General features: G+C 40.8%; 1 protein-coding gene across 1 annotated transcript; it reads right to left on the bottom strand.

Annotated features, from left to right (window-relative positions):
* Nucleotides 1-14,249: 14,249 nt before the first annotated feature.
* On the bottom strand, nucleotides 14,250-67,213 carry CYRIA (CYFIP related Rac1 interactor A). The gene is given in 13 exon segments (XM_081943321.1): nucleotides 14,250-15,835; nucleotides 16,878-16,948; nucleotides 20,276-20,402; nucleotides 25,057-25,136; nucleotides 25,243-25,359; nucleotides 26,822-26,899; nucleotides 26,998-27,134; nucleotides 28,684-28,789; nucleotides 30,119-30,240; nucleotides 42,890-42,955; nucleotides 42,958-42,969; nucleotides 43,144-43,224; nucleotides 67,192-67,213. Coding segments are annotated over 12 exon segments (1,050 nt in total). The 5' UTR covers nucleotides 43,214-43,224; nucleotides 67,192-67,213; the 3' UTR covers nucleotides 14,250-15,771.
* Between the last annotated feature and the right edge of the window lie 4,876 nt (nucleotides 67,214-72,089).

Genomic DNA, 72,089 nt, shown 5'->3' with positions numbered 1-72,089 from the left:
TGACTGTCTTGTAGCATACAACAAGACTCTTGTAGGTTAGTTCCCAAATCCATCCACCTGACACCAGTGATTCAATGCAGGAATTAAAGCCAGTGGGTCCTAACAGTTTTACATACATCCTGTAATAATCAAGTGATGGGATTCATTTTTTTTTACTGCAGGTAGGCAGTGGGCGTGGCATGGCTGGGCGTGGCATGGCTTGGTGGGCGTGGCAGGGGAAGATTATTTCAAAATCCCCATTTCTTCCCAATCAGCTGGGACTCAGGAGGCAGATAATAGATGGGGATGGGGCCAGTCAGAGATGGCATTTACCGGTTCTCCAAACTACTCAAAATTTCCACTACCAGTTCTCCAGAACTGGTCAGAACCTGCTGAATACCACCTCTGGTAATAATACTAAAAACACGGCACAGAACTGAGTGAATCCTGGCTTGGTCAAGCCCTATTATCAAGCTTATAGTGGAAATGAAATGTGAACTAAGGATGCCACTATTACATGTCCAGTAACTGTAATCGATTGGTCCTAAACATGTACCTTTTACAGGCTAGGCCCATGATGGCGAACCTGTGGCATGTGTTAGGGATGTAGCCCTAGGCTTGGTTTGGCAATGTATATAAGCTATGATTACTTTACTGTTACTTTAAATGATTCAGAGATGTAATTGGTTTGTTACCTCAAGCAGCTATAAGAGGGAGCCAGAATGGTTGTTAGATCTCTCTCTCTCTCTGTTTGTTAGAAGCTGGTTGGTGTAAAGTGAGTTATTGTGGTTTGCAACTGTTTGCTATTTTATGGGTTAAACTGAGAATATTGATAACTGACTGACTGAACCGGGGAGCATAATTACTTAACAGCATGCGTGCCACAGGCGGCACGCAGAGCCCTCTCTGCGGGCTCACCAGCCGTCGCCCCAGCTCTGCTCTTCCGTGCATGTATACGTGCCTCGTGCTGGCAAGCTGGTTTTTAGGTCTTTGCCGCACACGTGGGGTGCATATGGGAGACATGCAGACATTTGTGGGAGGCAGAGCGCACACGGGGGGTCATGAATGCATGTGCAGGGGGTGCATGCAAGGGTCATGCATGCATGCATGGTGTGCATGGGGGGGGGCGCACATGCATTGCATTATGAGTGTGTGTACACATGCTTTCAGCACTTGGTGCTGAAAAGGTTAGCCATCACTGGGCTAGTTCTAGGCCCTATCTGATTAGCAAAGAAAGGAGACCAAAGTTATTACTTCAAACTTACTAGGATGAGATTTTTTCCTACACAAACCTTCATGTAGGGCTGGGCAGGCCCTGCAATGAACAAGGTTGATGAGATTTTTATCATTATTAACAGCCTTGGGTTTTTGTTAGAAAACAAGACACTTCTATAGGATGAGTTCCCTTCCCTTTGGTAGACAATATGTCTCTGTCCAGGCCAAGGGAAACAAGCCTCCCTTGTCAAGAAAGGAAGGACTGCCTATTAGCCTTCTTCTTGGCATTGCCCAATGTCAAGTATCTGGGTCATGGACAAGTTATGGACAAGTTATGAATGGCTTCAGACAAAGACTGAATCATGTCAAACGGTAATCAGGAGATGCCAGAAGCTGAAGTCAGTTAGCTCTCGCTTCCAGTCACATGCTGACAGCTGCAGAAACAGGTGAAGGGCATATCTGCTTTGCCAGCTAGCAGCTGATGGCCTTGGACAGGAGCCAAGAGATTACTCTGAATGTGTGCTGCCCACCCTCTTCCCGGGCTGGGTGTGCCATTTCTATTCTAAGAGCAAGAGAACTGACAGAGAGCTTTTCTTCTTGTCCCTGCGAGGACCCACACAGATTTCCAGCAGTCGGATGAGTCCCAACAGCTGGAAAGAGCTAACCTTAAAGAATTGGAAGTTCCCCCTCAGCCCCTTTTTTTTTCTTGGCTGAGTATTTATCGAAGGGCTGACACCTGTCAGAGACAAATCCATTAATGCTAAATTCTTCCTTGGGACATCTGAGGGGAAGAGCTGTGAAATCCACCACATCTAGGTGTCATTGGGGCAGAAGGATACATCCTGTGCTACTGATTTTTGGCCTCCAGATCAGATTGTTTCTTGAGATACTGCCCCATTCATCAATGATGGAGGCAGGTGGTGTCCATGCTTATGAATTAAGCAGCCTTTTCAGCACAGCCAATCACTGTTTCCTGGACTATTAAGCTTGCTATAAAATGGGTGGCTTTTTTTGGCCCTGTAAATGCTAGCTGGATGGATTTGCTTTATGCTAAGATCGGTCCATCTTGAGGGAAAGCATATTGCTTAAGGTAAAGGTAAAAGTTCCCTTTGCACATATGTGATAATCGGTCCAGACTCTAGGGGGCAGTGCTCATCTCTGTTTCAAAGCCGAAGAGCCAGCACTGTCCGAAAAAATCTCCGTCATCATGTGGCCAGCATGATTAAACACCAAAGACTCAAGGAATGTTGTTACCTTCCCACCAAAGGTGGTCCCTATTTTTCTACTTGCATTTTTTACATGCTTTCGAACTGCTAGGTTGGCAGAAGCTGGGACAAGTAATGGGAGCTCACTCTGTTACGCAGTGCTAAGGATTCGAGCGGCTGAACTGCTGACCTTTCTGATCGACAAGCTCAGCATCTTAGCCACTGAGCTACCGCATCCCTCATATTGCTATAAAGACAGATAATTAAGTCTGCCCCATTATGCTTTGGCACTGAAAGATAAGAAAACAACTCAGGCCCTTTTTTGCCCATCCCTAGTGTTCAAATATCTGGTCCGAAAAGTTTTTGCTTCTTACAGATGCAATTGATTGGAGGAATACCCTTGTCGTAATTATAAATGTGTAGAGCTAGCTGTCATAGAAGACTGAAACCTATTTGGCAGGTGGGTGAAAAGGGTGAATGTGACTGCCAAAATAAGCAGATGTAATTATTTGGTATGTGAACTCACTTGTGGATGACAATTCCTGGAGAGCCAAAAAGGAGAAGAGTGTAGGCCAGGGGTGCTAAGGTTGTGGACTCACATTGTCATCATGTGACATATTGTGACTTTTCCCCCCTTTGCTAAAATGGGCATGGATGTGGCCAGAGCGTGATGCATTTGGCCCATGGGCCGCAAGTTTGACACCCCTGATCTAGGCAAAAACTGAAAGATAGCTTAACTTGAGAAGAGTTCCCACTTTGTGTGCTCCTGAAAGAATTTTAAATTCCGCTTGAAGACGAATCAGATAAATTCAGTGAGAAGAGCTGTGATACCTAAAAGTTTAGGTAAAGGTTCTCCTCACACATATGTGCTAGTCGTTCTCAACTCTAGGAGGTGGTGCTCATCTCCGTTTCAAAGCCAAGAGCCAGCGCTGTCCGAAGACGTCTCCGTGGTGATGTGGCCAGCATGACTAAACGCCGAAGGGGCACGGAACGCTGTTACCTTCCCACCAAAGGTGGTCCCTATTTTTCTACTTGCATTTTTACATGCTTTCGAACTGCTAGGTTGGCAGAAGCTGGGACAAGTAACAGGAGCTCATTCCGTTATGCAGCACTAGGGATACAAACTGCTGAACTGCTGACTTTTCTAATCTATCAGCTCAGCATTTTAGCCACTGAGCCACCATGTCCCTGCCAGTGATACCTATTCACCCTGGTAAAAGTGTTGCAGCAGAGCTTCTCTCCAGAGGGAGTGCTTCCCTTCGGGCATGAAGTCATCATAATCATCCTGCAACCAATTCTAAGCCAGTGTGTCTCAATCATGGAAACTGGAAGATGTGTGGGCTTTCAACTTCCAGAATTCCCCCCACCTGGCAAGGTTGGCTGGGGAATTCTGGGTGTTGAAGTCCACACATCTTCAAGCTGCCAAGTTTGACAAACACTGTTCTAAGCTATTAGGATTGAACAAAGGAATCTTCCTTCAAAAAATAATTGTTTTGACCACTGCCCCAATGCTCCGGGTCCAGGCAGGGGTGAAATGCTACCAGTTCAGGTGCTACCAGTACCACCTGAAATGGTAGTAAAAAAAATGATACCGGTTCAGGTGAACCAGTATTTCTGACGATCAGCTGTGACACGTGATTTATATTAGCTAGAAAGCAGCATTTCCTGCTTTCTAGCTAATCTAAATCGCGAGCACAGCAGATTCCCCCCCTCACTGTTCTACTTACCTTTGCAGGTGCGTTCGGTAGCAAGATCCGCCCACCCCACCCAGATGTCATCACATCCATTTTTGACGCTCCATGCAATTGCGGAAGGTCCTGCGAACCAGTAGCGAAGGTAAGTTGATTTCACCCCTGGGTCCAGGTGTAAGTGTAGCCATTGGCTATGCTGACTGGGGATGATCGGAGTTAGGGTTCAATTCCTCTACTGACATTTTTCTGAGTTCTTCTAATCCACCATCTGCCCTGATGCTGATACAAAACAAAGGAGAAAGGTACCCTTATTTGTATAAGGGCAAAACACTAAAATGATTTTGTCAAGATGGAATCCCAGCAGTAGGCCAGATGGTTTCTGTGAATTCCACAAAAGTAAAAATAAAATGCCTCCTTGCTTTCCTTTCCTAGGTTGTTTGTATTCCCACTGCACAGCCTGATTTCACTTCATAAAAGGGCAGGGGAAGTTTACGGAGCAGAGACCTTAAGCGTCTACTATATCAAATGGTGAGGTGACCTGAAAGAGAAACATATTCCTCAGAGGGGTGGGGGGAATAGGGGAAAACAAATCCTCCACACACACCCCTCTTCCACACAGAAATATATGGTCTCTTCACAAGCCTGGGATGTTTTACCCACCCAGATCTGCTTTGGTGCTAACATGTGTTTCATATGAAGCTATATTAAGATGAATTTTACCCTACAAATAACTAGATACAGCTATGCAGTAGGAGGGAATTCCTCCAGGATGATGTCAGGTCTCTTAAGCAGTCAAATTAAAAATAGCACATAAAACCTGACCAGTCATTTTGGCTCTGAGTCCAACCAACACATTTGGGAAACATTATCAGGTTTATTGGGAGGAAACGTATCACAGTAAATCTGCTTCTGTTTATATATCATTTTATTATTCATTTCTGACATTTTCCTTTTTTCTTTAACCCATTCTTCCTTTGCCCCCAGCAAATAAACATTACCCCGAGTTGAAATGCAAAACAACAGTGAGATTTTTTTCCCCCCTGTGCCACCCCAAAAATCACTTTGAAGCATATGCAATGGGAAAACATTGTGTTTTGTTTTTTAACATTTGGAAGTTCTTGACTGCTGAGAAAAGCATGGTAAATTTTGGGGTAGGCTAAACTGTTGAATGAAAGTAAAATAAATGAAATAAAACAAAATGGAACAATATGTCAGATGAGAAGAAAATTGGATAAAACAAAGTTTTACAAGATACTTTGCATATAGATTGTCAGTAAAGTTTGGGGTGACCATTTATTTACTATTGTATTACATCTAATAACCAGAGTTCTTTGTGCTATTTACAAAGTCTTTTAAAAGAATAAAGTAGTGAAAAGGTAAAAATATGTATATAATTATATCAATAGCACAGGAAGTACCATTCCACAAAAGCATATATTCCATTGTAATGCAGGCATTTAAAATAAAACGATCAAAACCTATATTTCTAGATGACTATTCCTTTATAAACTTTCAAAGGGCTGATTCAATTCCGAAAATTCAAACTGATTTTCAAATCAAATCAGGTCCCTATGAAGTGATTTAAAGGCAATCCAGAAAGTCAGTGAAGATTCTGATGCTTACTGATTTTACAAAATGTCTGTCATCATAGCTTTCTTTCCATATTTGAGAGGTTGACTGTTTGGTATTGGTATGAGTAGCTAGCTAATTGATTTTCTCATCTCCATTCATTTATCCATAAGAGGCAGTGCTGCTCTGCTGCTTGTATGTCTCAGTGTTGTTAGGTTTTGTTTAGGCAGGTTGACTTGGAGAAAGAGACACCTGGATTTTACTTATTTTTATTTTTATATCACCTTTATTGCTTTGTAAGTAATTCAAGGCAGCAAACATACCTAATTCTCCTTCTGCCTCCTATTTCCCCCACACAGTGATGGTATTCAAAAAATTTTACTACCGGTTCTGTGGGCGTGGCTTGGTGGGCATGACATGGCTTGGTGGGTGTGGCTTAGTGGGCGTGGCAGAGGAAGGATACTGTAAAATCTCCATTCCCTCCCCACTCCAGGGAAGGTTACTGCAAAATCCCCATTCCCTCCCGATCAGCTGGGACTCGGGAGGCAGAGAATAGATGTGGGCAGGACCAGTCAGAGATGGTATTTACCGGTTCTCTGAACTACTCAAAATTTCCGCTACCAGTTCTCCAGAACTGGTCAGAACCTGCTGAATACCACCTCTGCCGTCACAACAACAAATCTGTGAGGAGGGTTGGGTTGAGAGAGAGTGACTGGCCCAAGGTCACCCAGCTGGCTTTCAGGATGAAGGTGGCACTAGAACTCACAGTCGCCTGATTTCTAGACTGGTGCCTTAAGTACTACACTAAACTGGTTCTCACTATTTATGATTTTGCTTTTGGTTCTTTCTACATTTCTTCAATTCAGTACTCATTTATCCTTCTTCTTCCTCTAACCTTCTGTTTTATCAGATCTGTAGTACAGATGCTATTAAGCTCTTTTCATCTGTCTGCAATTAGCTTTCAGGGCTGAGGTTTCAGAACTACATACCAACTAGTCTTGAAATCTAGTAGTTCTGTTTTGGACTTGCTGTTTTCTTAATCTTCTTCAAAGTTAAGTCTTACTTGTCCCGCAAGAGTTTACCACAGCATGTCTAATGATGCAGGTGGCAGATGGCATATTTGTTTGAACTGATAAGGACCTCCTTATCATTGATGCTATCAGTGCTTCCAGTGGAATCAGAAACCCCCTAAATCAGGGATGGGTTCCAGCAGTCGCTACTGCCGGTTCGCTCCATACTGATGACAGCCAGTTACCTCTTCCACAACTGATTTCATACAACTAGTTAATAGTAGTATTCATGTATATCTGTGTATTGGCAGGGAACGAATTGAGTAGTATGTAGGAATCTTACCCCAAATAAGTTATTTCAGAAGAATACAATTCTTGGTAGTATTAAAACTACTCTCAGCCCTAATAGTAGAAACATCAGCTCTGAGAAACATCAGGGTTGCATTTAACAATGAAGGCAGTTTGTGCCCCAGAACTGGATACAGAACTGATTTGAAATGGATCTAGAACAATATCATCTAAAGCAGGAATGTCAAACTTAATTTCATTGAGGGCCACATCAAGGTTGTGTTTACATCGGGAGGCCAGGGTGGGCGTGGCCAGCTCGACATCACTCGTGTCAGGGCGCTGTGGTGGCCTGAGCGCTCTGCCAGCTAAAACAGGCTCCCGAGCTGTTTTCAGCTGCAATGGCCCCCTGCAACCTTCTGCCAGCAAAAACAGTGCTGGGGAGGGCTGCCTGCCGTCCTCGCGAGATGTTTTCTCTGGCAGAGGCACCGCAGGCAGGTCCTTTGCCATTTTCAAAGCAGCCCGGTGGGCCAGATCTAAGCACCCCATGGGCCAGCCCCAGCCCCCAGGCCTCGAGTTTGACACCTCTGATTTAAGGATGGAGTCAGTTTCAGGGGTGAAATTCAGCAGATTCTGACAGGTTCTGGAGAACTAGTAATGGAAATTTTGAGTAATTCAAAGAACCGGCAAATACCACCTCTGGCTGGCCCCAGAGTGGGGTGGGAATGAAGATTTTGCAATACCCTTCTCCCAGGAGTAGGGAGGGAATGGAGATTTTGCAGTATCCTTAACCTGCCATGCCCACCAAGCCACGCCCACAGAACCGGTAGTAAAAAAAAAATTGAATTTCATCACTGGCCAGTTTGCAACACCTACTGGAACATTTAATCCAAGGAAGTGGTGTTAGCAACTGGTTTGAAGATTATAGTTTTTTTCTGTGTTAGTTTTCTTCAAAAGAAGACTTAATAGTCCAATCTGGAGAATGTCTAGAAGGCTGCTGAAGCACAAGCAAATGTATGCAGTGGATCTTATGCCTCTCCGTTCCAGCATTGCCTGCTAAGCATCTGCATATGCATTCAATCTGCAGCTTGCAAAATCTGCAAATGGAAGAAAAATGCTTCTTTGGTGTGTAAATGCACACATGGGATGGGATTATAATATTCTGGAGCAAACGTAATCTGATCATGATCTTATTGCATCCTTTCAGGTTTGGCTACCTAATCTGTCCATTATCCTTTGTAGCACAAGTGAGTGATTGAGACTGGGATTAGGTGCTTCTGCTACTGTAGCCTGGATATCATACTAACGGTTATGGAACAGTTTTGTGTATTTCTTTTGTCTTGCCTTAAATTAAGGGCTTCAGACACTGTCAAAAATAGTTAAACATGTAATAGTTAAACATGTAATTTCCATTTGTCTCCTCCTCGACAGGAGCGAGGAGCAAGATAACAGATATAGGAGATATTCTTGGCTTCAGAACCTCTAGAGCAGGGATGTCCAACCTTGGCAACTGTAGGACTTGTGGACTTCAACTCCTGGTTGGGGAATTCTGGGAGTTGAAATCCCCAAGTCTTAAAATGTTGCCAAGGTTGGACACACCTGCTCTAGACTATGAAAACCAGGGTGCATACATCCAATCAAAGAGAACATTGTTCTATGAAGGAGGTGCCTGTCATTACATTGCTCAAGTCTATATGGTTTGACACTTTATTCCAGAGTAGCAGCTAATTGCTATGCACACCAAAAGTAATCTCATTCACTGGTTATAGAAAACTGATTATAGAGATCTGTAGGAAACGCAGTAAGAAGGAACTATGGAACATCTACTTCGTGTATTCAGGAATGGAGGTTTTTTTTATTTGATGTTTTATATCGTTTACAATTTTGTTATAACTAAGAAAAATATGTTCAACTATTAGCCTAAGATTTTCTTTAGGGTACCTAAGTAATTTTAAATTCAGGTTTCTGTTAGAATATCAAAAAGCCATGTTCCCCTTTTAGAAATTGGATAATTGATCTATAATGGGGAAACTTCGAAATTGCTGCTGCTTAATTTGGGCAGGGATGGGGGGGGGAGAATGTGATGAAAATAGTAGAGAGGATCGCCTCTTTTGGGACAAATGTCACAGGGATGAGGATGTCAACTCCTAACGTTGCCATAGTGAGAGAAGGGGGGGAGCGCACTCCACACATACTTTCAGCTAAGGTCGGATCTCAGATTACTGCAGCAGGCTTGGGAGGGATGTACCTCATTGGGGAATGTGATTTATGACACAGACTGAAGGGAGGGAAAGAACAGGGGTAAAGTTCAGCTATAACTCAAACAAAGCTTAGATTTGACTGCGAAAAGGCCTTGCCTATGATGCGCCTAATAAATGACTAGTTTTTTTTTATTGAAACCTGGCTCGATACTCATGAATCAATCAATTAGGGCATTTTTAGGAAACCTGACAGAGGACAGTACACGAGTCTCCAACATTTCCAGCAGAACACCTAAACAGAAATTAGTGAAACAAATGAAGAAAGAATCCTTTTCCAAATTGAAAATGCAATCTTTCAAAAAGACATTTTAAAAAAGAAATGTCTCTTTCCACTTGCTTGGAGCAACACTTAAAAAAAAAAAAGATCACTGGCTTCCCTTTGTGGTATCTTTGCTGTGCTTAATAAGAGGATGCTCTGCGATGCCTGGAGAACTGATGTATCTATTCGGTTCAGCGAAGGACCTTCTTCATTGTCAGTTTCGGTGCCAAAGTCTAACAACTCTTTGCATTTGCAAGGCAAATTTCTATGGAAAACCCCAGTGAAGGATCACTGACTTGCCCTTGTGGGATGGTACAGTTTTGCTGCTTTTGATAACTGGGATTTTTGAAGCACAAGAAGAGTTGGCAGGGTTCATTTACTTTTCACATTTCTACCTCCTGCAATCCAGAAACTCTCAGTGGCTTATTTAGAGCTTAAAAACCCAGTAAATATACACTCTGTAACAACTATAAAAACAATAGACCACTGCCCACCCAATTAGAAAAGTATAAATGAAACTGAAAATGTCTCATTAGCAAACTTGTTCTCCTACATAAGGATGCTCTTAACAGTAACTTTAATGAAATGCCAGGTTGGGCACAGCATATGGCAAATTGGCAAGTCCAGGATGTCTGAGTGCCAGGAAGGTTGGCATTACAAATGGCAAGCTTGACCTCTCCTGGAAAATCCACTGGCAAAGCTCTATCAGCTATATCAGGGCCATGGCTTACTTGCAATAATCTTTGTTAGCAGAAGCAGAATGGCCCAACCCGACACCATATGGGGGGGAAAAAAGCACTCCTTTTATTGCTTTTGGCTTTACCACAATGGTGAAACACCACAAAATTGCTGTCCAGGTTTTTTAAAATGGCATTTTTTTTCAAGTAGATTGCTGCAATGTCAACTCAAAAAGAACAGGTCCGTGTGTGCTCAAATTGCAAGAGTAACACAATTGGGTTTTGATTTTTTTTTTATTATACAGAAGGCAAATAATCATTCTTTTGGTTTTTTTTTAAAAAAAACAGAACTCCATTGTTAAAACATTAATTCTAAGTACAGTAAAATCTGAATATTCCATTATGAATAAAAGTAATGAAGTGTATCACTCTATTGTAGAGAGCTCTGTGTGGACTGTTGCTTTTCCAATGGCAGGAAGTATTTTACTCTAAAACTAGGGTAGGTGTTCCTCACTTGAGCGGTGAATCTGCTACAAATGGATCCCGTTGGTTTTTTTTTTGGTCTGTTTTTTTATACAGATGATACTATATTCTCCTCTTGATCAAGCTTTGGGGTAACCAGTTGCACGTGAATACAACACAATCATTTAGATGGTGCAATCATGACCCTCCTTTACCCATACGTACAATACAAGGAGGAGGGGAGAGGGATCGTCCGCTTAAAAAATGGGGACAGAGGCAAGAAATGAAGAAGTTGGTGTCTGATACATTATGAAGTAGATCAAGTAGATTTTCCCTAAGAAGCAAGGGTCACTTTATGGAGAATCCTGTGTTGCAACATTGCCCCTTTCTCAGTATTATCTGGACTATTTCTATGTAAAAAATAACCATACAGAGCAGTGATCTCCAACCTTGGCAACTTTGAGACTTGTGGACTTCAAGTTGAGTCTTAAAGTTGCTAAGGTTGGAGAGTGAGCCCTGATCCAGAGGATACGTTTTTCTAAACCAGAGATGGGTAAACTCTTGGCTCTCTACATGTAGCTGAGGATCTCGGCACCTTTTACTGCTGCAGACCAGCTCTTGTGTGAATATTTCTTCAGAGGCAATTCTGTCTTGTGACTTGGCAAGATTATTATTATTATTATTATTATTATTATTATTATTATTATTATTATTATTATTACTACTACTACTACTACTACTACTACTACTACTACTACTACTATTCAATTGTATCACAGCGGCCAGTTGTTTCGCCGGATTTGGCATTGATTACTAGTCGGGCCTCACCCAGGGGCCTAGGACGTCGTAACGTATTTTCGTAATATACATGCAGATCCAAGCAGTGCAGCTTTTTGCATTTGACTGATGGTGATTTTTAACTGTTTTAAATGTAATTCCAATGCTTTTGGAATAGCACCCAGTATGCCGAATACCAGTGGAATTACCACCGCTGGTTTGTACCATAATAGTTGAATTTCAATTTTTAGGTCCTGGTATTTCGCGATTTTTTCATGTTCCTTCTCGTCGACCCTGCTATCACCTGGTATTGCAATGTCTATGATTGTAACCTTATTTTTCTCAACCAGTGTGATGTCTGGTGTGTTATGCGCCAGTATTTTGTCTGTTTGTATACGAAAATCCCATAGGATCTTGACCATCTGATTTTCGGTGACTTTTTCAGGCTTATGTTCCCACCAGTTTGTTGTTGTTTTCATATTATAATGTTTGCACAAATTCCAGTGGATCTTTTGTGCTACTGAATTGTGCCGCAATTTATAATCAGTCTGCGCGATTTTTTTACAGCAGCTGAGTATGTGGTCAACAGTTTCATCAACTTCTTTGCAGAGTCTGCATTTGGCATCATCAGAGGATTTTTCGATTTTGGCCTTAATGGCATTTGTTCGGATAGCTTGTTCTTGCGCAGCCAGGATTAGTGACTCTGTTTCTTTCTTTAATGTACCTGTTGTTAACCATAGCCAAGTTTTTTCACTGTCCACTTTATCTTTTATTTTTTCCAGAAGTTGACCATGCAATGCTTTGTTCTGCCTGGTCAATTTCTGGAAAAAATAAAAGATAAAGTGGACAGTGAAAAAACTTGGTTGTTTATTATTATTATTATTATTATTATTATTATTATTATTATTATTATTATTATTATTATTATTATTATTATTATTATTATTATTGCTATCGAATGAACAGCCAGGATAGCTGTATCCAGTTTATTTCCTGATTCTAGTCTGGCTGAAAAGGGCTAAAAGCTCCCTGAATAGCACATGTGTGCTATGCACATGTTTGTGCATATGAATAATTATCAAAGAAGGGAAGTGAGAAGCAATAGTTTGGTTTAATGCAGGAATTGAAGTTCACAAGTCTTAAAAGTCGCCAATGTTGGATGCATCAGGCTTATAACAGATTTATAACTGAATTTATTTTAATCATATTGACCTAGTTTGATTTCTGTATGAATACTTCAATATATTAGCTTCATTGCACAATATGAAAATATTTCATCAAGCTATGTTCTGTTATAAAATGTGCAATGTTTACTAGAATTTTGAAATCTAATAAAATTACTTTGTGAAAAAAACCTGTCAAATCCAAACAAACCCAAAGAGAGAGGAGAGAAAAACTGTAGATGCCGACAGACTCATTGCTACAACTGTCTATTTTCCTCCTAGCATTAAGTAGGTAGAAAATGGGGTACATTCAGAGACAGCTGAATGGGGAATGATATAAAATCTCTTGATATTATTTTGGCCAAGGTAGCTGAACCTACTGCAAGATGTAGTTTAGCAATATCTGAAGTCAACACTTTGAGATTCTTCATTCACAAATTGCCTGCCTAGATATTGGAGAAGAGCAGGTTGAGCTGTGTTGCCCCAAGAGATCGAATTCCAGCACCGGTCCCCCCCCATGGATTCCATTGACTCTTTATCTAGCGCCAATTTAGCTTTGACCATTAGTTGATTAGATTCTTGTGTATGGGTAGCAATAATAACCTATTCTGTGCTTCGAATGCAACAAATACTTCTGGGTATTTGCACGTGACATTAGCATCACAAAATGGCAGTGGTGAGGATTTCAGATCTACACAACAAACTTATAAATTCAATAAGAGATATAAAAATAGAGAGTTTCCACTTGTCTTAAACAACTTTCAACAAGGCTTACAAGACTGGCACCCGAAATAGCACAAGCTTATGAGTTAAAATCAACGCTGCCAGGACTGCTCTTATGTCCCTGGTTTCTAAATTTGTACCAAGAAAGTTATGTTTCCAGTTTAGGTCCTTTTATCTCCTAATTTTTTGAGGAATCCAAGTTTCTACAAACATACAAATATTTATTTTAGCTAATCTGCACAAACTTAGTTGAAGTTAGACATACATTTAAATGAACTGATCTAAATATATGAATGCCATATTCCATATACTGTACAAAGTGAGCATGTTTTCTGAGAAATCTTACAAGTTCAGCATTTCACAGCTGCAGCTCATCATTTAGGAGAAACATTCAAAAGAGAAACAGGCAAAAAGGTCCTTGTCTAAGGACCGCAATATGAATTAAAACAAATGCAGCTCCAGGAAGATTCTAGCACCACATTTAAAGATACTAGCTAGTTCAAACTGATTAATATGCAGAAATCAACACAATGCTATGCCGAGTGTTTTGAGTTATACAATCCGAACCATATTTCTGAACTTAAGGAGATCTGTGAGTATCAAGAGCTGCATTCCCAAATCAGTAGTGCTGGGTAACATAAAACTATCTAGGGAAATTGGCAGCAACTGCAGTGTCACTAAAAACTATTGACTGTTGTTTAGATAGCATGACTCGGGGGCCCTGGAAGGTAAACTCACATTTGTTTTTCAGAAGTATTTCTTTCTATTATACATAAGTGGAATCTGTGAAAGGAAACAATCATAACAACTCTAGCAATATCAGTGTAATACCAGATATGATGTTGCTCAGAAAAGGCAAAAAAAATAATTGTATTCCTAGGAATAGATATATTAAGAATTAATCATGCCATGCAGTCAACCGAACCAGGTTTCATGAGAGAATCTCTTTCTACCCAAGATATTTTCCAACGGCACAAATAAAACTATTTATTTATTTTTATATTTTAAAAAAATCTTACTATGCGGATCATAGTAAGTAGAGTGGAGTAGAGCCACTTCACTTTCAGCATTAGAATGCACAACACAGTTAACAGAGATAGCTGAATTACAATTGCAAGTTGCTTGAATTGTGAAACACCTATTAAATACATCTTTAAAAAATGTCAAAAATAAAAGTCCCCTCCCAATATTTTCTTAGTGAATTTATTGGATGTTATACAAAGAACTAAGCCTTGAGTAAGGTCTAAATCAAAAATGGCGCAGATGTTAATGGCAAGATGCTGTGCATGGTTAAGGAATCGTTGTGATAGGCCATGTTTCAATCTTCTAAGATAGAAGTATGAAGAAAACAGCAAAAAAGTGCCTTATACCACAAAGCGACTCAGTGCTGCTCTTGGTCACAAGCATACATAGACACAGGCAATATTCTACACAACAGCATTGTCTCTCTTTAGGTTTCTGCACAGTCCTGCATTCTGGCTTGGTTTGAATGGACATGTATCTTGCGTTACTGAGTCAAGAGATGCACAGGCCTTGTGTTGCATATATGTCCTTGCACTGCTCCTTCTCTCCTCCATTTGGAAGTCTGTTTTAAGATTGGGGCTTCTTCTGATACTGGGAAGGAAAATTTCCAGGTATGGACAGGATAAGAAAGTATGGCTAATTAATCCATGAAGCACTGCTTATGGTTCACAATGAAAAGAAAGAGAAGGTAATACAATGAGAGAATGCAAGGGTGCAAGTCTTGCACATATTCTATCTTGGCTTAATAAGCTGAGAGTTCTACATCAAAACTCGGTTGGCATTAGTTTACATCCATAATTCATAGCTCACTGATCTGCCTAAAGGCACAAGGCAAGCATTACGCATATAAATTTAAAAACTTAACAAAATTATTGTATATACATGTGCAGGCCTTGGTGAAAACCCTGCTAAATTTGTTAGAAAAGGAGTCTACCAGTCTCAGAAAGAACTGGCTAATTGGAACACACTCCTTGCTCCACGCAACACATGCACTCGGTGTTGCAAAAGTTAAATGAAAGTGGAAACCAAGAAGGGGGTGGGTGGGTGTTGCACCAAGATCTTCACAGGCACACCGTCAAAAATTATGACTGTTAAGAGATTATCCCAAAGAGTTATTCTGCATACAGCCACACACACACACACACACACAAACACCTCTCCCGATAACACAACCCTCTTAACATAACAAAAAACAAAGGCACATAGACACTTTCATTATTTGTATATTCAAATTAAAAGGTACCTCTTAAAACTTTTTGAATGGTAATACAAGCACATAAACGGATGTCGTGCATTACGAAGTCAGTCATGTTATTGATACAGATCCACACACACTGCAGCAACAGGAAGAAATCAATTGTTATATCATGTCAATTATGCATCTTTACTAACACCACCACAAACTATTAAATTATGTAAACAAACACCTTCTCTAAATAATTTAAAAGTTCATTTCTCAAAGGGGAGGGGCATTACTGAAGCATCGCTCGAACTTGCTTCGAAGTGGATTCATCATTCAGGTGTTTTGTGGTGAACCTAAAAGTGACAAAGACAAAAATCCAAAGGCTGGTATTACTTCCATGGGGAAAGATAATTCTACACATCCCTTCACAGAAATGGAGCTGACTCTCAGATTTAATCTGTAGGGTTTTTGCTCTTAATTATAGAACATTTTCCTCCAAAGCCATTTTGAGAATAACTAATAACTGATACCAAACATAACCAAAGGCATAGGATTAAAATTGGTCAATATAGAAACAATAACTATGGACTATAGACTAATAACAACTATAGTAAAAATAATATATCTGCATTATACTATCACATATGAAAGATGAATATGTAATAAATAACCTTAAGAAATTCATGGATTGAAATGTCGCTTATGCTACATTTACTATAAACTATAAACATATATTGCAAATTGTGGTATTGCTTCTCTAATGCAGATACTGTATTCTCCAAGCTCATTGACTTTTCCCATTTTTCCCCAGCCTTGTCCTCATTTCCCTCCTTCCAGGTTTCTCTCAGGAGACCCGTTTCCTTGCAACCTGCAAACTACTTAACTAGTCAACCATACTCCTCATATAGCTGATGTTTTAAAACCTGGAGATCCTGTGTAATAAGTAACTACTCTGAGCCAGTATGTAGCTCATGCCTGCCCTTTGGAGGGGTGGAGAACGGAATGCATTTAGAATAGGCTTCAGCATCAGCCAATTTACACCTGTCCCAGTGGAAGAATGTGCAACCTGGTTGAAGTAAGGCCACAGCTGTATGGGCAACTCCTGACATTTTTGATCCTAACAATTCTTGCTGTGCATAAAAGTAAGAGTCAGGTTCAAGATGGAGAAGAAAAGTGGACTCACTGAGCCCTCTCTATTTCATCCCACTCCTTACCCCCTCCCCATACAAAAAGAAAAGCAGCTCTTTTCCAGCAGCTTCTTCAAGTGAAGAAATCAATCTGATGGCTGACCTCATTTCTTTGTGGGCTACAGTTTTGCAATTAGTATATTGAGGGGAAGGGGGAAAATCATGCATTATGCCCATAAAAATAAAATATTGTTGGTCCAGCAGGTACCTGAGAGCATTCAAAAGCCCTTCAACAGTGTCTGGTGGCTGTTCTCTTAAAACCTTTATGCAACCCTTCATCTGTGAAAAAAAGAAATGTGCAAGAAAAAAAGCCTGAATTTGGGCGTGTGCAAAATACCCAAAAGTAAGGAATGAAAACAATGAATATCTGTCATAACAGTGTATTTCCCTTGAGGTTCCCCCTCCCCCCCCCCAAAAAAAATAGTGGTGTCAAACATGCAGCCTGCAGGCTGGTTGTGTCACATGCTGGCCCCGCCCCCACCCAGTTTAGCGAAGGGGGAAAAAGTCCCGATACGTCACGTGATGCCGCCGTGACACCACGGGTTTGACACCCCTGCCTGCTCTGCCAGACTCATGGGACAGAAAACAGACAGGAACTAATTTGCTCTGCCCATCATACCCAGAGAGCTTTGCTGCCTTCAAATCAAGTCTTTGTAAAATAGGACTCTCTCAGCAAATTATGCTTCAATTATGCCAAGCATATCAGTCATTTTCCAACAAGATGATAACAATTTTTATAAATACAATGGCATGATGCCCCTGAATCCACGTCTTCACATAATTTTGAATGCTGTTTAGAACTATTAGGCAGAGCTGAAATTCCACAAATGATTCCAACCATACTTTTATCTAGGGAGCACTGCCACCACTATCTTCCAGACCTCTTATCTTCAGTTTCTGCAATAGGGGGTTTACCCAGCACTTTTATCTCTCAATATTGCTTTGAGGAGTTAGAATGGTGGGGACAGAGGCATGCGTGCACATTTGAAATGTTAGCAATATAGAAAGAAAAGTGTGACAAAGGAAACCTCGCACTGGGAAATGCTCCTCACTTTCTCCCTTGTCCCCAAGTTTCCCCTTTTCAAGATGCTGATGGTAAACTCTGAACCTAAAATTCATAGTACAGCCTTGGGCTCCAAAAGCGGATGGCTCCTCTTATCAGCTGGCCTGGGGAAATCTTCCACCATGAGGAGAGAAAAAGCAGCTGAGGTAACAAGTGACAAACTATTATCTTTATTAGCTGCTGAAGTTACTGAACGAACTAAGAACTTGCCTCCCGCTCCCAACAGCATACATAGGCCAAATGCTCTACAAGGAAAAGCAGCGGAATTATATTATCTGAAGGTATCAACTCCGTTTCCGATCCACTTTATAAGCAGCATAAAACATATACAGGTAAAACTCAAAAAATTAGAATATTGTGCAAAAGTTCATTTATTTCAGTAATGCAACTTAAAAGGTGAAACTAATATATGAGATAGACTCATTACATGCAAAGCAATATAGTTCAAGCCGTGATTTGTCATAATTGTGATGATTATGATTTACAGCTTATGAAAACCCCAATCCACAATCTCAGAAAATTAGAATATTGTGAAAAGGGGCAATATTCTAGGCTCAAAGTGTCCCACTCTAATCAGCTAATTAAGCCATAACACCTGCAAAGGGTTCCTGAGCCTTTAAATGGTCTCTCAGTCTGGTTCAGTAGGAATCACAATCATGGGAAAAACTGCTGACCTGACAGTTGTGCAGAAAACCATCATTGACACCCTCCATAAGGAGGGAAAGCCTCAAAAGGTGATTGCAAAAGAAGTTGGATGTTCCCAAAGTGCTGTATCAAAGCACATTAATAGAAAGTTATGTAGAAGGGAAAAGTGTGGAAGAAAAAGGTGCACAAGCAGCAGTGATGACTGCAGCCTGGAGAGGATTGTCAGAAAAAGGCCATTCAAAAGTGTTGGGGACTTTCACAAGGAGTGGACTGAGGCTGGAGTCAGTGCATCAAGGGACACCACACAGAGACTGATCCTGGACATGGGCTTCAAATGTCGTATTCCTCTTGTCAAGCCGCTCCTGAACAACAAATGTTAGAAGCGTTTTACCTGGGCTAAAGAAAAACAGACCTGGTCTGTTGCTCAGTGGTCCAGTCCTCTTTTCTGATGAGAGCAACTTTTGCATCTCATTTGGAAACCAAGGACCCAGGAGTATGGAAGAAGAATGAAGAGGCACACACTGCAAGATGCTTGAAATCCAGTATGAACTTTCCACAGTCTGTGTTGATTTGGGGAGCCATGTCATTTGCTGGTGTTGGTCCACTGTGCTTCATTAAGTCCAGGGTCAACGCAGCCATCTACCAGCAGATTTTGGAGCACTTCATGCTGCCTTCCACAGACGAGATTTATGGGGATGTTGACTTCATTTTCCAGCAGGACTTGGCACCTGCCCACACTGCCAAAAGCACCAGAACCTGGTTCAATGACTGTGGGATTACTGTGCTTGATTGGCCAGCAAACTCACCTGACCTAAAACCCATAGAGAATCTATGGGGCATTGCCAAGAGAAAGATGAGAGACATGAGACCGAACAATACAGAAGAGCTGAAGGCCGCTATTGAAGCATTCTGGTCTTCCATAACACCTCAGGAGTGCCACAGGCTGATAGCTTCTATGCCACACCGCATTGAGGCAGTAATTGCTGCAAAAGGGGCCCAAACCAAGTACTAAGTACATATGCATGCTTATACATTTATTGTTCTATGTGCAATCTTTGTTTCATTGATTGCATGTAATATTCTAATTTTCTGAGATGGTGGATTTGGGGTTTTCATGAGCTGTACGCCATAATCATCACAATTATGACAAATCACGGCTTGAACTATCTTGCTTTGCATGTAATGAGTCTATCTCATATATTAGTTTCACCTTTTATGTTGTATTACTGAAATAAATGAACTTTTGCATGATATTCTAATTTTTCGAGTTTCACCTATAACTGAGGCAGCTCATTTCCCTCTTTGTCCCCATTTCTCTCTGAGATGCATCGTTTTAAATTGTAAATCTGTGTACAGAGATTACCACCGAGGGGCCCTGCGCTAGTTCGGTAATCCTTTTAACCCAAGGCATTTAAACATGTTTCTGGTATATAGCTCGGTTTGGCTGGGTTATACAGCTGCTTTAAATTTTATTATTTGCTTTTATTGCAATTTTATTGTTACAGAGACTTTTACACTGAGTAATTAATTATCCAAAATGTTAACACTTGGATAAGGTGCAGATTGTCTTCAGGAAATCATTGAAAATTATTTTCCAGTGATATGGAATACTAGCGAGTTTTCAATTTTCGACTCCTTTTTTGTGTGTTAACGCAACATTTCATTGGGTTTTATTTGGTACTGTAAACTGCTTTGAAATTCTTGCATCCCTACATGTCAGTGTAGAGATTTTAATCAAGTGTTTTTAAGAGAAAATATCCAGCGTCAAGTTTTTTTCTCTTTGCCATACAAATATGGTATGTTTTAAACCACCACTGAACCCAACATAATCGTCTTTTTCCACAAGATCTGTGAATTTTTGCTAGGAATGAGAAAACCTTGCCGATCATTATTCTTACATCTATTTTTGAAGACTTTGAGAAAGCTCCCACTGGATGAACGTGGTCATAGAGAATAATTACCCCAACCATTACTCTCATACAGAACAGGAGGGTTTCTTCGCTGGTGAATCTAGTTCTGTATTCTCTGAAACATAAGATTTTTTTTAAATAAATGGTATTAATGTCAGCCTTTTTAAAACAAATATTATTTCAATACATTTCCATCTTTCAAATTAAAAACGCTTTACCTTCAATGCCATGTAAAAAAGAATTATTCAAGGGAAAATAACGCAGAGGACAATGTCAATGACTGCAGAGATTAGCAACAGTAGTCACTGGCAAAATAGAAAGCTTTGTAAAAAAAAAAAGCATGCGGGAGAAGAGCAAAGAAGACAAAGAAGACCTCACAATGAACACAAAGGTTTGTTTCCTTTCCAATGAACATTTATTTCACATTGTTGATCCCAATTCTACTGCTAAAGGGAAGTGGGAGTGTTTGGTTCAGTCATAAAATGACTGTAAGACATAAATAAAAATGCAAGTGTGTCGATACCCTAGAGATGCACAAGCACAAATGTCATTGCCCTTGATTTGGCTAACGTTACTTCACCCAATATTGTCTTTTAGAGCATTGTGCTGCATCCTGAAATCGTGACACATTTAAAACCGAGAGCTGTGGAGAAGGATTAATTTCTCGTTGTCACTTTGGAGTTGCAGAATCATTATAATATAACATTAATATGCTTTGATAAGTCAGGAAGCTCTTCTAGCAGTGGGAAAGTAACACCTTCACAGAAAACTGATACCTTCAGCTGGTGGGAGGCTATAGAGGAACATAATGAACTAGATTTGTTGTTTGAAATGAGGTGGGGTGGGGAAGAGATAGCAAACGGGCCATTTGTTGCAAAATCTTTTTTTGGGGGGGGGACTATTCTTTCTTGGCATCAGATGCAAGACTAAAAGGTATGCTACTGGCCTCCAGGATGGTGTAGGAAGGAAATGGGAGGAATTTACTAAACGAAAAAAAGGATAAAATTCTAAATTCAGAAACAAAGGCACCACTAGAAGCTTTTTAGGAAAAACAGGAAACATTGGAATAGAAAATCATTTAAAACCCCCATAGAAACAGATAGCCCAAGAAGGGAGACCAAAGTAATTAAAATTCCACTATAGTGGAGGAAAAACAGGAAATGCAGATACAAGAGGAGATCGGGCTAGGTGACAAGGGGGAAGCAAAAGGTGCTAAAGACAGGCCAGGATGACAAGGAAGGAAGAAAAAAGGTGCTGAAGACAGGTTATAAAGATAATATCAGTTTTAGGAAACATACTTGGGGCAAATAAAGTTAAAATTACAAACACAAAGTAGCAAACACCTCCTTGCCAATCAAAGAGCAAAGCAGGAATGAAACCATTAACACAGGAATCACGCAAAAGCCAGAATCATTAGAACAAAGCTACAAAAAAATGATCAGACTTCAAAGATAAAAAGAGTATAAAATATCTAGTCAATCCCAGTTTAGTAGCTAGCCCAGGAACGGTGTCCTTGCTGCTTGTACCTCCTTCCTGAAAAATAAAATACCTGGCTTCCACGCAGCTGTTCCGCTCAAATTATTTTTCACGCTTCCCGGCGGGAAATTCGAACCTAGCAAAGGAAGATTTGAAACCTTCCAACAATGGTTTACTTGTATCTTTTAACGTTACACAAATCTTTTAAAGTTATCTTAGGTATTCAGAACTTTCTGAGGAAATTAAATTAAAAACTGGCATAGGAAATTCACAATTCAGGAAAAATGGAATATGGTAACAAAGTGTAATTTTAATCTTGCCTTCTTTAGGCTGCAAAATAGTTATTTTATAAAGACTTTGAGAAAGCGGTGCATCAGCAACTTTAAAATTACTGGATCGATAGAAATGAAGTGTGTGTGTGAAAAAAATATTTTAACACTTCCATTTAAAAATATTTTGGCTTTAAACACTATTCTATTACTAAAACGTATTTGAAAAGAAGGTGCAAAGGAAGGATGAATAGGTAGCTTGCTAAATGATGAAGGAAAGTAACTGTTGGCATTTTCTATACATAGTCATTTCAGCATGGATGATGGGAGCAAGGTTCACTGAGTTTTCCTATTAGAATGACCAACCTTCAAACATCAAAGCCTGTAAAAATACACAATCAGCTAAAAGGATAAGTCATGTGGAAAGTGACCTGTTTTAAAGATCTTTAACCTTTTCATCCTGCCATATCATTTCCACTCTCCCCAACAATATTGAAGCTTTAAAAAAAATAAGGATAACAAGCCAGTATAATTCACTTAAGGATTAATTTATAACACAGCATTGCCTGTTTCAATATTCAAAAATATTTTAAAAATGATTTTAGCTGTTCCTTTAAGAAAGAGTACACTTGGAAAAGTGACTTATAAAAATACAAAATAAAAACATGACTGTTACAACTAGCAACCAGTAGCAATATGATTTTGGAAATCATTTGATTGGAAGCAGGCAGAAGAAAGAAAACATTCCACTTAATGGACTACCCATATATACCCGTGTGAAAATAATGCAAGTTTCCACAACCCTTTAATCTGCATTCAGCAGGACTTTCCTTATGTTATGGTAGCCTCGGCAGGAGACAGTCCCTATCTGACCTTATTGGGACCCAGAAACTAACAGGGGGCAGGCCTTCTTACTACTTGTATGGGACACTGCCAGGGTCACCTCAGAGGAAGGCAAAATCAAGCCACTTCTAGAAGATGGCCAAGAAAACTACACTGTCGTTTTCATGAAATTACCAAAAATTGAACTCAGTTTGCAGGGGAGTTGATTTCACCAACTTAAAGTGAAAAGTATATAGATAAGTGATGATAGGTTCAATTGACTAGAAATCTCCCAGAGAAGAACACAAGAGACCTTGGCATAACTTGTACTTTAATTCCAGAAGAGATCAAACTAGACATTAGGAATGTTTAAGTTACTGCCAAACATGTCTGGCATATACAGATTATCTCTAGATACAGCCAATGAAATCATATATTTTCTGTTTAGTTCTGCGTTGAGGATTTCAAACACCGGCCATGTCTGCAAGAGGCAGCCTTATGCATAAGCTGCGCCCAAGTAACACAGCAAGCCAGAATTCACAGAGGTGCTGGGTCAGTAATGAATGATCAGCATAGTATCCTACATTTTGACTTCAATGGCTCCTTCTTAATTCTTCTGACAGAAAACCATGGACAGCTCCTACTGTGATGTTTTTAATGCAGAAAGGAGTAGGCAACCTGTGGCATCAGGCTGCCTGCATCCTCAAACTCCTTTTCTAAAGCCACTAGAGCTTCCTATATCACAACTGCTGAAAATCATCAGGTCCTTTCCTTTTCAAGTAGCAAAATAGTCATGCTAGTCCTCCAGAAAATCACAGCCTCTTGTATGTGATTCACTCCTACATACTTTGCCTAGCCGCCCAAAATACTGTGACTTTGAGCCCCGCAAAAATGACCAAACCAGCACCAACATCTCAGAAGCTTCTCACCCCTAGATATAGTGTGCTTGAACAAGAGCCCTTGTCTTATTTCACTGTGGTTCAGATTGCAAAATACATCACCTATACCCCGTGTGTTTTAGGGCTGTGGAGTGATTCATATTTGATAGAGAAAAGATGATGGATGGTAAGATGGACAGACATAAGATGATTGATGAAAAGATATAGCACCTGCTGGCAACTCATTAACAAGCTTATACATTTTCCCAGCCGCAGTACAGATTCAACAAGTAGTCCTTGACTTACAACTGGTTGCATATAGAGACCAACTGAAAGTACGTACTTATGACCCGGTTCCAAAGATCCCATGGTTTTGTGACCAGATTTTGGGCACTCTGCAACCAGCTCAGATTTAAGGCCATTTGCAGCATCCCCTGGTCATGTGACTCTGATTTAGGACATTTTTGCTGATAACCAGTTTACTTTACTTCCATTTTTTGACGAAATGCCCCATAGCAAATAATGGATTTTACTTAACAACTGCAGATTCACTTAGCAACCATGGTGATTCTCTTAATGACTGCCACAAAAAAGGTCATAAAATTGGGTTTGTCACATGTCTATGGAGATTCTCAGTTAACCAGATCATGGTTGTCCTAAAGGTGCTTTTTTTAGGAGGCAACTGGACTTTCTGTTTTTTTATTGGTGGGGAATGGAAGGATTTATACTCCTTGCAAAAAGCTGGTCATTTGTATTCTTTTTAGACAGCTGTTGAGGCCACCTGCTGGTTTATCTATGTCATCAGGATGACCAACATTCTATTCCCCACCATCCAGTCAGAACTGAAGAAGCTTCTTGGATGAGAAGCAAAACATCTTCAACACCCCTCCCCCCCCGCCAAAAAAAAAGTCCAGTTGCCTCTTGGAAAAAAGTACTTTTGGGTTTGTCACATCATGACCTGCTTTACGTACCCTCATGCTTCACAACCATGATAGGCAAGCTCCATTATGGTCATAAGTCAAGGACTACCTGCATCTGATTTAAGGTAGTGTCAAAAGGTGTTTCATCTGCTTCCAATCGCCTTTCAGTCTGGATTGTGGTGCAGCTTTCATCCGTGCCTTGCTTAATTGATGATGATGTTGATGGAAAAGTCAGTGGAAGCTACTGGAGCACTGCCCACCAGCAAGCTGCTCATTCGTTGCTAAACCAGAATCTTGGCAAAAGATGACTTGATTTTTATTTTTTAATTTTTTTAAAAAAAAATCTTCAAAAAATTTCCTTATTATAGCAACATTGATACATATGCCCATTGCTCATAACTTACGGTGTTTCCAGCATGACTTTACATACACTGGTCATCGTGCTTAGACAATCTGTTGTATTCTCAATTGGCAACGTTTTATTCTACAAAAGTTAAAACAAGCCAACAAAAGAGGTCAGTTAGGGTCAGTCTAGACTTCTGATTTGATTTTGATCTTTCGGAAAGAAATTAATTGAAACTTTTGCTCACTTCTACAACAAAATGGGTGGTAGCATTACTCAGTGTTTTCAGAACGGGTGTAGCTTCTGCGTAGAACAGGGACATTCTGTTAGCCATCTCATTGTTCACTTCACTCTCAATGTCAAGCTGTTTAAAACACCAGAGACAGGTTAGTGTTATTTGCTTTTTTTTTTTTTTTAAGAAAAGTGCTTTTTTACCTATTGCTATGCATAAATATATGAGAAGTTGCAGTTCATATTCAAAGCATAAAAATGTTCCAAGCTTTGTAACCAATACAGCAAAATTATGCAATCTTTGTGTCCTAAGGAAAGCTGGTTTTTTAAACACCATTCCTCCTTTACAAAAAAAGCTTTTGAAGTGGATTCTCAAAAGCACTGTCTAGCACTAGGCAAGTTGTTGTGTTTAAAGAAAAAGTTAAAATACTACTACCTTTCATTATTATGAACATGTATGGTAACGGTTAATTTTATATCCAATTTTTTTACTACCTGTCTGGGAGAGTGGGCCGAACCTCCCACCACTGCTACTACTGGTTTGCCCAATCCGAGCTGAACTGGGAGCAACCCACCTCTGAGATAGATAGATAGATAGATAGATAGATAGATAGATAGATAGATAGATAGATAGATAGATGATAGATAGATAGACAGATGTGTGTGTGTGTGTGTGCACGCGCACGTGCACACACAGACACACACATATATCCATTAAGATATGGCTTTTCCATGCTAATCAGATTATCTAGTTTAGCAATCAGAAGAAAACACCCATCCCCACTGCGTCTATACACAGAAGGATTCTGGATGTGTTTTCATCCTTCTGAACAAAGGAATAGCAGCACAATAGAAGTCTAAAGGCAGAATCTCAAAATTTTAAAAATGACTGATACCACGCAAAAAGAACATTTCCTGATTTTCAAAAAACAAACAAACAAACACCACAACATATTTATAAAGTTTTAAGCACGCCATTCAAAAAACATTATCTTTTGCTGATGTCTACAGCAGTGTTTTTTTTTCTCCAAAAGTGTCCCCTGCTACAACACTTTTAAGCAAAACAGGCAAAAACAAAACTCGCCGATTTAACCCACATAAATGTAAGCAAAATCTGCCTGTAGCATAACTACAAAAATTACACTGGAATGAATATAGCAGGGAGGAAATATAGTAGAGCCAGGATGGTTTAGATCGCGGGGGGGGGGGGGGTCAAACTCAATTTCATTGAGGGCCGCATCAGGGTTGTGTTTGACCTTAGGGGGATAGGGTGAGGGTGGCCAGGGTGGGCATGGCCAGCTCGACGTCACTGGGCTCCAGAGCTCCATTTTCAGTTGTAACAGCCCCCTGCAACCCTCTGCCAGCGAAAATGGAGCTGGTCCTTCGCTTTTCCAGGGCAGTCCCATGGGCCAAATCTAAGCACCCCGAGGGCTGGATGCGGTCCCCAGGCTTTCAGTTTGACACCCCTGGTTTAGGTAATAGAAATAGGCAAAATTGATTCTCTAACTTTGTATGAAGTACTGTAATTTCCTATTGTTGCTTCTAATTGTCTCATAAATGAAATCCCCAATTCTGGAAAGAAACATTTTACTCACATGCATGTTGTTTATTCTGTTGCGACTTAATGTCCTTCTATAATAGCTAAAGTCATTTTGAATTGCTGGGTTTCTCATCTGAAACGACAAAAGGAAGATCAACTTCAGTGTCCTTAACTGAGAACCGACAATTAAAACATTCTGCATTGGCTGAATATTGCTTTCTCCTTACTAACCTTAAGTTCATCAAAGCGGAGAGTAAAATGCAAGATCTCTGCAAACTGTTTTGCTAAGGCTTGCTCTCGCTCTAAGTGCTGAGTTGGTGTGTAGGGTGGACAAGTCAAGGATTCTAATAAGCTCTGCAATGCTTTTTCTGGAAAAAAATATCCAAAATATTCAATTTTGTTTCATTTTTTAAAAAAGGAATCTTCTTACTGCTTTAGAAAAGTGATCACTTAAACATCCCAAAAATGTTCAGTTACATAATTGATGACTACTTGGAGGAAAACAGCTAAATACTTTAAGTGGGAAATAATTTGCAATTTATAGAAACAAGTGATAAAACTGTTAGAGGAAAGGATAAGCTTTAATCTTCACTTTTCACTATTCGCCATTTACTGTTCAGTAAGGAATATGGAGTACCACAGTGCAAGATTTCAACAAAACTCTTAGAGAGATCAAATCTGAAAGCTTATGCTTGTTGTGAAGTGAACCACTATCAGGGATTGAGGTACGGGAAGGGAAAGAGGAAGGAAAAAAAGACTTTTGGTATAATTACACGGGACTGAAATTCAAACAGGTGGAAAAAGTATATATTAGCATTCTTCTTGTCTGAATTTGATACAAGTAGTCGACTTAATAACCGCAATTGGGACTGGATTTTTTGTCGTAAGTCAGCACAGTCATAGTACAAGTCACCACATGAGCAGACTCAATTTTATGAACATTTTACTGCAGTTTTTAAACGAATCACCTGGCTGTTGATTAAATGAATCGTGTGGTCATTAAGCGAATCCAGCTTTCACAACTGAATTCTTTGTCAAAAACTGGCGTCTGCAAATTGCAAGCATGTGACTGCAAAATGTTGAAATTAGTCACAAATATGAGCTGGAAGCCCAAATTGCAGTCACATGAGCACAGGGAAGGTGCCCAGTCATACATGCAAGGACAGATCATAAATCACTTTTTCCAAGCTGACATAACTTTGAACCATTGTTAAATGAATGGCTGTTAAGTTGATGACTGCTTATAGAATTGACATTGATAACTATGGCCAGTCTGCAACTAATTAATCTCATGGAAGAGAATTTAGAAAGCTAATGCTACCGTATTTATTAGTATTCAAGTACCACAAGTTTACTTCTTAGTTTTTAGCAAATCAACATGGCTCTTCTTTTGCATGTTTTAACTTTCTGTTTTTTTTTAAATAAGTATGAGTAATTGACAGCCTGCAATTCACAAGCTTTAAAAAAAAACCTCTTTAAAGCTTTCACAGCCCTTAGAAGTTCTGCTTCTAAAGCCTGGTAACAAACTGACAAGTAATAAATTTGTGCCAGTTTTTGACAGCAAACAAAATCAAGTAAATTGTAAATCCCGGAAAATGGCAGAATTTTTCCTTTTCTAAAACCCAATAAGGACTGCATTTCAAACTTGACAAATTCAGATCACCTTCTGTGACATAATCATTCTATCCTTGCAATTCTAGCAGTTAAAAAAAAATAACTAGATGCTTAGCTTTCGTCAGCCTCCAAGTTATATGTTGCTGCTCTAACTACATTCTTCTAAGAATTAATGCACACAGTATTCAGAAGTGCCTATATCCAAGGGGAAAAAATGTAACAGGGCAGCAGAAAATGTCCAACAATATTCACAAAACTTCATGAGCTAGCCAGTTCTTGAGAGCATAAAAGATAGAACCTCACCTAGTCTGAGAGAAAATTCATAGAACCGCTTTAACCTCACAACCAGAGGGCATACTGAATTCCATGCTCTTTCCTGCAGCTGAATATCATTCGGGTTTTGTATTGCCTGGAAAAGAGTAATAACTTGAAAAAAACTTCATTTATTTAATGTCACAGTGCCCATTCTGTCCTTCCCCTGCACATAAATGAATGAACAGTCAGAATGAAAGCTAATTCTAATACAGTATGGTATTTGTCTTTCTCTCAAAGAATTTTGTGTGTCCCTTAAAAAAAAAATCCCAGAAGCTTTTGAAAGAAATCTCTTCCAACGTTTGGCAAGAGCAGTTTGCCCCTATTTTAGGAACTAATTGGAGAAGAAATTTGTTGGGGTGGGGAGAGAATGGGGGAGTATCCTTTAACAGAATATGTTTATATGCATCAGGGGTGGATTGCTGCTGGTGTTACTGCCAGTTCGGTGCGCACAATTTTCTCCACGCGTGTGCACAGTTGCCTGCAAATAGGCCTGTGCATGCGCAGAACGTTAAAAATATGAAACAAACATGCCGCGACAACCGGGGAGCATGGTGAGTCTGCCGTCCCTACCAGTTCAGCGACCCAGTCACAGTTTTCACTACCGGTTCGCCCAAAATGTTGAGAACTGGTAGCAATCCACCTCTGATATGCATACATACATATATACACTGATTTATTAGGATGTATTTTTCTGAAAGATCTTAATTATTCCGGCAGATTTCTTACTTTTTAAAATATATTTTCTCTTTCCCCCCCCTCGCTCTACTTCTTTGTATAAATAAGATAAAAATTTAAACAATGCCTATTTAGAGTCAAGGGAATAAGAGTCTTGTTTTATCAGCTGCCTCCACATCTATGGAGATTCTCAGTCATCCAAGTCATGGTTGTCCCAAAGGTGCTTTTTCAAAAGGCAACTGGACTTTCTTTTTCCTTGAAGTTGTTGATTTGATTCTCATTCAAGAAACACAGATCAATTGTTGGTCTTGCAAGTATGTTAGACACTTTTTGGCCACTATTCATTGCTCAGGTCCCATTATTATCGAGTTTAATAACAAATAATAACCTTAGGAACAAAGTCTTATCTGTTGCAAATGTATCTATCTGTACATACTCACAGACTGAACTACTAGTTTCTAATTAAGAATAGCAAAGTGTAACACTCTAAGTTTAAATTAGATTATCATTTTGATAATTTCCCACAATAATTGGCTGCAGTGATAGGTTTGGTGTTTTTTTTTTATTTCCAAAAAGGAGATCTCTGCAAATGTCTCTTAAAATGTGAATAGCTCTTTTTAAAATTTTCAGCGTTGCATATTATAATTCCAAGAAATCCTGGCTGTTTTGTTTCAATACTTTTTTTTTACATAAATCACACTTTCCTTCTTGAGAATATATTGTTTTCATATAATATAATTGAACGCACATCTCTAATCTCTTGTCCAGCTCCTTTGTAAGACTGCAGGTCTGAAAGCATACTTTCTGAGTCCTGTAAAACAGCGTTGACTTGGTTCCATATTTCCCTTTCTCCATCAGTAGGCTGAGCATCTAGATAAAACATAAAAAGCAAGTTTTGCAAAAAGCAGTTGACTGTAATCGGAACAATCATACAAAGTATAATTACTGTTAACTAAAATTAATTGGTTATTTGATCCATATTTTACTACTTTCATATAGTTCTTGTGACACTTTATCCATTTTCAGATCTATTTTATTAAATCATAACCAGGATTAAAATTAGGAAGAACTATTTGCAAATTTTTAATTGTAACAGTTCTTCCTATTTGTATATTTGAGTAGCTTGAAGCCCTAATTTTAATCCTGGTTATGATATTATTGCCCTATAACATCAGATTTAGAAGAAAATTATTAAATTAAGTATATTGGTTAGAATTATGACTTCAAAAAAAGAATTAAAAATTAGCAATTTCTTTTGGACTCCAAAAGTCCACCCACAACAGTGACATTTTCAAAAGACTGGAAATACCTAGAAGTCTCCTTGTTTTCCTTAATATTTAATTTAAATCAGGCATTTGCTTGGTATGTGACATGCTGCATATTGTAGGAATGGCAGTAGTGCTGGGAACACATCTTTATGAAGAATTCAGATGTTATTCCCAGTACAATCTGAACTACAAACATTTCTCTAGGCACAAATCTATATAATGAACCTGCTTGTCCATTTTATACCGAGACTAAATGAATGAAGGTTTTATTATGGTCTTAGACCAAAGTACTTCTAAAATACAAATGATGTAAAGCCCAGATTAATTGATAATGAGATGGTAACCAACTGAGAGAGTAGAGAGAAAGGGGCCAAATTAAAGTCATCTCAGTAAGCAGAACTGGGGAGGGGGCAGCTCTAATCTCTAGATGCAAAGAGAGGGAGTATGACTTCCACCCTTCTTGTGGTGAGTGACGGTAGCAGAGAGAAGCCTTCTCTATCCATAGAATGTTCTAAATCATGGGATGGGAGGAGAGCTTGTCTGGATAAAGGCTCCACAGTGCACACCGAGGTTCTCCAGAAGTCTATTCCTCATAACTATACTCCCTGAAGGATTAGAATAGAATAGAATAACAGAGTTGGAAGGGACCTTGGAGGTCTTCTAGTCCACCCCCTGCCTAGACAGGAAACCCTACACCACTTCAGACAAATGGTTATCCACCATCTTCTTAAAAACTTCCATGGTTGGAGCATTCACAACTTCTGGGGGCAAATTGTTCCACTGATTAATTGTTCTGTCAGGAAATTCCTCCTTAGTTCTAAGTTGCTTCTTTCCCTAATTAGTTTCTATCCCTTGCTTCTTGTCCTGCCCTCAGGTGCTTTGGAGAATAGCTTGACTCCCTCTTCTTTCTGGCAGCCCCTGAGATATTGGAACACTGCTATCATGTCTCCCCTAGTCCTTCTTTCTATTAAACTAGACATACCCAGTTCCTGCAACCATTCTTCATATGTTTTACTCTCCAGTCCCCTAATCATCTTTGTTGCTCTTCTCTGCACTCTTTCTAGAGTCTCCACATCTTTTCCACATCTACATTGTAGCGACCAAAACTGAATGCAGTATTCCAAGTGTGGCCTTACCAAAGCATTATAAAGTAGTATTAACATTTCACGTGATCTTGATTCTATCCCTCTGTTTATGCAGCCCAGAACTGTGTTGGCTTTTTTGGCAGCTACCAATTAGTTCATCATTGGCTACATAAAACTGGATGTGTATATCACTATTTTTAGAAACTAAATATAACACTATAAAAAAAAATATCCTGAATTCTGCATAGATCATCTGGTGGAAAAAACTCCTCTCCTCCCATTCCTTCATGTAATCATCTTCTAACAGAAGAGACCACAGTGTCTGCATGTACCTGTTGACTGAGCCTAATAACTGGTTTTCTGTTCACCCAATGTTGCCTCATCCAGCAATAACGTGTATTTATTTAACAAGTCTTAGAGATCAGCTCTGCGAATTGTAGGAAGCATTTCCAAAAGAATCAATTTCCTCCTGCTCCTCATGTGCTAAATTAAAATACAGTTGTGAAATCTAACAGTACACATCTTATGAGAGAAAAGCTTGCTGCAAATGTTCAAAATACACCGTGCAAGTTATTAATTAGGTAGGAACGGTGTCTAAACATCTTTACTTTTAACAAGGCTGCAGTTAAATACACCCAAGGTGCAAAGGAGAAAAAACCTTTATGAGGAAAAAAAGAAGTCAAATCTTGTACTTCTTCATCATCCACAGTTCTTTTGGGTAGATGAATGGTTATATGTGTAATAAATAAATCTGGAGGATCTAAACTGACTTTAGATTTTGCATTTATCACTTTAACATCTTAAACTCATTCCGATATTACAAGTCAAGTGAGACACTGGGGATAATGGCTAGATAATGGGTGTAAAACCTTTCCATTGTCTACTTACAGAAAGTAAAGTTCATATCCCCACCTAATTGTTCTATCCAACTAATAGGTTCTCCTGCTTGAGCAGGGGCTGAACTAGAAGACCTCAAAGGTCCCTTCCAGCTTTAGTCTAGTCTTATTATTTCTATTCATTGTATTTTTTATTAGCAATCCTCTTCTATCCATGAAACCTGACAAGCCTTTAATATAAGCTCAATATACATTGATGCAAAGTTCAAATCCTTTTCATTGTAAAATCCACATGCCTCATATCTGAAACATCACAGATGTATATTTTGTATTTTTCATACAGTTCTCTATGGACTGGGAAATTGTGATGTAGAGAAGACACTTTCATAACCAATCAATTCAAATTCATAAGTAATATGAATCTCTTAATATTATATTAAAATGGTATAATTGACTCATACTATTTTAGATGTCAACTTCTGTCATAAAACATAAACAGGTAGTCCTAGACTTACAACAGTTGGTATAGTCACCATTCAAGTTATAACGGCACTGGAAAAAAATGACTTATAATCATTTTTCACACTTACAACAACTGCAGCAGCCTCATGGTCATATGATCAAAATTCAGATGCTTGGCAACTGGTTCAGTTGCTGTGTCTTGGGGGTCACGTGATCCCCTTTTGCGCCTTTCTGACAAGCAAAGTCAATGGACCCTATGACTCAGCAGTTAAAGATGCTGAGCTCCACCTCTTTCAATTATCTGGCCTGGCTCAACCGTAAATTTTTTCCTTATTCCTCCTGACAGTTGTTTTAAATTTTAAATTTTTAAATTGTGTTATTTTAAATGGGGTATTTTAATGGTGATTTTTAATTGTCTAAATGTGATGTAATTTGTTACCTCCTCCGTGCATGTATGTCTCTGTATATGAGTATGTTTATGTGTCTGTACATGTTTTATGTTTTATATGTTCCACTGTACGCCGCCCCGAGTCCTGTCTGGAAAGGGAGCGGCTAATAAATTTAAATTTATTATTATTATTTATTAATGGGGAAGCCAGATTTAACAACTGCAGTGATTCACTTAACAATTGTGGCAAGAAAGGTCGCACTGTGGATCGAAGATTCACTTAACAAATGTTTCACTTAGCAACAGAAATTTGGGGCTCAATTGTGGTTGTAAGTCGAGCACTACCTGTATACAGTTCTTTTTCTTTCTAATTTCATAGTGAAGACTCTGTAAAGGTTTCCCTGTGCAGTCGTGTCTGACTCTAGGGCGCGACTGCTCATCTCCATTTCTTGGCTGAGGGAGGCAGCATTGTCCAAAGATATTTTCTGTGGTTATGTGATCTGGATGCTATAGGCGCACGGAACACTGTTACTTTCCCACCGAAGGAGGAAGCATTGGCATGCTTTCGAACTGCTAGGTGGGCAGAAGCTGGAGCAAGGAATGGGAGCTTACTCCATTGCATGGTACCTGGGTGTCAAACGCGGGATGTCAGCTCTCCAGCTGACAAGCTCAGCATCTTTAACTGCTGAGTCATAAGGTCCAGTTAAACACAAAATGCACTGTGCTGTAATTTGCTAACTTCCAAAAGGAACAGTAACATACAATAGTTCCTGTCTGGCATTTCAGCTGTAATATCACTTTTGAAATGTTTTATAGCAGAAGAAGACACAATGTGAAGCCAGTCATATACTGGTAGACAGATTCTCTTTTTCCGTGATTGCTGGGCTGATGGAATTAGAAATCCAACAACATCTGACAGTCTCCAGTTTCTCGTTTCTGAATTGTACTATTATATAAGCATTGTAGGCAAAATGTCATGCTTTAGGGAAATTAATTAATGTAATCTCTTTTAAAACTGCGATAATAGAATATAATGCCATATTTCCCCAAAAATAAGACAGGGTCTTATTTTCTTTTGACCCCCAAAATAAGCACTAGGCCTTATTTTCGGGGAGGTCTTATTATTTTTGAGGTGCAAGAGGCGGCGAGCATGGTCACCTCATGGCTGCTGCTGTGTTGCAATATTTTGGGGGAAGGCTTATTTTCAGGGGAGGTCTTATTTTAGCGCATACACTCAAAAGCTCAAATGGGCTTATTATCCGGGGAGGTCTTATTTTGGGGAAAACAGAGTAACCTTTGTGTTGGTTGCACAGATATAGATTTTCTATTATGACTCCATACTAAATATAATACCAGTGTTCTTCAGGGGGAAAAATCATTTTAGCTTTCCTTTTTTCATTTTTTTTTAAAGATTGCTGCATATCATCTACTATTCTGTGGTTCTGGCATGATTTGTTTCCTTAATTTTGTAACATTATCAGGTAATAGAAATATATTATATGAAGCAGCAGATTTGAAAAGATTAATGTAGCACGGATATTAATTTTGAATAGGAATCTAAATACCTAGAATCTCTGCATTCCAAACAAGTACTTATGTAAATAATTTTCAGGACTCTGAGAAAATTCAAGTCTAAATAGTTTATTGAATACTTTGAAAAGGAAGTTCCTTTCACTTTCCTGAAAGTGATGAAATGCCCCTTAGCAGAGCTTCCAACCAAAGTCTTATTATGAAATATAACTTTTTTATTGAGCAGCCACATACACTTACCTTATTGTTTTAAAAATAAAGTATTAAATAGCACACGGGGATAGAATGCAACTGAGTAGATAAAGGGGATTTAATGCAGTAGTTGATCACTTTCATGAGAAAACTAAAGCTACGTGCACACTGCAAGCTGTAGTACACTGCAAAATGTAGCCACAAATTAATGCGTAAAAGTATATTATTTCACCCGCTTTGATACAAAAAGCTACAGGAAATGTAGTTGCTATACTTTGTTTATATTGATAATAGAAATTAATTCTCATATGGGCTACCCTTAGACTACCTCTGGTCCTCAACAAATTTCCATGCAAACAGTGGACCTCCCTCCTAATAGAGTAATCAACTAAGCACCAAGAATTTTTCATCAAGAATTTTTATAGTTTATCAGAAAGGAAGATTCCTCCCCCTCCATATAATTTAGAGTTGCTGGGAGTCAGACAGCATACTGGTAATTGATGTATGACCACTATTTGGAACAGAATTTTTTCATTTCTATGCAAGATGGCTGTTAAGTGGGTCATTCCTGATTTTGCAACCATTTTATGCCATGATTATTACACGAATCACGGCAGTTCTTAAGTGAACCCTGTGAATCCAGCTTCCCCTATTGCAGGGGTGTCCAAACTTGGGAACTTTAAGACTTGTGGACTTCAACTCCCAGAATTCCCCAGCCAGCTGGCTGGGAATTCTGGGAGTTGAAGTCCACAAGTCTTAAAGTTCCCAGGTTTGGACACCCCTGCCCTATTGAGTTTGCTTGGGAGGAGTGCAAGTCTGGTATCTTGCAATTTTGTAAGCTTGCAATGATCACATGACCCTCGGATGCTCTAACCATCAGAAAGGTCATGTGATCAGCTTTTGTGGCCTTCTGACAAGCAAAGTCAATGGGGAATCCAGATTCATTTAACAACCCTGTTACCAATGTAACAAATGCAATGGTTTACTTAACAACTGTGGCAGGAAAAGATCGTAAAACAAGGCAAACCCACTTAACAAATATTTCACTTAGCAACATAAATTTTGGGCTCTATTGTGGTCGTAACTCAAGGACTCCCTGTACCTAATAGGGCTCTCTTGTGCTTCTATATACAGTTACCTCTGTTATCTGTCTTTAGTCATTTAGTTTTCACCCCATCTTTTTTCTTCCCAGTGCAATTGGAATCCCATCTTCCCCAACTTTTTTTCATTGCTGTTTCTGCTGAAAGGTGAAAGAGGAGTAGAATATATATTCTATTCTGGCCTATGCCAACTCCCTGGATTGGCAACATTAGATTGACAAAATAGAGAAGCATTAAACAGGATTTTGGCTGCTTACATTTAGTTATATCAGACCCTTTGAATGACCAATGTCTTACCTGAAGGGTCCTTTTCAGGGCGCTGCAACGGAGAGTCCAAAGAAGGGTTAAACACAGCCAATCTGCCCAGAACTGAATTGAAACTTTAAGCCACGCCTCTGGTGCCGACTCTCCTCAGATTTATTCAATGAAGACGTGGAACAGTTGCGCGCTGAAACTTCAACTGGAAGTCTAATATGGAACAAGTCACAAATAGTCCAACAACAACAACAGAAACAACAAACAACACTGTGACTTCACAAACACCAGCGAAGAATAGACCCCAGGGCGGGGTGGACTCTCCGTTGCAGCGCCCTGAAAAGGACCCTTCAGGTAAGACAATGGTCATTTTCCAGGGCGCTGCTCTGGAGAGTCCAAAGAAGGGACATGCCCAAGCTAACTGTCACTAGGGCGGGAAGGCTCAGCCATCAGGGTCGCTCCGCTGGTATGGATGCCCTGAAGAACACGCCTCCCAAAGGCCCCTTCCGCCGATGCAAAACTGTCCAGTTTGTAATTTCGGACAAATGGAGACAGAGAAGTCCAGGTGGCCGCCTTGCAGATCTCTTCAATCGGTGCCTGTGTAGACCAGGCAGCTGTGGTGGCGGCGCTTCTAGTCGAATGTGCTGTGATATTGCGAGGCACAGGAACGGACTGTAAAACGTGGGCACGCGCAATGCAGGATCGCAGCCATCCGCCGATGGTAGATGAAGAGACCTTCTTGCCTTGAGAAGCTGGTTGAAAGGAGACGAATAGAGATTCGGATTTCCGAAAACTGGCCGTGCGCTTGATGTATCTGCGAATAGTCCTGCGCACATCCAGCATGTGCCAGCGCTTTTCCCTCGGGTGCCGAGGATGCGGACAAAAATCTGGAAGGACCACCTCCTGCGCCCGATGAAACCCGGAATTGACCTTCGGACTGAAGGAAGGGTCCAGCCTCAGGATTACTCTGTCGTTACGAATGAGACACAAGTCCTCTCTGACTGACAGGCAGCCAGTTCCGATATGCGACGAGCAGACGTGATAGCGACCAGAAAAACCGTCTTGAATGTGAGGTGTCTGAGACTGGCCGTCTTAATGGGCTCAAACGGGGGCCCGATGAGGGACCGCACACTACATTGAGATCCCAAGATGGGTATCTGTGGACCACTGGGGGTCTCAGGTTGGTCGCTCCCCTGAGGAAACTGCGGATGGTCGGATTCCGGCCAAGAGATGCGTAGCCCTCAACTGAGAGGATGGTTGACAGGGCTGCCGCCTGGCGCCTCAGGGTGTTAGGTGCCAGGCCCTTGTCCAACCTTCCTGCAGGAAGTCCAGGATGACAGGAACCGAAGCAAGGGGCGCAGACGTACCATGAGCCGTGCACCAGCTGGCGAAGGATTTCCAAGTGGCGTCGTAGATGCGCGTCGTGGACTGCCGTCGTGACGCTTGGATGGTGCCAATCACCTTGTCTGACAACTTGCCTCTGCTTAGGAGATCCCTCTCAAGTGCCAGATGGCCAGCTGCAGCCACTGGGGTTCTGGATGTTGAAGGGCCCCCTGGCTGAGAGAGATGTCCTGTGGAGGAATCCGCCACGGTGGTGTGATCGAAAGACTCACCAAGTCTGCAAACCAGGTTCTCCTGGGCCAGTACGGTGCTATCCGCAGCACCTCCGCCTCCTCTGCTAGGATCTTCCTGATGACTCTGGGAAGAAGAGGTAGCGGGGGAAAAGCGTAAAGCAGACCTTTCGGCCACGGGCTGTGCAGTGCGTTGACTCCTTCCGCCCTCGGGTCGTGGAACCTTGTGAAGAACCGCGGAAGATGCGCATTGGCCGCGGTGGCGAACAGGTCCACCAGCGGGAGGCCGAACCTCTGGGACAGTTGCTGGAACAGCAGCGGATGTAGATGCCACTCCGAGTGGTCGACTGTGGATCTGCTCAGCCAGTCCGCCTGGGTGTTGCTCGTGCCCGAGATGTGCTCCGCCTGAAGAGAAAGGAGATACCTCTCCGCCCATCGACCCAAGAGCTCCGCCTCCTTCATCAGGGATCTGGAGCGCGTTCCCCCGTCGATTGATGTGCGCCTTGGTGGCGACATTGTCTGTCATGATGCGCACGTGGTGGCCCTGAACGGTGCTCTGGAAGCGCTTCAGCGCAAGCCTGACTGCCCTCAGCTCCAGCCAGTTGATGCTGTGAGCGGCTTCGGAAGGGGACCACCTGCCCTGTGCGAGCTGGTTGTGGCAGTGGGCCCCCCAACCGAACAGGCTGGCATCCGTTGTGATGGTGAGCCTGACTGGCTCCTTGAATGGCGACCCCTTTAACAGGGCCGGAGACAACCACCACTTAGAGAGCGACGTACCTCTGCTGGAACTGGAATCAGTCTTGTTGAGCTGCTTTCATTTGTTCTTTGATATGGAAGCAGGAGCCACTGAAGGGGACGGGAGTGAAGTCTCGCCCAAGGCACGATTGACAGGCACGAGATCATCTTGCCGAGGAGCTGTGAGAGCTGAACCACCTTGACTAGACATGACTGCTGCACCTGAACGACCATCTCCCGAAGGCTGGCCACCCTTTCCGGGGACAGGGATACCGTGCCCGAGGTGGTGTCGATGACGGCCCCTAGATGCTTCAGTCTGGTCGTGGGAACGAGATGACTTTTTTCCAGGTTGATGGTGAACCCGTGGTCCCGGAGGTAATGGAGGCCCGCGTAAGAGAACCTCAGGAACTTGCGGTGGGCTTTGCGGATAGGGATGTGGAGGTAGGCCTCTTTGAGGTCTATGGACGTTAGTATATCGCCTGGCCTGATGCCCCCAAGATGGACTGGAGGGACTGCATCTTGAACCTGCGATATGTCACGTGGTGATTGAACCTCTTTAGATCTAATATCCCCCTCCACCTTCCTGAGTTTTTGGGGACCAGAAACAGGATGGAGTAAAACCCTCTTCCTTCCTGGCCTGCTGGGACAGGTTCTATGGCCCTGATCTCCTTGAGGTGCCTTATCTCCTGTTCCATGAGGGATCTTTTGACTAACCCTGAGGGAACTGGACACCGGATGAAGTGGCGGGGAGGGGGGGACCAGAATTCTAAAGTGAGACCCATGCGGACCGTTTGAAGAACCCACTGGTCCGACGTGGTCTGCTCCCATTTGGCGTGGAACAACTGCAACCGCCCTCCTATGGGAGCTGACCTGTGATGGTCATTTATACCTCCTAAAGGGTCGGGAGCCGGAGCCCCCCCGAAATGGCCGCTTGGAGAAGGGCTGCTGGCGACCTCTGTCTCGAAAGGACTGATGGTCCTGAGACCGCTCACCCTGCTGGGGATACACCCGATGATAGGGGGCGGAGCTGGTGGAGGGCTCATTGTTCCGAAAGGCCTCCCTCCTGTAAGAGCCAGGACCTTTACGATCAGGCTTTTTGGTGACTGATGGCATCACTTTCTTTTTGTCCTTGTTTTCCACAAGGACTGGATCAAGGACCTCACCAAACAGCTTGTCCCCTTTAAAGGGGGCAGTAACAAGCTTCCATTTGGAGCGCATATCCACATTCCAGTGCCTAAGCCACAGGAGGCGTCTGGAAGTAACATTAGACGCTAGGGCACGCGAGGCAAACTTAGCAGCATTCAGAGTGGCATCAGCAGTGTACTCTGTGGCTGCCATGATTTTATTGATATCCTGCCTGACTTTAACGTCCTTGGCAGGTATCTTCCTCAACAACTGCCTCAGCCACAGGAGAGCCGCCCTGGAGAAAAAGGAGGCTGAAGCGGAGGACTTAATGGCCCATGCAGCTGCCTGATGGGTCTTGTGACAAGCAGTTTCGGTTCTCTTGTCCTCAGCCTTGAGCCCCTCCAACAGGTCAGGAGGGAGCACAGAAGAGGAGGTAAGAGCCGCTACAGGGGGATCGATAGGAGGGAGCTTGAGCAGCTCCTCCAGGCTGGCATCCACCGTATATAGCTTCTTGTCATGGCTGCTGGGGGTAGCCCTGGTAGCTGGCTGCGCCCACTGTCTTTGAACTAAATTGAGGAACATCTTGGGTACAGGAACTATTTCCTGGACCGAAATGGGTTCCTCAAAGAGATCCCCAGATAGATCATCAGGGTCTACAACCACCTGAGCTGGGGGGGGGGGGGTGGACCCCATGTGAGTTGAGATCTTAGCCTTATCTAAAATGGTTTTGAAATTATCCAAATTAAATAAGCCTGAAAATGCCGGCTTTTTGGCGGGGCTTGCCTCATCCCCAGAGAATTCAGCTTCCTGCCTAGGAAGAAATTCCTCTTCTTCCTCCCAGTCTGACTCATCAGAGGCCACTGAAGAATGCAGGGACGGAGGTGGAAGGCTAGGAGTAATCTCTCTGGAATCCTCCTGGGGTTGCAAATGGTGGGTCTTGCGAGTGCGCTTGCCACCTTTTCGCATGCCTGCCTCAATGCCCTGGGAAATGGCCCTGCTAATTATTTCCTGCATTTCAGTGGATAGGTTAGGCCCTTGGTCCTCAATGGGGCGAACCCTTTGAGTGGGCCCGGGGATCGGCTGTTGAGGGGCTAAGGGCCCCATTGGAGCTGGTCCCTCCTCCATATCAGAGGGACAGGCAAAGAGATCAGCCTGATCAGCCATGGAATGGCCTGGAGAAGTTGCCATGGCCAAGGAATCCCCTTCTTCTTCACTATCAGAAATGGGGCCTCCCTGGGCTGGAGGAATTTCCCTGGAGGGCTCCCCAGGAGACACCGAAAGGGAAGATTGGGCCTGCTGTTGGGCTTTGGAAGACTGTTTTTCTAAGGCCTTCTGTCGCCTTAATGCATCTTTGTCTAGGCCTGAGCCCTGCTTGGGGCCATGCCTGGAGTAAGGCTTACTCCCTCTAATGGCCTCCCTGGCAGCTTTCCCGGCCTGTCTTACAGGGGCTCTGGAAGAGACACCCTCAGAAGTCTCAGGGACCTGATCTGCCATGGTAACAATCACTGGTTGGGGCAGTAGGGGGATGGGAAACCACCACTCACCACCTCCAGAAAGCCCACCGCAGCACGATGCTCCTGAGGAGACAGAGAAACTGCAAGGCCTGAAGTAGCTTGGAATTTCTTAGGCGCGAGCAGAATTCGCTCCCAGCGCCTGCAGGAGAGTAAAGAAGGCGACCCAGCAGGCCACGATCCCACGCCGCTATCACTTGCTTGGATTGGGGCCCAGGTCGCCGGTCACACCGGGCAAGTCTGACTCCACGCGGCTCCTGCAAAGAGCCAGGCACCAGGCAGCTGCGGCAAAAACTTTTAAAAGTAAAGCCGGAAGATTGCGCAATCCAAAATGGCGGCCGGAACTCACCGGAGCTTTGCGCGCCAATTTTAAAGAGGGAAGAAGCCAAAATGGCTGCCCTGGAAGCCCACGCAGCAATTTGACTTGCTAGAAGCACAAATTGCAACGGAGGGCTTCCAGTGGGAATCGGCCCCCAGTAGGGGTGCCCCAACAGCGCTGGCGTCGGCACTCCGACCCACGCGCTTCCCCCAACAGCTGCCTGCGGCTTCTAGGAGCCAGAGCAAAGCCACGTACTCCAGGAGAGCCGAAAGGGTGAGAAAAACCCAATTAAAAAGGGAAAAAAACAAACTTAAATTTAAACTCACCAGCCTGCTCTAAAAATCCTTAAATATACTGTTTTAAAAAATTATTCTTCCTCTGGAGAGTCCAAGGAATCAATCTTAGAACTGGAGAAAATCTTAAAGCGCGTCTACTGGGCTAGCTGAATTGAAAAAATCTGAGGAGAGTCGGCACCAGAGGCGTGGCTTAAAGTTTCAATTCAGTTCTGGGCAGATTGGCTGTGTTTAACCCTTCTTTGGACTCTCCAGAGCAGCGCCCTGGAAAATTTGCCTGTTTCCTTTCATATACTATTCAAGTTTTGAAATAATATACCATAGACGTTTAGTAATGTGCTTTTAGACACACCAATAATGCAAGAAACAAAATAATGTACTTGCAAGTTTATTTTGAATATAGCACAAGCCACTTATAAGGATTGGTTTAGAATAGGCTGTCGTGATTTTGAGGCCCATTTTGAGGGGTCAGGGGTGGGGGCAAAGATACAACACAGAGTCAAAATTTGGATCTGTGAATCAAGAAGCACTAAATCTTCTCTTCATAGGCTGTGGTCTTCATCCTAGTTTTCAACCCTTTTCAAAATGGAGGATGCTCAGCTAATCAGAATTTGTCCCAAAGTAAGCCCAGGAGCCAAGTTCTTTTAGCTAATGCTCAATATCCCAAGCAATTATTATTGGGATTTTGGATGAACCGAACAATGACTTTTCAGAATGAAAGATGAGAACTCCAAGTGGCGTGAGCTACAGTGCTTGCATGGTACTGTAGATTAATATATGCTATTTATTAGACTGTTTTTAATGTTAAAAAAAACCCTCCCAAAATAATGCAGGCCAAAGTTTGCTCACTTTCAAAGTCTAGGAAAAAAAGGGGCCCTTGATCAAAGTCTGTACAAGTGAGAACTTTTAAAAGATTTCCCATTTGGTTTCTGAAAAATAGAAAAGGAACAGAATAAAGGTACTCAGGAATAAATCTTGACAACACTGTTATCTCTAATGTACTGCTTGAACAAGTTTTATCTGTCAAGGCAAATCAAGCTTAAACATTCCTTCTCAACTAGTCCCTAAGTCAGGGAAAACAATGTTCCGAGCTTTGAACTTACTTTCAAAATCCAGGAAAAAATGTGGGTAGTTTTCAATTTCTCTGGTAAGGACTTTAAGAAGATTACCCATACCAGCGAAACCTAGTGAATGCAACAAAATCATAAAGAGTTATATATGCAAAAGCAGAAGATGGAAAAAAAAGGGCTTGGCATGCACTGCTAGTTCAAACTGAAACAGGAACATTTAAACTCTTTACCAAAGTAATTAACAATCAACGCCACAATACACTTATTGGGAATATTGACCGAATATGAAAAATATATTCCATACTTTGTGACTGAGAGAAACATGCAATGAAGACAGAATTTTCAGTGGTGTGCATTCTTTCCTTGTATACAGGTAATCCTCTACTTATAACAGTTCACTTACTGACTGCTTGAACTTACGTCAGCACTGAAAAAACTGATTTATGACAGTTTTTCACACTTACGACCGTTGTGGTATCCCCATGGTCACGTGATTAAAATTCAGACACTTGGCAACTTGACTCATACTTATGACAGTGGCAGTGTCATAATGGGGTCACCTTCGGCAACCTTCTGACAAGCAAAGTCAATGGGAAAGCCAGAGTCACTTAACCACGGGGTTACTAATTTAACAACTGCAGTAATTCACTTAACAAATGTGGCAAGAAAATTTGTAAAACGAGGCAAAAATTCACCTAACAAATGCCACGCCTAGCAGCAGAAATTGTGGTTGTAAGTCGAGGACTACCTATATCTGGACAAGGAGCATTTTGTAGATTTTGATTGCTTTAACAAAAGTGAATGTTCAATCTTTGAATGCTTCCTTATTTTAAAACAGTTTAAATATAAGCTTAAGCAGTTTAGTATAAGGTTCTGCGAAAGGACATTCTTTCCTCTTTTTTCTTTTCTATGATTCATCCATTGTTCCAGAGCAGATTTCAAGAAGCATGATGGGGGTTTCATCTGGAAGCCAATCCATTTCTTTGGAAGACAGACACCACCGGAAAAAACTCAATATATTTATGATAAACATTAAAAATCCCTGAGCTCATATACACATACAAAATATAGCTGAACATAATTACAGGACTTGTTTATATCTTAATTATTTTTCTATTTTGCAATTAAGATCTGATAGGTTTTCTTTAATAATTACTATTGAATATTACCATTGAATGTAAATAATTATTAGTTAATTACAATAAGATAAAGAGAATGGGCCATTATCAGATCATAAGTGGTTTGCATTGTTATATCTAGCAGTGTGCTAAAATTAGTTCTGTTTAAGAAAGTTTGGTTGATTTATTTGACCGAATGATCTAATCCTGAATTGGTTTTACACTTTATTATTTTGTTTACAGAAACTGAATGAACCTGATTTCAGTTTTTTTTTTAAAGCAGTAGTATAGTACTAATTCTCATATTAGGTATATATATCGTAGATAAATACACTCTAATTCCCTTTTTTGAAATCTCTCAACAATACTGGGCAAGAATTCAGAACAATACAATATCTGAACAAACTTATTGGTACCATTAATTTTAAGATATAATTATTCAAAACAAATTTACTCATTTCAATGAATTTCAAATACATTAAGGCTTAGAAACTCCTGGATACATACCAGTATTACTGTAAAAGTAGGTGTCAAGCCTGCAGCCACTTTTCTTTTGGATCTTTGGTTCATACTTTCTATTATTCTACTAGGCATTTTCTATTGTGGGAAAATGGGAGGCGGTGGGGGCAAGATCTTGAACTTTCAACTAGGTGGGGAAAACCAGGAAGCTTTCAGATTTGGGTTTTCCCAGATGTGCCAACATGGTTCTCTTAATAAATTGAAACTTTGAGCAATACTTTGCCTTGGATTCTGATTTACTTTTGGATGCTATTTGGAACGCCGACAGTAGGTATGTCAAACCTTTTCAATTACTACTGTAAATTTCCCCCAAAATAAAAATAAGCCATACCATGATTTTTCAGGATGCTCATAATATAAGCCCTACCCCCAAAATAAGCCCCAGTTAAGATTGTCAGCCAGGCGGACACTTTTAGTAGTGTATGTCCCCAAAAATAAGACCTGACTGTAAAATAAGCCCTAATGCGTCTTTTGGAGCAAAAATTAATATAAGACATGGTCCTATTTTCACAGGAAACATGGCGATATTTTGCATGCAATATTAACAAATAAGGCAGGGAGGGAGGCAGGAAGGAAGGAAGGCTATTTTATGGCAACATGGTGCAATACAGTTTTAAAATACAACCATATGATTATCTAAATTTAACTCTGAATCCACAAACACTTTTATATATTATGCACTGCACAAAGCATAAGAATCATGCTTAAAATGGATTTCAAATATAGTACAATTAAGAACCACACATTTCCAACTTGAATTTAAAAGTACAACTTACCTCATTGAAAAAATGAAGTCACTGTATAATTCTAGTGCATTTTTGTCCTAAACCATTAGCGTTATTCTCCAGAATTACTTAATCTCTGTTAGATACTTGCTCTAACTACAGTGGTTTCCACTAAGGTCCTCTGTTCCGGCGGGAACAGAGGTTTAATCCTATTGGTCGAAGGGTCTGACAGCTCCCTATAAAAGGGCTTCTGTCAGACTTAACCTTCGCTGGATTGTTCTCACTTGTTGTACTTAATAAAGAGCTGTTGTTACCGTTAAGCCTGTGTGTGCCTATCCATCACCCAATCTAACAGTCTCAAAGCAACCTTATTTAAAAGAAACAAGCTATCCAGGATTGGTAGTCATGTTGACTATATTATCTCTAATATCAGAGGTACTATGTCTTTGAATGCCAGTTGCTAAGGAACATGAGCAAATGTGGGCTCTCAAATGCTGGTTGGCTTATCCTTGAAAGAGAATTACATGCTAAGTATACAATTGTTGTTGTAAATCGAGGATTACGTGTGTGCAATTTTTTTCCTTATTGAATTATCACAGTATTTATAATAATGTGGGTGGGTTTTTTTTACTTCACTGTTAAAAAATTGAATATTCCATGTTCCTTCTTTCACTACTATTAAGCCTGAGTTTTCTCTGAATAGAAGTCTTGGATTATTATTATTATTATTATTTTGCAAAGCCATGGCTTCCTAGCTTGGATTGAGGAAAATCCTAGTTATCATCCACTCTTATTAACAGACCAAAACAAAAAAACCCATTCACAAGAATGTAATTCCAAAAATCTACCCTACCTCTTAAAATGCTTAGTCATGATCCTCAGGAAAGCTGGTAAGTAGGAGACGAAAGCAATGTTCTACAATAACTAGTATTCAGAACTACATGCTTTGTAATTTAAGCTGTTTTCTATACAAGCACAGTAACAAGAAACACAGGGATGGAAATTAAAACATGACTATTGACTCAGGGATACTTTGAAGCATTTAAATTATTAATTAAGTAATTGAAAAGGGTAAATTATTTTAAATTAAATTTTCCAGGCCTGCCACCTGGAGTTTCATTCCTACTGTAAGTAAAGTTTGCATACTTACTTTTGCACAGGCGATAATACATTGAATAACAGGTATGATATTAAGCAGTGAATAAGTCTATGCTAATTTTTGTAAGTTGAACTCTCACGCTATGGTGGTTCCAAGAAAAATATTCTCCATTTCATTAAATATAAACAATTCCTAGTGGAGATCATTAAGAGCTTTCAAATGACTCAGTTCAATGAAAAATTACAATTGAGAAGTAAGTACCAAGGGGGGGAAATGAATGAAATTGTTAGATATTAACTCTGTCTGCTATAGTTTCCAAACAGGTCCTCTGTTCAGGCGGGAACAGAGATCAAATCCTATTGGTTAAGAGATCTGACAGCTCCCTATAAAAGGGCTGCTGTCAGACCAAGAAGCTGCTGGATTGTACAGACTTGTTGCATTACAATAAAAAGCTGTTCTTACATTAAGCCAGTGTCTGCCTTCTCACTACCGGATCAAACACTGGCGACGAAGGTGGGATTGAGAGGCAGATAGGCGAAGAACGAGACATCCAGCAAGTAGATCCAGCCTGGAGTTCGGCGCGGCAATCGAGCTACGAGTTTGAGCGGTAAAATTCGAACCGCCTCAACCGAGAATGGCCATGCACGCCCCACCAACTCCATATGACCCGGTGGCTGAACACTGGGAATTGTATATGTTACGATTTGAATGCTTCCTCGAGGCAAACAACCTCATGGGAATCCCTGACACCAGGAAAAAGAACCTCTTTCTGGGGTACTGCGGCAGAGAGGTCTTCGAAACCGCAAAAGACTTATCGGAGCCAACTCCGCTCCAAGCGGTTCCTTGGGCAGCGTTGCAGCAGACCCTGAAGACCCACTATGCCCCCAAGCCATCGAGGCATGTTCGCCGCCACGAATTCAACACAAGGAACCAGAAGGAAGGCGGATCTATCAACCAATACATGGCGGCACTGCGAAAGTCCGCGACTTATTACAAGTTCCAGGACCTGGACGATGTAATACTACACCGCATAATCTGCGGTGTGCGGGACATTAATCTACAGAGGCGTTTCCTTGCCAAATCAAACATGTCTCTGCAGATCGCACTCAATGAGGCCCGAGCTTCCGAATCTGCAGATTAGTCCGCAGAAGCCTTGCAGCGGCAACACAACGTGCCACAAACTGCTGGATTGTACAGACTTGTTGCATTACAATAAAGAGCTGTTGTTACGTTAAACCTTCTCACTACCCGATCAAACAGAAATAACTTTTAAATATTTTACGATGGCAGTAAGAAATATCATAAGGCTACCTCATGATAGGAGCCTTACTTTTATAAAAGGAAAGAAGGAATTGAGCTGCATAAATTTAGAACTCTATGAGGAACCTCCATCCCAAAATTATAGTTTTTACTGTAGCAGAAAGAAAAATAAATAAATGTTTAACCTTAAATTGATTAAATTATTTTCATGAAATCTTACATTTAGATTGAATTTAATATTCGTACTTATCCTAACCCCAGTTTTTGTCTGCCCTGCTTGCCTAACTACTAGAGAAAATTTGCCTGCCAACTAAAGTATATGTGGTTCTTACACTGAATATACACTTGTATATGCCATTGGAAAAAAAATGTTCCTTAACATGTTAGTGAAAAAATTGACATCATTCTTTACTTATTAAGAAAAAGCAGAGTACAAATCGACTATAGTCCTCGACTTATGACTGCAATGGAGCCTAAAATTTATGTTGTTTAAGTGAGACATTTGTTTTAAATGAGCTTTGCCCCATTTTATGACTCTCCTTGCCACAGTCATTGTGAATCATTGTAATTGTTAAATTAGTAACCTGGTTGTTAAGTGAATCTGGCTTCCCCATTGACTTTGCTTGCCAGAAGGTTGCAAAAAGTGATCACATGACCCTGGGGCACATGACCCTGGATCACATGACCCTGGGGCACGGCAACCATCATAAATATGAACCAGTTGCCAAGCATCCAAATTTTGATCACGTGACTATGGGGATCCTGCAACAAGTATGAAAACTGCAAGTGTAAAAAACAGTCAGTCACTATACAAATTGTAGTAAGTCGAGGACTACCTGTATGTATATCTGAAAATAAATGACTTCTAAAACAATTTTGCATCTCCTTTACACATCAACTATTACTCCCACCCCACGCACAATTCCACATCCTATCTAATGAAACTAATTCTCAGTTCCTAAAACATAATTTGCAGAACTAATTTTGAAAAACATTTGGAGATAAAGAACATATTCACACATTCATTTAATATAAGGAATCATATCCCTAATGTTCAAAGAGGTAGAAGCAGTGGTGGGATGCTTCCAGTTTAACAACCAATTCGGTGAGCAGGGACGTGCGGTCAGGGGAGGCAGGGGAGGCAGAGCCTCACCTCTCTTCATGAAATAATAGTATATAATATTATATACTATATATATATATATATATATATATATATAATATTATATACATCCGTCCGGCCGTGCCCGGGAGCTGAGGAGGCAGAAATGTTGTCGGCGCTGCCGGATGACGTCATCCGGCAGCGCCGACAACATTTCTGCCTCCGCCCTCCGCAGCTCCCGGGCGCGCCCGGACAGAGGTAGCTCGCCCGCCGGACTGCCTTGGCGCCATTCTGGCTACCTCCGTCCGGGCGCGCCCGGGAGCTGCGGAGGGCGGGGGCAGAAATGTCAGCGCTGCCAGATGACAAAGGCATGAAAGAGCAGCCGCCTGAATGGGAAAGCAATGAAAGGGGCTGCGCTTTCACCCCACTCAAGCCTTGCCGCCTACATGGAAAGCCGCCTGAATGGGAAATGGGAATGGGAAGCGCAGCCGCCTGAATGGGAAAGCAACAAAAGGGGCAGCGAGGGCGGGCGGGAAAGCAACGAAAGGGGCAGCGAGGGCGGGCGGTGGCTGCAGGCGGCAAGGCTTGAGCGGGGTGAAAGCGCAGCCCCTTCGTTGCTTTCCCATTCACCCCGCTCAAGCCTTGCCCGAGGGAGCTGGGGATCAGGCTTTGGGTTGGTGGGAGACCTTGAAGGAGTGGGGGGGAAGGGACTGGCGCCGGTGGAGGAAGCAATGCTATGCGGATCAGTACACTCCGCTGTCCCCTTAATGTTCACTCAGGAAGGCGGAGAATGGGACCACGTGTGCTGGAGGCTGAGGCTGCCTCAGCCTCCTGCACACGTGGTCCCATTCCCCGCCTTCCTGATGACGTCACCAGCCTCACCAGCCATAACCCTCACCGCACGTCACTGTCGGTGAGTGTGTGCTTTGCATGCAGGTGTGCTTTGTGCGCATGTGCACAGCACTGAAAATGGAGCATTTAGAAGCTCAGCTGCTTAACCTTCCAAGTCAGCAACAGTAAGTAAAACAGCTGAGGGGGAGGAAATCATTGAGCTGAGCTACAAAGCAGGAAATAAAGGACAGGATAGAGCAGGGGCAGATGGGCGGGCCTAGCTGATTGTCGGAGTGAACCGGTTCGCTCCCAGCTGATGTTGGAGCTACCAGTTCGCCCAAACCGGTCCGAACCGGTAGAATCCCACCCCTGGGTAGAAGTCAATGTTTCTATTCCATGTTATGGCCTAAAACTGATAAAACACTTTTAAAGGGCTCTTTAAACAAGTGAAGAGGGGAATCTGATCTTGACAATCTAGACCAGGGGTGTCAAACTTGCGTAGTCATGGCAGCATCACATGATATATCGCAACTGTTTTCCCCTTCGACAAACCCAGTGTGACGCATCCGGGCCGCCAGCCGTGAGTTTGACAGCCCTGATCTAGACTGACCATTGCAAGTGAGATAGCACTGCTTGGGCTGACACCATGTTTACTGGAAGACATTAATCTGCAGACCAATCCTAGGCAAACCTTTGCTTTTTCTGTTCATAGGAAGAATCTTCCAGGAAAGGTACAATATTTTTCCTCTCTGCTACATTGTTTCTTTGGCCTGCTGATACTAATATTTGAGGACTTGATGAAGAGCATGTAGTGCTTATTAAGGCCAGATGAACTTCAGGGATCATAGACAAATGCAAGGTTGAAGAGAACACAAAAGCAAGAATTCTCCCCATTGTATGCAAACATACAACATTGCATAGAGAAATGAAAAACATTATTATCTGTGAATTCTGCAAGAGTTAAGAATCTAATCCAATTTCCCTACAAATATGACACGTTATGCAGATATTATTTCACACTGTCACACTCCATCTGGATATCTGCCTGTGGGTGACAACCAGGGGTGGTATTCACTTACTTTCCCTACCAGTTTGCAAGTGTGAGTGCACACGCAACTTCCGCGCATGCGCACAGCCTTCTGCGCATGCACTTTTGGCGGAAAAAAGGGGTCTAATTGGGATGCTGTAGAGCCAGGGCGGTTGGGCGGAGCCACCTGTGATTTCTGCTACTGGTTTGGGCAAACCAATCTGAACCGGTAGAATACCACCTCTGGTGACAACAGAGCAATGAACAGCCCTGATATCTGATTACTACCTGTATTTACTAGGAACAGGTCATGAAGTTTTGGAATTCACCTTAGATAAAGTGGTCTGTGAGCAAATGGAACGTGAAATTAAATAGACAAACAAACAGGAACCTTGAGCAAGGGATTCATCATCTTAGTTGCTCTTCTTTGCCCTTTTTCCAAAGTCTCAACATCATTTTTTCTAATGTGGTGACCAAAACTGGATGTAGTATTCCAGCGATGGCCTTACTAAGGCTTTGTAAAGCTGTAGTAATACTTCACATGATTTTGATTCTATGCCTCTAGTTACACAACCAAGGACTGTGTTAGCCTTTTTGGCTACTGCTGCACAATGCTGGCTCATATTTTAAGTGATCATCCCCTAGGAGTCCAAGGTCCTTCTCACACTTACTGCTTTTGAGCCAGCTTTCGCCTAATCTGTACTTGTACCTTTGGTAGAGGAAAAAGGTAAAGGTTCCCCTTGCACATATGTGCTAGTCATTCCCGACTCTAGAGGGCGGTGCTCATCTCTGTTTCAAAGCCGAAGAGCCAGCGCTGTCCAAAGACATCTCTGTGGTCATGTGGCTGGCATGATTAAAAGTTGAAAGCACATGGAACACTGTTACCTTCCCACCAAAGGTGGTCTCTATTTTTCTACTTACATTTTTTACGTGTTTTCGAACTGCTAGGTTGGCAGAAGCTGGGATAAGTAACAGGAGCTCACTCCTAGGGATTCGAACTGCTGAATTGCCGACCTTTCTCATTGATAAGCTTAGCCACTGAGCCACCGTGTACTTTGGTATAAGTTTCCAAATACATCCTGAAACTACTTAAATTTCTTTTAGCAAGTCTCATCATTTTGATTCCCGTGTCAAGGAAGCCAACATATCCCTCTTGACTTAATAGGAACCTGACTGGCACACCAAATAATTTCAGGAATCAGGGAGTTTTATAGCCAGATCATTCCTAAAATCACTGTGGGGTGCCATTGTCATATATCTCTTCCTGATGGCAAAACAGTATATTTTGCAAAATTCTAGCAACAGAAGACTGATTTTCTGAACCAGAGGATTTAGTGAGCAAATATACTGTAATCTAAAGTTGCTAATAGCCTCCTGTTAATCAACACTCTTGTTATACAGAAGCCCTTCCAATTATTTAATGGTAACTGAGAATATTAGGAGATTAATTTTGCTCTATCCTGTAATTCTTCTAGTATAGCCATTTTCATGAAAGTTATAAGAAAAAGGCTTGCAAAACATACAGAGCATTTCTTCTGAGTCTTTTTAATAGAAATTGCATTATACTGCAGAGCAATTTGACCATGAACACCAAAAACACACTCCGTGATCTAAGCTGTTCAGGATTTATTTATAGACCCATACACTTGTTAATATGAGTGCAATGCATATTTGAATATATTTACAAGTAATTCCGAAAGAAATATGGTTTACAAAATAATAGTTACCATTGCCTAAAGATTCACGGATAATCGTTTTAACTTGCTTTCCTTCATGAGAAAAAGCATTCAACCTTTTCTAATCTAACTACCTACTATTTAAAATACTTCAGTCAGTTTATGAGTGCTTTATTTGAAAAGAAGTATCTCATTTTTCTGGCGTGATCAGACGTACATTCAAAATAACACTGCAAAATAAAAAAATAACACTGAAGTATATATGGGTAGTATCTAAAGCTGACATATTTAAAATGGGAGGGGGGGGTTCCTTGAATGAAGGTTTGGATGTGGATTCCACAAAAGTTTGAGATTCGTTTCCTAACCTTAAATTAGAAAACCTTGCCACAGAATAACAGTGTTGGAAGTGACCTTGGAGGTCTTGTAATCCAACCCCCTTCTCAGGCAGGAAACCCTGCACCACTTCGGACAAATGGTTGTCCAGTTTTTCCTTAAAAACTTCCACTGTGGGAGCACCCACAACTTCTAGAGGCAAGTTCTTCCACTGATTAATTATTCTAAGTGGAGGCTGTTCCGAAGCTGCTGATCTCTTTCCCATAGGACAAAGCTGGTCCTTGAAATTGCTTCGGTTCTTCTTATTCAATTAAATCCAGAGTGGACTAGTTCCTTAGGGCAATGAAGGCCTTCAGAAATCCTATGCCTCATCATCTGACAGGGTGCCCTTCTTCTTCATCCCTCCACCTACCCAGACTCATGTAAAATAAATAAAACAATTTATATTGATATTGATTGTTTCCTGATTGCTTATTTGTACCCTATGACTATCATTAAGTGTTGTACCTTATGATTCTTGACTAATGTATCTTGTCTTTTTATGTACACTGAGAGCATATGCACCAAAGACACATTCCTTGTGTGTCCAATCACACTTGGCCAATAAAGAATTCTATTCTATTCTATCAACCATCTGACAGGGCACCCTTCTTCTTCATCCCTCCACCTACCCAGACTCCTATAAAATAAATTTTGGAAGATGAGAATGAGAGGACATTTTATTCCTGCCCATTCATGCCTCAATATAAGCATTCACCAGTTGAACCTACTAGATATCGGGGAGGGGAGTTGTTTTATTTTTGCTGGCAGGACCTTCAAAGACTTCTGTAAATCAAGTGCAATTGAGCACTGAAACCCATAAAGTAATTCAGGTTCCTTATCTGGCAAAGTGGATGAGGAAATGGCCCATTGAAGAGGGCAACAAGATGATAAAAACTCCACTTTAATTTGGTCATCTGGAAAAACCTTAGAGAGATACATGCAATATGCATTTCACTAAAAATAAAGGGTAGCAATTAGGAGTGACCTCAACTTTCTAAGGCCGTCATTTGGGTGAGCCATGGTAAAGGCTATGGGCAGTGCTGCACAGATGTGAAGCATCTATAGCAACAGCCAGCTACATTCGATAAAGTTTATTCTGTTATTTGAAAACCTCCTTCTAGCTAGTTGAGGTGTTTTATGGCTTCAATCTGTCCTCTTTTATGGCCTGAAGTCAGCCATAAAACACTTTCAAGGAGATGTTCAACTAAGAAGTAATAAGAATAGGAAGAAGGCTGTTTTCAAAGTCAAAGAAGCCAGGAAAGCAAAATAAATATAGTTTACTAACTAAAACAGACTACATGAACAGATCTTTACGACAGAGGCGGGAAAGTTCAGAGAATCCAGAAACTCAGGTTCATGACAAGGCAGGGGGACTGAACTACAGAACCAAGGTGTGCATAGCATTATAAATGCATTGCCTGTCTGATTTCTTTCTAGGGTTGAGGTAGAGTGACTGGCCCAACCCAGCTAGCTTCTCTAGGCTTGATTAGAAGCTATGGCCTCTCAGATTCTAGCCTGAATACCTTCAACCACTATATTTGTGTTGAATTTTTATCTTTTACTGACAAACAAATAAAGAGAGATTTCTATTTCAAGCTACTTAGCTCTCGTCAGCTAGCCATACCCTTCTGGGATTCGAACCTGGGTTACTTGCATATTAGTTAGGTGTATTAATCTCTAAGCCAGGGGTGTCAAATTCAATTTCATTGAAAGCCGCAGTACGGTTGTATTTGATCTCCAGGGGGGTGACTTGGCAGGGGTGGCATGGCCAGCTTGACATCAGTTGTGTTGTGCTGGTGGTGGACCGAGTTCTTTGCTAGCGAAAAGGGGCTCTGGAGCTCCATTTTTGGCTGCCGCAGCCTCCTGCAACCCTCTACCAGCAAAAATAGAGCTTGGTAGAGGCACTGTTGGCCGTTCCTTCACTGTTTCCTGGGCAGCCCCGCCAGCCAGATATAAGCATCCTGTGGGTCAGATCCGGATCCCTACTCCAAGCCATGGGGTCTCCTCCCTTTGTTGCAGAGGTGGGTTGCCGCTGGTTCGGCCGGATTGGGCGAACCGGTAGTAGCAGCAGCAAGAGGCTCCACCCACCCGGACGCTTCTGCGTATGCACAGAAGCGTCTCGCGAGCATGCGCTGGAGCACGCCCAAACAGGTAGCAAAAAAAAATAGCAACCCACCTCTGGTTTGTTGGCTATACCAGGGGAAACATTACTGTATTTTTTGGAATATAAGATGCACCTTTTTCCCCCCAAAAAGAGAGTGAAATACTGGGTGCGTCTTATACACTGATTACAGCACTTTTGGCCCACCAAAACCCTGCCCTCTTTTCAAAAATGGACGTGCAGAGCAATGTTCCCTCTAATTATTTTTCAGTGTGTGCAGAAAAGCACCTGATTTTTTTTTTAGTCATAATTGCCATCAGAACAGATGTTGGGGAGGGGGGCAAGGAGAAAAAGGGTCCCCTCCCTCTCCCTCAGACCCACAGGAAGGAAGGAAGGGAAGGGAGGGGGAGGGAAAGGAAAGGAAATGAGAAACAAGAAAAGGAAAGGAAAGGAAAAGAGAAAGGAAGGGAAAAAGGAAAGGAAATGGAAAAGAAGGAAAGGAAAAAGGAAAGGAAAGGAAAGGAAAAAGAAAAGGAAATGGAAAAGAAGGAAAGGAAATGGGAAAGAAGAAAGGAAAGGATGAAGAAGGGAGGGGAAGAGAAGGGAAAAGAAAAAAAGAAGGGGAAAGGAAATAAGAAAAGAAAAAGAAAAGGAAAGGAAGATAGAAGGGCAGAAAGGAAAAGGAAAAGAGTGGAGTGGAATGGTAGAACTCAAAAATCAAGTCTCAAGATCCCGTGGACCCCTTTGGCTCAGGCAGTCCAACTCCATGCTGCTTCCCTCTCTCCGCAAAGCGAAGGGATCGCAGAAAGGCTGCTGAGGCCAGAACAGGCCTTCAGACGACGCAATGCCTCAGAAACGCCAGATGTGCAGAGAAATGCAGGCTACAACCAGCGAATCTCATTTTCCCAGGGACCAACGAAGCCCCAGAGGACCAATGGGAATTCTCCCTTCTGCAACATTATCGGTCTCCAGGCAGAGTCTTCCTTGACTTCACCCGCTGGAGGAGAATTCGGTGCAGAGAGAGGAGGAAGGGAGGGGGGATATTTTCAGTCATATTTTAAGACATCAAAAAGCACTGCATGGCAGTTGGAAACTGCTGCGCAGAGTTTTCTTGTTACGTGCGTGGCCGCGCGGCCGCGCAGCTTAGAGGGAACATTGGGGCAGAGGGCTTGGAAGGCTTGCAAAGTGCTCCTAGGGGCTGGGGAGGGCAAAAACAAGCAAAAAATGGGGCATTTTTGCTCATTTTTGTCCCCCCAGCCCCCAGGAGCACATTACAAGCCTCCCAAAGCCTCTGCATGCCCCCTTTTTTTTTGCAAAAAACGAGGCGTGCAGAGAGTTTGGGAGGCCTGCAGAGTGCTAAAACTTTTTTTAAAAAAATTACCTCTTCAAAATCAAGGTGCGTCTTATACTCTGGTGTGTCTTATAGTCTGAAAAATATGATAAGTGTTTTTTGTCAGGGCAACCTGGTCTACCCAATTATGGCATGGAGCATATGGCTTCCACTTTCGCCTTTCAGCTTCAATCCAGGGGTCTTCATAGGCAGTCGCTTTCGTGACAAACTATTTTTGTGTTGAAATTTTAACCACTATACAAAACTGGCTCTCAACCACTACATATACAAAACCTTAAAGCAGGTTGATGCAGTTCTTGGTAGCAAATGAACCTTTAAGAGCGCATATGGTCTTGAGAAGCCTCATGATTCTTTCAAGAACCTCCGTTTTTCGGGCCTGGGACGGAGAAGAGTTTATTCTCTTCATCAAGATGAGCTGCTATATTATCTATAGTTGTGCTTGAGTCAGCACCTTGTTCCAACAGAAGGTATCTGTGATACCTCCTGAGTCTCTGTTTCTTTTTGTTTTCCTTTATGGCAGGAATCCACAAGAGAACCATAACAGAAAATTACTGGTATATGCTAGCAAGCTCATTAAGAAATTATTTACAAGGCTGAAACAGCATATTCTCTACCTCAAATAAGGTTTTTAATGAATTAACACAGCACAAGAGAAAAATGGAAGCAGGGTGTCCACACTCAGCATACAATTTAAAGAAAAATTGAGAAAATAAAAGTGAAATAAATGGAAACAAGTAGCCTTAACTGCTACTTCATGCAGTTTGTGTTAGCAGAGAGCTGAACCAGACCAAAAAGTCAATTCAACAACAAAAAAACCCACCCTAAAGCTATTTTTTTTTGACATTGGCTATAATAGCAGACCTTGCAAATCTGATTGTGCGGGAACTCCATCTGCCTGAGTTATTGCTGAATGTTATCTCATTTCTCTGGATATGTTTCAGCCACTTTTGACTAGTTAATGGCTCTTGCATATTTCAACCAATGTAATCTTCCTTACTCGCTATAGTTCGCACCTTATCACATTTGCTTATCACTCTGAGTTTAATGGGGCCTTTTCCCAAGTAAAGGTGTACAGAATTGCAGTTTTGAATATACATCTTGATTCCAAAATGGTACTTGGAAACCAACATAGAAGCTGATTAAGCGTGTTTGTGTGTATATTTTTCTGTGTCAGCTTCTTTAAAAAAAAAAACCACTGATTTGTTTCTCACAGACAGCTAGAGGGAAGCAATAGATATCTACACTAAGTAGGAAAAATTGGTATTGCCCAATGCATGATTCTTTTTTTAATTAATAGCAAAAAGATGATGGAATTAATAATCAAAACTGTATTCTGGCTAAACCAATAGAAATTCCTGGGCAAGTCATCTAAAGATAAGGTGACCAACTTTTTTACAATGAAAAGGAGGACAAAACACGTTCTATTGTCCAAAATGCTAAGGTGACCAACTTTCTTACAATGAAAAGGAGGACAAATAAATTGGAAAAAATATATCGTAAATAAAAGAAATATTTTATTCATTGCAACAATAATACACTAAAATATGATATATGCATAATAAAAACATTTGCAATATTTTATATTGTAATTATGCTTACATGCCTGTTAATTATTATTTAAATTAGTACTTTTCCATTGAATTAATATTTTTTGTCAATGTATCATCTTCTAACAATATATTGGAAATATCTGAACAAGAAATATCCTTCATATTGAATTTTACGGCAAGTGCTACAGCTAGAGTATCAACATTCAATCTCGATTTCTCACTTGTCCAAAAATCATTGGCAATTGAAAACAACTCTTTCAACTGCTGCATTAGTTCCAGGGCAGCACAAGGTAAATTGAACAAGTATAAATAAATGTTCACATGGAATATGTTCATTTTTGAAATGGCTGAAAATCTCCACCCATCTTTTATCAATTTCAACCTGTTGATTTTCCCATTGTATTAATTTTTCAGAATTTAAATATACATTCAGTCTTCTAATTTCTTCAAAGAGACTATTGTCGTCTATTTTAATGTCTCGCATTTCTTTAGATAAAAATTCAACACAAGATTCAATATCTGTTCGATATACTTGCGATGAAGTAAAAAAAAACACCATTAAAAACTGTTTAATAAAATACGTCACATAACGCGCAACAGATTAGCCTTCAAATATCAAAAAGGAGGACATGTAGGAGGACACTTTTCGAGGGAGGACAGAACTTACAAAAGAAGGACTGTCCTCCCTAAAGGAGGACGGTTGGTCACCTTACTAAAGAAAGACTTAAAACGAACTAGTCCTGTTAATCAATTTAGGACAAAACGTCTTACTGTAACTTGAAACAGGAATCAATCCCCTAAAAAGCAAATAATTGCTAGCTCAGCAATTAGAAAAGCAAAATCAAATTCCAGCAGCTGATTAAAAATACTGTCAAATATGATCAAGGAAATATTCCAACTTATACAGTAATGCAGAACAGTATTTTTAATGATGGCTTATTTAATAGGAAGTAACTAGAAACTGAAGTTAGTTCAATACCAAAGATCAGTGGTGGGTTCCTACCGGTTCAGACCAGTTCGGCCTGAACCGCTATGGCAGCCTGGGTTGCTGGAACTGGCAGCAACCCAGGACTGCCATGCCCCCCCGAACCGGTTCTCTGGCGCCTCCATCTTGTTTTTCTGTTCTGCACATGCGCAGAACAATTTTAATTGCAGTAGTGCCTGCTGGAACCCATTCCTGATTAAGATGTTATTAAAACAATTATGTTGTACAAAGTTTGTCCTAAAGTGGTCAGTTTTAAGCCATAGCATATCTGAATGGTGATTAATCACACACAGGCAACCTTCATAGTAAATATCACTTGCTCCTTTCATAATATTAGAGTAGCATGTGATTAAAGTGATCTATTACTCAAAGAAAACAGGCATTGGTCAATGATATGAGCAAAGTTAAACATATGCACAGAAGTGGACATTGTGCCGATGTTTGGACAACCCTGCAGTGCTACACAGTGGATTTCCTGTGAAGGAGACATTTAAAACTCACAGACCAGTCTATAGACATTTGCTCATTCAACATGGCTTCACAGGAAGGAAGAATTTTTAAAAAGGGACTAACAGAAACTCAGAATGGATTTTGTTAGTGACAGAGTGCCCTCTGCTGTTGGACGTTAGGAATAAAAGGAAAATCTGTTAGTCTGTTTTTCTATGGCTGTTAGTCTGGTTTGGTCCAATTAAACATTTAATTCCCCTATATGTTCACCAGGTAGATAAATACAAGTTAAAATTTAAAAATAGGTGAGTAGCATCATTTTCAAACATCAAAGTATATTTTAAACATCAGACTATGTTCACATGATAAGTGATTATAGGATAAATATCTATCATACAGTTTTATTTGAATTTTACTCTAAAGTAAATCCCAGGATTTATTATTAATTATTTGTAGGAACCATGGCTGCCTAAACAATTCATTTGTTCCTCATGTATTTCTCACTCACACATCATTGTTGTGTCCTCGGAGATACGACCAGCGGCTACCATTGGAGACAGGATGAGCCCTGATTGGTCAAGACGCGCCTGCCGGCTGGAGAAATACAATCCTCCCATTGGTTCCCCATCTGACAGCTCTTATATAAATAGCTATCAAACGGGGTTTGCCAGGTTGTTCAGTTATTCTTGAGTTAACGTTAATAAATAGTTTTGCTGCAACCAGCTGCCTCCTCATTATTGAACACGCCGGTAGCGGCTACAAAAATCATACTAAGTCATGGATTTTTAACTGCACCTTATGAAAAGCCTGTTAGACAAGGTTCACCCAACAGGCCAGGGCTGTCCAACTCCCAGCCTGCAGGCCAGATGCGTCATATGCTGGCCACGCCCCTGCCCAGTTTAGCAAAGGGGGGGAGAAGTCCCGATACGTCACGTGAAGCCACTGTGATGAGGTGAGTTTGACACCTCTGCAACAGACTAAATCAAAATCAGGTACTCAATCACTTACTTTGTTTCCTCTGCCCTGACTTTCTGTAAGTTTCAATATATGAAGTATTTTACAGAGTTTCTATACATCAAAATCTTCCAACAAACTGGATGAGATTAAAAATGGCAAGACAGATCCTCAAAATAATGAAAATTAAGCTCTGTACATAGTGAAGGAATTTGGAGGGACATTGTTAAATATTATTATCTTCCCATTTTCAATGTGTAAGACTGGAATAGATTTAAATGACATAAGGTATGTCCCTATCTTACTCCAGGTCCACAAATGGAGCTAACTAGTTAACTATGAATGCATTTTTGTTAAGTGCCGCAGTGAACTAAGCTACTATAGTTTACAACTATGGCACAATGATATAATGTCCTTGTTAATTTGTGTAATTTAGATGGAAAGCTGAGTGAGGGATTACATATATTATTATCATTTGTGTTTCTTAGTAAGCTTGTAAGAGTAAGTAATTAATTCTTCAAATTCTCCTTAATCCCAGCCAATTTTTTGATACAGTTAGGAAGCGAAAAAGGTGAAAGACTGATCAAGATATCTCCACATGTACTTTTGTTTTAAGATAATATTCTAGATTTTGGGCTTATCATAGGAGGGATCAAGGTGACAAGGGTTCAGGAACCCATTTGGTTATGTAGTTGATTTTGGGCTAGTTAGCATCTTCCTGTGTAACAATTCTCAAAGGATTGGTTGGTGAGAATTAAATAAGAAAATGCCCTCAAGTGCGCTACACTCAACTTGGAAAGCAAGAGGTGATACAAATGTGGCAATTAAGAAACAACGTAAACCATAAGAATTATTAAATTCATTAGTGAATCTGTTCAGCTCACAACAAAAATCTAATGAACATCTGTGTTTAAATTAAAATTTCATGATGATCAACGATTTACCCTGTTTCCCTGAAAATAAGACCTCCCCGGATAATAAACCCAATCGGGCTTTTGAACGCATGAGCTAAAATAAGCCCTCCCTCAAAAATAAGCCCTCCCCCAAAATATTCCAACATAGCAACAGCCATGAGGTGACCACACTCACCGCCTCCTGCACCTGAAAAATATTTCCCCGAAAATAAGGCCAAGCACTTATTTTGGGGGTCAAAAGAAAATAAGATCCTGTCTTATTTTCGAGGAAACATGGGTATTAAAATTAAAAATATATTATTGTTACTGTAATTTATTTTTTATACAGTTATATTAACTGGGTAAAAATGATGGTAATCTGTAGCTGTGAAGATCATTGTAGTGGTGCCTTTATCGTATTTATGGAGTTTGGTGTCATTTAACATTTCACCTATAGGCACTGGGATGAAATCCTCTAAGTCATTCACAATGGACACGAAGTGGAAGTTATTTAAGAAACTAAACAACCAAGGCCAATTCCCTCAACATAAAAGTAATCCCAAATCAAATTTCAAAGCCTTATTGTTGCCGGGAAGAGCTTGCCATTAGAAGATTTGACCACTAAGTGGCAATCTTAGCTTGTGCCAAAGTAAAAACAAAAACACAAATCTTCTCCACCCACTCCAGCGCATTGCAGATACCTGATCTTAGAACAAAAATGTAGGTGGCAACACAGACTGGCAATAAAACAGATAGTGATAAAGGCTGGAATTTATGATATGCTATAATTAAAATGAAAGATCAGCAGGAATAGATTTTTTTAAAATCTTGTCAATAGGAATAAGGGATGAAAAAACAAGACAAGGAAAATCCTGGTGAGACTAGCTTTCAGGAACGCTTCACAACCCTTTTACCAGGAGTAGCCATAGGAGATGCCTATGTTTTCTTTTGTGTCCCAACATAATATGGGGTGTGGGGAGGTATGCATGTGTGCATTCACATCTTCTCCTAGGGACTAATCAGTGTCTGTACATACTGTTGTATATGTTTGTCTCGAACAGTATAATTCATATGGGTTCCTTTCTGGTTTGGGTGCATGTGGGGATGTTGTGTTTATGTATTTGCTGCACCCCCTATTTTGTGTTCTCTTTGTCAATATGTGCCCTGAAGGCACAGGATCAGCTGTTTGGGAAAGTGGTTCTTATTCTTTCCAAAACTTATCCTGCGCTAACTCATAATCAGTACTTTTTTAAAATAAACATTTTAGAAGAACCATGTTGGTTCAGTCAAATGCATATTTATTCCAGCATGTTGTTCCAGAATCATCAAGATTCAGATGAATCGGGTAAATTCGCACAAAGAAGACATGAATATAATAGTGCCCTTTTGCCTGATTACCCTAGTAACATATTAACTGTGCCTCATGGGCAAAACATGGGATGTAAATAATTTTTTAAAAAGACATATTTCTTCTGATACTGGAGAAAATACAGACTATCATTTGTAGTAGCCACAATTAATTCATGGAAGTCAACCCTTATTTAAAGCCACCCAACTTGATAGCTATTATATTTTAGAGTAAGTTATAAAGACCCATCTTCTTTTATTTGTTATGGAACTTCCACTGTTCATCTTTAATCAGTGACTCAGACTCTAGTTATTATGTAAGAAAGATTTCCTTTCCCCACATTTTCTGCACCATGAATGAATTTAAATATTCCATAAAAATGTATTATTGCAGTGCAGACTGTTATAAAAACAAGAGCGCATGCATAAATATATCTTTCTACGATTAAAAGTACTATTATTCTACGATTAAGGAAAAAAGAGTACATCAAAGCCAGTGACGTGCGGTGAGGTTTACAGCTTGTGAGGCAGCAATTTTTTTAGACTTGTGGACTTAACTCCCAGAATTCCACAGTCAGGCATGCTCAGTTACGACCTGCTGCCCTCTGCCCTAGGATTCGGCCACGGCACCGCCTGTCAGAGCTGCGTGGAATCCGGGGCGAGCTTGTCGGGCGAGGACAGCGCAGATGGGGAGCGGACGGAGTGGAGGAAGCCTCTTCCCCCCCCCTTCCCGCACCCGAAAGAACAAAGGGAACCTCTGCCGCCGCCCGGGCAACCTGGCCGGCCTCTCTCGCGGCGGCTCTCTGGTGCCGAGCTTGGAACTCCTGCAAGCACCGCAGGCTGGACTGGAGCTTCGAGTCTAGGGCAGCGAGTCATTCGATAGGAAACTTGCCTCTTGGAAGGAATGACTCGGCTTGGCTCCTGCTTTGCCTCTCCTGCCTCTTCGCTTCTCCGTTCGGTCGTTAGGCGGCAGATCGAAAGCGGGAGCCAAGCTGGGTCATTCCTCCCAAAAGGCAAGTTTCCCATCGAATGACTCGCTGCCCTGATGATAAGTGGTTAGGCTGTGCCTCACTTGCCTCACCTGACTGCACGTCACTGATCAAAACATACACACTTCACGAGACTTTTGTTTTAATGATTGTTTCATATATACTGACCATTATTTTAGCAACATATTTGCCTTAGTATTTTATTGTGCTTTACTGTGTCCTGCCAATTTTGCAGGTGGGTGGTATAAACACTGGAAATAATACATCAATAGATCAGTACAATTCTTTATTGGCCAAGTGTGATTGAACACACAAGGAATTTGTCTTTGGTGCCTATGCTCTCAGTGTACATAAGCAGAATAAAATACATTTATCAAAAATCATAAGATACAACTATGATAGTCATACCGTGTTTCCCCGAAAATGCAACCTGTCCTGAAACTAAGGTCTTGCTACATTTTCCCGTGGGCAAAAATATAAGCGCCCCCCTGAAAATAAGCCCCCTGGACAACTCCCCCTCCAGCCAGGCAGAGCACTGCTCACCGACCTAGCGGTATCCTGAAGGCGCCAAGCCGGGGGGAGTTGGGGGGGGGAGAAAGGCGCTCACGATGCTTGCCGCCTTCAGGATACTGCTAGGTTGGGGAGTGGCATTCTGCCTGGCCAGAGGGGTAGTTGCCGGATGGCTGCTCCCTTGCGAGCAGGCTCCCGAAGAGCCGGGCACAGCCTCAGGGATGAAGCAACCGTGAGGTGACCATGCTCACAAGCAGCCACCCGGCAAACCCTCTCTCCAGCCGGGCAGAGCGCCATTCACTGACCTAGGGGGTATTCCTAAGACGCCAAACCACGTGGCGCTCTGCCCGCTCCCCAGCTCCCACGGCTTGGCAAATTCGGGATACCCCCTAGGTCAGTGCATGGAGCTCTGCCCAGCTGGAGAGGGGGTTGCGCAAGCACCTGTCCCGCCCACAGCAAGCATGCCTCTCAGCCTCACCATGCCCTGGCCCAGCTCTCCCTGCAGTGAGAGGGCCCACAACCATAGAGTGCACTCCTAGAGCGGCCGCTGCTGGAAGAATCGGAAGCCAAGTTCCGGAGTTTGGAAGCTGAAGAAGTTATGCTCAGAGCACGGCGGCGGCGGCAAAAGTGGCGGTGGTGCCCTGGCCCTGCGGGGAGAGCTGGGCCAGGGCATGGTGAGGCATGCGAGCTGGGGGCAGAACAGGCGCTCGGGCAACCACCCTCTCCAACCAGGCAGAGCTCCATGCACTTACCTAGGGGGCATCCTGAATGTGCCAAACCGCGGGAGCTGGGAGTGGGCAGAGTGCCACTTGGCTTGGCACCCTAGGGATAGCCCCTAGGTTAGTGAATGATGCTCTGCCTGGCTGTAGAGGGGGTTTGCCGGGCAGCTGCTCATGAGCGTGGTCACCTCATGGTTGCTTCACCCCTGAGGCTGTGCCCAGCTCTTCGGGACGGGAGCCCACTAGCAAGGGAGCACCCGCCCGGCAACCCCAAAACAATAAGCCCTCCCCTGATAATAAGGCCCAAGCCATATTTTGTGGGTTAAAAGAAAATAAGACCCTGACTTATTTTCAGGGAACACGGTAGGTTACGAATAAGCAATCAAATAATACTAGGAATAAATAAAATATATAATCCAATGATTCAAAAAATATATCAGTCATTCCTAAAATCTCGAATTCTGAATTCTCTTTTCCTAGCCTGCAATATCATAAAAATAATATAATCCCTTAATAAGCACACTTTGTATATTTTAGAACCTCTATTGGATACTTCAATAATAATGGTAGGATAACCACTTCCTTAAATTCAGAGTAGCAGATAATTATTGTTTCCACTTTTCTCTCTAACCAAATGGACAGGGACACACATTCTTGCTTTTCATTTTGTATTGTACTTCCAAAAGGAATATGTTGCACTCAGCCAGATTAAAAACTTTCCTATAATTAAGGACAATTAAGCAATCAAATTTAAGTAAACCAAATCACTCTCCACCCCCAACTCACTTGATTCTTGATCAAGCAGAAAAGTTATTTCTTAACTTTTAACATATTTCTTTAAAGGGAAAGTAGTCTAATCCCTGATCATTTGCTTTGCATTTATCTACAATATCCTTGTAATATTCTGTAATAGTTCAAATCTGGCCACATCACTGATTTATGTAGAATAATTAGGATACTGTTAATTTCTGATTTCTTCCCTAATCTTCAATATATATGTGTTAGTTGCTCCCCCCCCCTTGACATAAATAGACATTTATTGGGGATGAGCATAACAACCTTAAGATGGTTTTCTTGATTGACAATAACATAGCATCTAAGATGCCTTGTTTCAATATTCATGTTTTAATGTGTATACCGACCTTTAGGTTAGTGCCTATTTCCTATCAAACTGGGGTAAGTATAATTTAAATGAACTCTGAAACCTGATGTCTGCATTGGTTAGGAAGAGAAAACAGGATATTGACACAAAAAGGAATAATGCAGGATTAGGAAAATACTAATGATACCTATTTTTCTGCTTCCTTTATATAAGTTCATGTGATTTATTATTTTATTTCTTCTGTCTGGGAAACTGCACAGTTTTATTACCTTTATCAATAGGGTTATTTATTTCATATACAGGGCTTCAATAATGTCAGGTACTTTTTAATAACACGATCTAGTTTTCCAATAAGATATTTATGAGCAAATAATTTGAGGCAACAGCTATCAAACACAAGATATAAATTATTAAGTAAATATTAGATTAAGATAAGTATAAAATATAAAGTCATGCTGAAGTCAGCTCAATTACCTGAAATGGATAATTCAGTCAGTTCCATTTTAGGCATGTGGTTTACATGGATATGTTAACAATTTACTTTAGAAATCTTGATTTAGAAATGTTTTACTGTGTGAAGGTTGCACCATGTTAAACTATTATTCTCTTTTGGAGAAGTCAATGAAGGTAATCCTCGTTTAGCAACCACAATTGGGACCAGCAACTTAGTTGTTAAGTGAAGCAGTCACTAACTGAAACAACAACTGTGCTTATGATCTTTACATACATCTTTCCTTTGCTTTATAGACCCATGAAGTTTGTACAGTAAGTGTGGGGATTGATCTAAGATTATTTTTTCATCACGGTAGTAACTGCAAATGATTGCTAAATGAGGCAGTCACTAGCTGAGAACTACCTGTAATCCAAGAAATATATACATTTCAGATAGCACAATTCAGGAATTTATTTTGAAAATGTATCTTGTAAAAAAAACATCAAATATAAACCCCTAATACTAGAAACCAATGTTTTTCACATTAGTTATAGAGGTTTTGACTGTGTCAGCAGTATTAATAACATAAACACTTTACTAATTTAAGAACACAGAAGTTACATATTTTGTTAAAATATACTCTTTCCATTATTTAATTAGCTAATGATTCAAAATAAGCAATTTGGGCATATGTTTCAGCCGGTGTATAACTAAAGTGCTAATAAATTAAGGAAATTTGAAGAAATCAGGAATTTCTTAATTCAATCACAGCTAAAGACATATTCACTCATATGTATATATGAAGATACCATTAATTTCAGAGAAAAGCACATAGGGACAGGACCTAAACTTTTTGAATTGGGGTATACATAAATAAAATAGACTAGATTCAATATATATATATATATATATATATAAACAACATGCAGTTTATAACGATACATTTTATACAATGACTATTTTCTTACCTGATAATGTATTTCTTTTGAATCAAGTTCTCCAATCTGTAAAATCAGAATTGTATAATCAATTACACCTCATAAGAAATGGCAATGTGTGCACTGACATAGATAAATCTTGTTCAAACATTTTCTTTGCCTTCTCATTTTGGATGGGTTTTTATTGGGCTATCAAAAGTCTTGCTCACTATCAATATATGCATAATAACAGAAAGAAGCATTTACCGACAGATCCAAAATATTATACAGATGTGTGTCTACATTTAGAAGAAACTAAACAATAAAGCATTTACTTTGGCCATGCCATGCATGCAAATGCATTGGAGAAGTCAACGATGCTAGGAACGGTTCGTGAGTCAAGAAGAAGGGGCAACCAAGGAACTTGCTGGCTTGATATCTTCAAAGCTAATTCAAAGATGAACATCCAACAATTCAAAGAAGCTGTGCTTGACAGGGTAGCATGGAGAACACTTGTCTATAAAGTCGCCAAGAGTCGGACACCACTGAATGATTAAAACTAAGACAATAAAGGGTCATCATTTCAAAAATATTTCTTTTCTTAAACAAGGGGTCGGCAATTTAAACAATCAAAGAGCCACAAAGTTCCTAACCGAAAGCCCCCCATTCAATTCTGGAGCTGATCGGATGTCCGGTTCCCCCACAATAGAGTCTCCTCCTAGCATGGTATCCTTTTTCCTCTGCCCACCGGAAGTCCAGTTCCCACACCGTAGTCTCCTCCTAGCACGATGTTAGCAGTGAGAGTGGGATCAACTTCCAATTTCTTGCGGGCTTGACCATGGCTGACCCTGCAGCAGCCAGTGGTAGGACTGGTCTACCTAACTTCTAGACGGCCAGAGCAGGACTGGCCTACTGGTTCTTCAGTTGGCAGAACAGCAGCACTGAAGTAACCACAAATTTGCCAGATTTCAATCCCACAGGAGTCATGTGTCCCAGATTTTGAACCCATCCCATTTGAGGTACCTTGGTTCAAAAACAAATGTTGCCTTATGATACACTATTTCACCCAGTTAAAGGTTACAAGCACGAGTTATACCTTTAGCTGAGCTATTGAATAACCCACAACTGATTGGATACAAATACGACAGTAAATCAGACAACTTGCTTATAAACCACACTTACTAGAAATTCACCCAGTGCACTAAAGCCCAAGTCAACCAAACCAATTAGGGCTCAGTGCAAGGCATGGACCAGATCACAATATGTCACTTTAAAAATCCATTGCAACAACAAAAATTAAAAGAACTGCACATAACTCTTTAAGAAATAAGCCTGAATTTAATACAGAGGAATGTAAAACTAACGAATTCAAAGCCATGGCAATTCAAAGCCATAGCAATTCAAAGCCATGGCAATCTGAAATCTGACATACAAATGATTTTAATTTTTAATTTTTTAAATAATATTTAATTGTTTGAAATGCTAATGTTGTTTCACTTGTGATTTTACAGTTAAAAGCTGTAAGACGTGTGCGTGTGTGTGTAAATCAAGCCTGAGATTATGACCTATGTTTCTTCCCACTTTCATTTCACTTTATTGTCAGCACAAAATAGACTACTAGAACAGTAAGATATTTTAAAACCATCTAGTTGTGATATTGTCCCCATATATTCCTTATACTTATAACATTTAATTAAAAGCTGTAAAATAAAAGGTACATACTTTGTTTCAGTCTTAATAAGATTGCAAACCTTTTGCAAAATATTCCGATATTAAAGCAACAAAATTTATAATGGATCCTTCTGCAATCTCAGAATTCTTCAATTTAAGTCAGTAAGTGTCATGATGTTTTTATACCAGCATCACTATCACTTCCCAGAATATAAATAGTTCCAAAAGAGGAAGGGCAAATTTCTGCTTTGATACTACCCTAATTATATCCTGTAAGTCAGCATTTACTACAGAGGAAGTATACACATTCAGTAAGACTAGTTAGAAAATAGGGGAACTTTAGAAGTACATCAATGAGGAAATTGATGTAGGATTAAAAACTCCAGCAACATCTTAGCATCACATAAATATGTTGATTCTGAATCAAAGTTTCTACAGATACATTATATTAAATAAAGTATGTCACACTTATACTTACTGAAAATGTCGTGTAAATCAAACAAATAAATTAAAAATAAACCTTATAGTGCATCCAGATTGTTAATGCTGGGTAGTGTTGTTTTCGTATTTGGTTTCCTACATCCATTTTTTTAAAGTCCATCTGTCGTAAACCTTTATAACAAGGAATGCAAAAAAATAATGTCTGCAGTATATCTAGTAGGCCTGACTGCAGAATGAATAACTGAATGAATGATCAGGTTTCAGCAATTATTTAGGACTATATGAATGAATGATCGGATCAAAAAGGAATTTAAAGATCAGTTAACTTAATCACCTTTCCTTAATGATTCAAATGATAAAATTAGGAAAGTTTAATAATACATTAGTTAATCTGGGACAGGGACCCCATGGCCTGCAGGTTTTTAGACATCTCCAGATATAGAAGTCTCACTACGTCAGGTATTTTATCTGAAACTGATGGAGAAACTGAAATCTACAGACATCAAGGTTGCTGCTGATCACCAAATGTTTAACCCTCTGTCCCAGTGGAGATCTGTTCACTGGTATGTTAGTACCTACTAAATTTCTTGCACTTGATAGCTATCTAGCAGGAACTTGTCTAGGCAATTTCTGAGAATGGAACATGATTAAATGGAAGAAGAAAAAATGTCTGTCTGTCTGTCTGTCTGTCTGTCTGTCTGTCTATCTATCTATCTATCTATCTATCTATCTATCTATCTATCTATCTATCATCTATCTATCTATCATCATCTATCCCTCCCCCTTCCCCCCCCTCTCTCTCAAAAAAGAAAAAGAAAAAAGAAAGTGACAACATTGTCTCCTATGTGGGTGAAAACAACCCAGAATTTTGTGTGGAAATACTTAAAAGAAAGAATACATGCCTCAAAAAAATTTTAAAGGTAAAATGAGTACTTGACGTGGGTAAATCTGAGAAGTATTTTTTACCAGTTTGCCTTTTGATAAAGGAGTATTTAATGTTTGGATAAATTTACCAAAGCAGCTATTTGTGAGAGTGCTCATATTACTCTTAATAGCCTCTATTGAAATCAAAAGAGTTATAGCTACACCACTAGTATTTTTTTCAGGAAAAATGGTTTCATAAAAAAAAAAAAGTACCTCCCTCTCAAAGAATATATTCAACTTTGTAAACTCACCTGTTTAAAAATTCTCCAATTTCTCCTGGAGCTCTAAGAAGAAAATGAAACCTGCAAAAATTAAGTTCAAAATGTTAGTTGATTGTAATTCATCGGGTTAAAGAAATGCATTATTAAAAAGGTAGACTACATAATGTACATGTTGATAAATACAAGCAAGTATTTTGGAAGTCTTTCATCGATGTATAAGCTGATTAAGATACTGGAATATTCCCTTCTATACAAATTATCTCATTTGGTGTTCTGCAGTTTGGCATTACATTTAAATCATTCTTCCTGTGTCATTCTTAAGTGTATTAAATATACACTAAGTATTTTTGAAATACAGAACAAGGATTATAGATGGGTTATTTCCAGTCAAAGCCTCAACCGCTAAGCTCAAACATGTTCCGATAACTTGGTCACCTCTTGCTCATCACCCATGATTCAGCTACAGTACTTCTGGCTGTTCTCAGAATCACAAAGACAAGGTGGAATGGCCAGATTCATTTGCTGTCTTGTTGAGCAAAGCTTAACAAAAATCAAGAAAAACAAGGGTCCTCCAGACCATTATAATAGCAACAAACCAGGGCATTTTCCAGGTAAAACTGATCTCCAATGTTTAAAACCTTCCAGCAGAGGTACATTAGCATCATATTGCCTGCCACCTCCTCCTCCTCCTCCTCCTCCTCATTTCACTCAACTGCAAATGACTCAGGGTGGTTTACGGATAAACAACAATAAAAGGAATAAAACTATACAAGAATAAATAATAATACAAGATGACAAACCAGAACCCACACAACTTAAAGGGGCTTTCAGATACCCTCACCAAAGGCCCAATCAAGAACTAGCTCTTCGAAAAACCAGCAAGATGGGGACCATTAGGATCACATGGGAAACCTCATTCCAGAAGGCAGGCATTATGACTGAGAAGAAGTGCTTCCAGGGCCCCAACAAATGGTGGTGTTTAAGCGAGGGCATCTAGAGTGGGTCAAACAGACCCCTGATTGAATCAGCTGGGCAGACATGATGGGGTATAAGCAGTGGTGAGATTCAAATAATTTAACAACCGGTTCCCTGCCCTAATGATTTCTTCCAACCACCATTTCACCAAACTGCTCAGAAAATTAACAACCGGTTCTCCCGAAGTGGTGCAAACTGGCTGAATCCCACCACTGGGGATAAACATCCTGAATCACACTCAAAAGCAAACTGGCAATGAGGGCAGCTCATAGGCAGCAGTCTTACATAGTTATGAAACATGCTCATCACTGCCTGCCTTTTGCTGCCTTTTGTACCAGAATGGTCTTCCAGGATAGTCCCTGTACAGTGTATTGCGGCAGTCAAGCCATGACTTATTTATCTAGGAATAAAAGTATTTTTGCCTCTTATCCAATAAGTAGTTTTAAGATGCAAAGTTATTTTACATTGACTGAGAATAAGACAATTGAAACAGGTAAGTTTTATTTTTCTAACTGTTAGGTTCCAAAATAAAGAATAACATGTGGAGATCACTTCCGGTTTCCGAAGGTGACAGACATTGGTCCGCTGCTCGCTTCTCTGGTGGGCTCCTTTTAGGAGCACAGGCGGTCTTGGAGGGACCACCTGCGGTAGGGCAGCTTGCTGGAACCCCCGGATCGGCGGCAGCTGGGGGGGGTCCAGCTTTGCCTCAGGAGCCGG

Source organism: Natrix helvetica, assembly GCF_964273705.1.
Source record: "Natrix helvetica genome assembly, chromosome: 2".
Taxonomy (NCBI): Eukaryota; Metazoa; Chordata; class Lepidosauria; order Squamata; family Natricidae; genus Natrix; species Natrix helvetica.
The sequence above is the reverse complement of the archived record's forward strand: the minus strand, read 5'-3'. Positions and strand labels throughout refer to the sequence as shown.